Below are 72,089 nucleotides of genomic sequence, written 5' to 3' on the forward strand. Positions count from 1 at the left end.
ATCTCTGTCTTACCATTTCTTGAATGTACTCTTGCTCAGATCACTAATAAATACTAAATTGTGGCTAGAATAAGGCAGCATAAAGACTGATCCCAGATGGCTAATGTCAGTGCCCCAGGCCAAACACGGGAGAAGGGGGAGATTTTCTTGCTTATGTTTCACTTAACCCTTTTAACATTTAGAAAATTTCTTATTTGTAATATGAGAGTAGAAAAGAATAGCCAGCCTTTATAGATACCTATACTGTATTAAATATTTTCTATTTCAGATGAATGTTAGTCATCATAATAAATCTTCTTTTGAATCTCCAAATTTCTGTCATAGAGATATAATGAAGAATCTTAGAATAAATTGTGAATATATACAATTAAAGAAAAAGGGCCATATGTTTGTGAAAGAGCAAAGCAAGTGCGTGGTAGTGGTTGGCTGAAGAAAAAGAATGAAGGAAATGATGTAATTATATTTTATTTTCAAAAATAAAAAATGAGAAGAATATATTACCCAAGTGAAAGACACACAAATGTCCAAAATACCTATGAAAGGGTAGTTGCATTGGTAGACATTTCGGTCCTGTACAAGAACACCTGAGACTTCTGAAAGGATAGAAGACATATTTTCCCTCCATTTCAGAGGTTTCCAGCTATGGTTGCTTGTCCTTGTAACTGGGCCTTGTGCTAGCTGAGGATATCATGAATATATATATATATATATATATATATATATATATATATATATGTGTGTGTGTGTGTGTGTGTGTGTGTGTGATAATACATATATACATATGCATATATTTACATATACATACATATATACAACTAAAGAGGTCTGTTCACCTTGTGGCAGGCAATAAGGTAAGGAGAGAAAGGAGGTGAAGAAAAAGAAGGAAGGGACAGACAAAAGGAGGGAGAAAGAGTGCAAAGCACACCTGCAGTGATTGATCTTCCTCTGGGGTCTACCTCCTGGTGCTCCTTCCAGCAGGCAGCAGGACCACAGTCGGGTAGCTAGCCAAGCCTTCAACACATGACTTTCAGGGAACACTTAAGATTCAAACTATAAAAGTGCTCAGCACCACAAATAATCAGAAAAACGCAAATTAAAAATCACAATGACATATCACTTTACATTTATTAGGAAAGTTAATTACATAAGAAACTTGCAGACTAGGGATGTAGTTCGGTTGGTAGGGAGCTTGCCTGTCATGTTCAAAAACCTTGGCTTGGATCCTCATCACCTTACTGACCAGATGAGGACAGTGCAGAACTATAATTCCAGAATCTGGAAGATTAAAACAGAAGAGTCAGGAGTTCAGATCATCCTCAGCTACATAAACAAGTAGCTCAAGGACAGATTGGTCTACAAGACAATTTCCAAACCTCTAAGAAATAATATTAATATACCTTTGTGATTATTTATGACCAAGTCACAGGACATGGTACATCTGTGTTTTATATGGCTTGTATATTTACTTTAATATCACTTCTGAATACAGTATAATTTTAAATGTTGACAATCAACCTTTAAAAATGAGCCTCTAGGTTGTTTTGTATTTATTATCCAACATGTAGCCATACCCATTGTTTTAAGCAGGTAAAATATAATCTATTCCAAAATTCAAATGAAAAAGAGGCTAAAAATAACTGTTTTTTTAATTTTTCCACTAAACTATACACTTTTCCACTCCAAAGAATCCCAAATGTAAATTATTTGAAATCTTTCTTGAGATTATTTTAGTAATATAAGTGAAAACATATAATGCCTCTTGTCCTCCTTCTTGTTTTTGAATCAAACAATATATTCAATTTGTCCTATACCAACACTTGAGTGATATTTTTCCTATGACTGAGCAGTACTCTATTCTATATCTAGGTATTTAACACCATTGCTGTTTAGCTATTAATACACAATAAAGGTAGTGTAGTTGTTTTACTTATAGGTAAGCAGTTACTTTTAGAATTTCACATCTGGAGATGTCATGTAAAATAACATGGACCAAATTCTAGCAGAAAAAGTAACATTACTGGGCTATAGTGGAGCATGTCTGTAATTCCAGCACTTGGGAGGTAGAGGCAGGTGGACCTCTCTGAGTTCAAGGCCAGTGTGATTTACAGATCAATTTTTAGAATAGCCAGAAATGCACATAGAGAAATCCTGTCTTGGAGAGAGAGAGAGTGCAGCAAACAGACAAAGACAGAAAGACAGAGAGGAGGGGGAAGGAAAGAAAAGAAAACCAACTAACAATCTTGGATAAATGTGATTTTTTTCCCTCAAAAAGATATTTGTTTAGTTTCAATTACAACTAAGATTTTGTTAGGGCAGACAGAGGCAAACTCCATACCTGAGCAGAATTTCTGTACTAGAATGTAGTTTATAGCATTGATAATTGTGTTGGTTTTTAATTATTACTATGAATCAAAATCAGCTGAGAAAAACAAAAGTCAAAACCAATAAATTAAAAAAAAAGATAAAAATCCAACAGTGGAAGTCGTTAAGTTTTTACTCTGTTGCTTTGAGGTAAAAATGGTTAGTGTTATTTTATTGTTATTTTGTTTTTCCAAGAAATTTGTTTGTCCAGTTAGGGCTGGCTGATGCCAATAAGCTAATTCAAATGAAATCATTATTGGTTTTGTGGAAGCATTCACAGACCACATGAAGCTCAAGAGGAATGGAGACCGAAATTTCAATGAAAACTTTTACGTGTGCTGACTCATTCATTTTAAGTTTTCCTGTGTAGTGATCGGTCATATCATTTCCCCAGGGCTTTACATGTTAATGTATCACACATTTGTACATAAAGGTTTCATAGCAATTTTACATTACTGTCAAGTAGAATGTTTTAATGTCTTACTTATGTTTGAATGATGAGTAGCGTTTCATGCATTGCAATTTCATACTAATACCTTTTTTCATACTAATACCTTTTAAAAAAATTATATTAGTACACTCTGAGTTGTTATAACATGGGATTCACTTTTTTCTCCCTAGAACTATCATTTGAAGTACAACATAAAACTAAGTAAAGTTTTAAAAATAAATGCCATTTATGCCCACTTAAAATTCCTATATTATGATAGGAATGAGCTAATGAAATGGCAACACAATGTAGTAGGTCCTAGGGTACCTAAATCCTCTCATAGAAAGGGCTTATGTGAAAGAGGCTGGTGATTCATGAAGTAAACCCCGAAGATATCCCCTTTTCTCTGCTATTGCAAATACAGTGGAAAGTTGGTACTGTGCAATCTGGAGAGACCCCCCACCAGATTTTGACTTTGCTGCTACCCTGGTCTAGTAGAACTTGAAGACGGAAATTTCTGTTGTTCATGAGCCATGTGGTCATTGGAAAACTCTTATAGCAGTCTGGAATGACTAAGGTGCTTCACTTCAAGAACATGTTTACTCATTTAATAAGCAATTCATTTTGCATTTGTGCCATGTATTAGTCACTGTATTGGTGACAAACAGACACATAGAATCCAGTCACCTCCCTTGAACACACATGGTGAGTGTTCATAGTCTATAAAAACAAGTGAATTGTCAGGATCCCTCCAGAAAAATTAGCAAAGCACTGGGGACAGAGGTTTATCCCAGGTTATGACTCAGATTTTCTCACGTTAAAATTAATGTCCTTATTATATTGATGACATATTTACGGTCACATTAGGGAAGAAAAACAGAAATTGAGGGTAAACCATTGGATGTTGGATTCAATCAACAAAATATTTACTAAATGACTCATCCTGTCTTTGGGTCATATGTTAAGAATAAATTAGATCTTTCAGAGGACAAATGCCATTGTTTAGTTTGTACATCATAGCCATAACGACCTATAATAATCTAGATGGTTTCATGTGTTTTACATCCACCTCTGTTGAATATAGGGTGTCATAATATGTACACATAGGTGTAATCAGTGTGATTTTGCTATGGCAGTTTTATAATGATGGTTCCACCTGGTTTTGCTAAGAAAATAACAGGTGTGCTCTAGCAAGAAGACATGGTAAACATCAAGGTAGGTCTGTTTGCCAAGACAGTGATGGACAGTGACCTGCCTCTTTACAAGGTCCCTTCAGGGCAAAGTATAATGAATACTTGAGTTCAGTTCAATAATCTTCCACCATTATCCCAGACAGAAGGAGAGTTTCCATGAGGCTAAGGCTGTGGGCATTCAGGTTTAATGATATGTAACAGTAAACTAGAGGTTGGTTATGAAAAAAAAATCAATGGAGAATCTGAAAAGCTAGAGGCAACCCATAGTTTAAAGGTAGGTGCAATCGCTGTAATTTTAAGACAGTGATCGGGTGTTTTGAAGGTCAGTGCTTTTAGAGAAGAATAATTATCCAACTATTCTTTCTTTAACCCTCACATCAGGATTATATTGAATATTGATGCTGTCTCCCATATCCACTTTATTCTTCCTCCTTTAGACATGGGTTAGGTGGGCTCATTCCATTCTTTAGTCAACTGGATTAATCCAAGACTGCTTTTCATAGCTATTAGTTCGTTGGCAGCCAATGAGAATTGCTTAGAGAGAGCAATTGAGGTGAACATTGGAAAGGAGAATTTTGATAACTGAAGAGCCAATCATGGAAATTTAAAATGAAGAATCAGGAACATATGGCATTTATTTAGGTACTATATAAGCAAATATTTTTTCATCTTTATTAACTTGGGTATTTCTTATTTACATTTCAATTGTTATTCCCTATCCAGGTTTCCTGGCCAACATCCCCCTAATCCCTCTCCCTCCCCTTCTCTATGGGTGTTTCCCTCCCCATCCTCCCCCCACTACCACCCTCCCCCCAACAATCACGTTCACTGAGGGTTCAGTCTTGGCAGGACCAAGGGCTTCCCCTTCCACTGGTGCCCTTACTAGTCTATTCATTGCAGCTGGAGCCCAGGGTCAGTCCATGTATAGTTTTTGGGCAGTGGCTTAGTCCCTGGAAGGTCTGGTTGGTTAACATTGTTGTTCACATGGGGTCTCAAGCCCCTTCAAGCTCTTTCAGTCCTTTCTCTGATTCCTTCAACGGGGGTCCTGTTCTCAGTTCAGTGTTTCAATGATGGCATTCGCCTATGTATTTGCTGTATTCTGGCTGTGTCTCTCAGGAGAGATCTACATCCGGTTCCTGTCGGCCTGCACTTCTTTTCGTCATCCATCTTATCTAGTTTGGTGGCTGTATATGTATAGGTTACATGTGGGGCAGGCTCTGCATGGGTGTTCCTTCAGCCTCTGTTCTAAACTTTTCCTCCCTATTCCCTTCCAAGGGTATTCTTGTTCCCCTTTTAAAGAAGGAGTGAAGCATTAACATTTTGGTCATCTTTCTTGAATGTCATGTGTTCTGTGCATCTAGGGTAATTCGAGCATTTGGGCTAATATCCACTTATCAATGAGTGCATATCATGTGTGTTTTTCTGTGATTGGATGACATTTTCCAGTTCCATCCATTTACCTATGAATTTCATAAAGTCATTGTTTTTGATAGCTGAGTAATATTCCATTGTATAGATGTACCACATTTTCTGTATCCATTCCTCTGTTGAAGGGCATCTGGGTTTTTTCCAGCTTCCGACTATTATAAATAAGGCTGCTATGAACATAGTGGAGCATGTGTCTTTGTTATATGTTGGGGCATCTTTTGGGTATATGCCCAAGAGAGGTATAGCTGGATCCTCAGGTAGTTCAATGTCCAATTTTCTGAGGAACCTCCAGACTGATTTCCAGAATGGTTGTACCAGTCTGCAATTCCATCAACAATGGAGGAGTGTTCCTCTTTCTCGACATCCTTGCCAGCATCTGCTGTCACCTGTGCTTTTGATCTTAGCCATTCTCACTGGTGTGAGGTGAAATCTCAGTGTTGTTTTGATTTGCATTTCCCTTATGACTAAAGATGTTGAACATTTCTTTAGGTGTTTCTCAGCCATTCGGCATTCCTCAGCTGTGAATTCGTTGTTTAGCTCTGAACCCCACTTTTTAAGATAGTATCATTTTATTCCATGGATAAGCATTTAGGAGAATTTCAAATATATATATATATATATATATATATATATATATTCACACAAACACATGCACACATACATACACACACATATATTAATTATTGGAAGACTTTTTCCATGGAAGACTATTGAGGAAGCAATATCCTACATAGAAGTTCAGTCTGCAAAATTAAGAGAAATAGAATAGCATAGTGGGCTGCTGGGGTTATTTTTTTTTATTAACTTAAGTATTTCTTATTTACATTTCGAGTGTTATTCCCTATCCCGGTTTCCGGGCCAACATCCCCCTAACCCCTCCCCCTCCCCTTCTTTATGGGTGTTCCCCTCCCCATCCTCCCCCCATTGCTGCCCTCCCCCCAACAATCATGTTCACTGGGGCTGAACCCCATTTTCAATAGGGTTATTTGTCTCCCTGCAGTCTAACTTCTTGAGTTATTTGTATATTTTGGATATAAGCCCTCTATCAGTTGTAGGATTGGTAAAGATCTTTTCTCAATATGTTGGTTGCCGTTTTGTCTGAGCAAATATTTATCTACAGCAAAATATACTATTTTCTTCTCTCAAGACTGTCTTGGTGGTTAAATTCAATTCTTATATTCAGCAAACAATTATTGAACAGTGTTTAGCAGTATACAAAGGAAGAAGCAGGCTTTAAAGAAATTTCATTTAGGTTGATAATCTCTACTGTAAAAATAAACCATTGATTTCAGAAATAAGAGGTCCTAAAAAACAATCTAACAGAATACATTTGTTTTCAAGTGCAGCAGCTGAAACTGTTAGAGATTAAGCACAGTAAACTAGCTATATGTACCAGGGAAAGTACAGTTTATACCTTCATATTTTAAAACCTCTCTCTACCAAAAGTAGCAGTGTGAGCATCAGAAGCTGTAGGTGGGATATCCAATAAATTGCCTGTTGAAAGCTCCAGACATGTAATAGATACTCAATAAATTTATTTTTCATGGTCTCCTTAACCTTTGTCCACAATGGATTAGAAATTATACAACACAGTTAGAATTACGAATGTACTATCTTGACCACCCACCACAAGAACTTCCTTTCTCAGCATTCAAACCTCCTAAGAGAAGTTTCTTTATGAAATACATTGTTGTCAGTTCAGAGGTGAACAACTGGGTAAACTGCACAGAACAGTCGTCTTTTGAGTGTTCAGCCGCAAATGGAACATCTGTATCACGTACTTCCCCAAGACTCAGGGATTAACATGAGAAAATGGGTGGAACGATGTAAGAGTCAGAGGTTGTGAGGACTGTAGCAAAACAGCTTTGTTTGTTTGTTTGTTTGTTTGTTTGTTTTGACAATTCAGAACAAGGTGCAGATATTTGTAGAATATTGAAAATATATAACATGAACAAAATATAGTCAAACTTGTTCATACCTGGTTTGTCATACCAAGGTTCTGTCTTGTCAGGAGACAGAGGCAGCCAAACAAATATATACACCCAGATCCAGATGTATTACGTAAAGATGGGTACAAAGTATGTTAGAAAACAGAGAGGAAAAAAAAATAAATCTCCCTTGGCTCATATCCACTCATCACTCATTTTGGAGAAATGTGAAAAGGCTCTTATAAGCCAGCAGCCTTCAACCTCTACGTCATGACCCTTTTGGAGGTCAAACAATCCTTCACAGGGGTCACATCAGAACTGCATATTAGATATAGTTATGAGGAACTGTATGAAAGAATTGCAGCATTAGGAAAGGTGAGTGTAGGATGATGCCATTGTGCAGGTGAAGGCAGGTACAAGATAGAACAAGGCCTGTCATTGGACAAGAAGGAAGGATGGGAGGGAGAAAAGTTTTAGAGGGGAGGAGCCTGGAACAGAAGAGGGAGAGAAGCAGCCAAAAGAACATGACGGCAGATATTAAGATTCTTCTCTGCACATTTACAGGTTGTTATGAATATTCTTAAGGGATGGTTTGTATGTCTAGGTAGGCAATAATACCTTATCGATTAGACCAGATGTTATTGTGTTGTGTGTTCTTTCATGTGGCAATTTAAGTTCAAGGGAGTATGTGGTGGCTGGAGACACTAGACCACCATGGAATTGGGATGTCTATTCCTGGCATGGTGGCAACCTGCCTTGGGAACTATATGGGTAGAGAGATTGTTGCCAGGCTCAGAGAGAAGTCATCGGTGATGTGATATGGGATGGAGCAAAGCAGGTGAGAGGCTTTGCTGACTGAGCTGAAGATATCTACCAGATATCTTGGAACACTATGGTGCCAGACCTGGTGTGGGATAAAAGACAGCATATTTTATAATTTTACAGCAGCAGGTGAGAACCACTGTTATATGCCATTGTGTTTGAGATGAGACACTCAGACTTTATAGGTGTCTCCCAAGAGAAGGGAGAAGGACAGCATTGTCCAGGTATAGGACAGAACCTCTGGCTGCCATGGAGCTCCTCCAGCAAGTCTAAAAGAGGAAAAATTGGACTTTCACAGCCTAAATGGGCTTTCAAGTCTGTCAAGTGATGCCTGTGATGCAATAAACTTACATCTCATTTCTCTACCAATTTTGTCTTATTTAATCAGAGATTTACTGAATGCCTTTGTAGCTAAGTGGTTTTCCCAAACAGAATTTTTATGAGGAACAACTAAGGTTAAAAGCAACCATTTTCTTGAATTTGAAGCCCAAGAAAATCTTCCTAGAAACAATATGTTGAGGTCAGTGAAATGAATGGAATAGAGTTTCTGGGGAAAAAGAATAGAGGGTTAAAAGGAAGTCAGATAAAAATTAAGTTGCTCTATAGGTACAAGGCATGGAGATAAGGAATTCTGTACACTTGGGACCCGTGTAATTTCAGCACTGCGTTTAGCGAGAGATGAGGAAATGAATAAGACCCAATGGTTTTATGTATATCATGGATATTTCCTGGTTTCTCTGAATTATCATTCTGAGTTTTTTATGTGTTTTATTTCTTCGATAGGAATATAAGCATCTGAGTGAGGCTGGTGAGATGGATCCACAGTTAAGAACACTATTTGCTCTTCCAGAGGTCCTGGGTTCAATTCCCAACATACTCATGGCAGCTTATACTTCCCTGTAACCCCAGTTCCAGGGGATATGACAGCCTCTTCTGGCCTCCATGGGAACTGGGTTTACATATGGTGTCTAGATATGCATGAAAGCAAAACAAAAATACCCATACATCATCATAATAATAATAATTATAATGAACAAATAAAAATAAGTTTTTAAAAATGCAGTTCTCTTTTACTGCAGGGATTATATTCTTAGTCTTTTATTTATTTTGTCCATTAATTTTCACCAACTTGGCAGAGCAGGAAACCATGCTAAGAAGTCAATAGTTAATGGATTCATTAATTGATTAAGAGAAGAAAACCCATACCTGAATTAATGTAATATCCTCAGTCCACTCTCCGTTAATAATAAAACCATAAAATCAGTGAGGTAAAAATGAAAGAGATTTACTTCGCCTCACAGTTAATGTCCAAGGATGAAGGGTTAGTGTGATGAAGGTCTTGCGGACAGTATTCCTAAGGTGGTACAGACCTCAGGGAGCATGAGATGACCAAAGAAGCTTTTACTACAGATCCTCGTTCTAGGGAACTATTTATTAGGTCAAATATTTAATCCTTTCATAAAAGTAGAGTCTCTTTGTATTACCCTCTTTGTCAGTTAAATCGAAGTTAAATTTCAACATATCTTAGTAGAAAACGAGCCATATTTATACCATGTCGTATGAATTCTATGTTGTGACTAAACAATTCTAAACTATGCTTCTTATTAACACGCACATGAGAGTAGAGGTTCTAATTTACCAGGTGTAGGCAGAGCTTGAGATCCTGGAATTCTAAGGAGATTGCAGATGATGCAGCTCCTGCTGCTGAATTGGTTTTTTCCAAGTTTTCTCTCTCTCTCTCTCTCTCTTCTCTCTCTCTCCTACTTTAGGAAAGTTCCAATCCTAGGGTTGTTTATGAACTGTGAAGCTGTCTTCAGAGATTTTTGAAGTGGACAAGCTTCACTGGGAGAGATGTCCCCTTGGCTGAGTACATATAGCTCCTTTGAGAGCAGTTTTGAACGCAAAAGCCTGTTTTTAATGCCCCTTGGATAGGCATATTATTTGCCTTTAAGGGAATTTCAAAAACCATCATCCATTTTTCCTTGAACTTCCAAGCATTTTGAACGCCACCAGAAAATCTATTAGTCACAGCACAATAGATAATAGAACAGCAGATAAAGTGAGAGGCCTCTAAACCCAGCATGCTATCCGCGCATGATTTGCTTTGGTTTATGTTGAATTGTCTTTGATCAGAAATTTTCACGTTTGAGATTCGATTATGAGACAGTTTGTGAAGCCTTTGTATTTTTCTTCTTTTCTTTGTCCCCTTACAAATAATAGTTGCCATATAATGACAGTTTAAACATTCCTTGGGCAACCCCAGCTTGGAGAAATAGAAAACCACATTGTTTGGGATCAAGTTCATGGATTCATACCATTCATCACGTTGAACAGTGTTTGGTTTCCCTTCATCCTTGGCACTACTGTGGGTTACAGCTCAGACTTCCATATCACTCAGCGATAGAACCACATGAGTCTTATCCTTATAAACCTCTTCACCAACTGGGCCATTCTCTACACATCCACTCCCCACGTGCTGTGGCCATCATTATTTTACATCTTTCTTCTAAAACATTAGTGTTCTATAATTATAAAACTGTTACAACAATGAAGCAATTTATCTAAATTTGTGGCATGTAGAAAACCTTCAGTGACTGCTACTATACACTGCTTTTCTGTATCACCACAAACAAACTTCACTTCCCTTTCACTGCAGCAGAGCTGAGTGAAAGATAGCATGGCAGGTGGCAGCTTGGGAATAATAAGAAGGAATTGGATTCAGGAGTACAACTGCTGCTTAGCATGGGCACTTTCAGACATAATAACCACAAATGTGTCTCTGGGGTCCCCTTGGAAGTTCTCTTAACCTCTATATAGGACTTTCTGTCAGGAGACTTCTTCCTCCCAAGTCAAGTGCCCTTGAACTTTTCTAGACTTCTCTTAGTTTAGAGCCAGAATTGAGACTGCCATTCTGGGCTCATTTCCCTCTACAACACCGTCTCCTTCTCAGGGATGCTCATATCAGCTTCTCTGCTGCTTTGACCAAACCTACTCAGTAACTACCTGGGTCAAAGGACCAGTCACATGTTGTGTTTTCTGTCTCCCAATCAGTCACTATTTCCTTTACTCAGAGGACACAGTACAGTTGTATTCTCTTTCAGTCTAAGCGGTCTTCAACTCAGCTCTTACAGTAATATTAAATAATTCATTCCATTCATTGCCTCAATGCCTCTCAAATCAAACTTCAGGAATACTGTTTTAGTTACTATTCTGTTACTGTGAAAAACACCCTGGCTAAAGGAACTCTGATGAAAGAACATACTTAATTGGGGACTTGCTTACAGAGTCAGAGGTTTAGAATTTATTACCATGGAGGGAAGCAGACAGGCACAGTGCTGGAATAGTAGCTTTATGTCCTGATCATCAGGCAGCACAGAGAGACAAAGAAACACAGGAGGGGGGGCTGGTGGCTTCTAAAGCCTTAAGGCCCACCCCCAGAAACACACTTCCTCCAAGGCCTCACCTCCACTCCTTTCCAAAAGTTCAACAAATTGGTTGCTAAGTATTCAAATATGTGAGCCTATGAGGACCATTCTCATTCTAACCACTACAGACATATTTCCTATTTCATATCCCATTTAAAGCTAACTGTTGTTCTCGGCATTTGTGAGACAGAATTCTAATTAGCTTAAATAGCTTTTTTCATGTGAGTGTTCATTTTTGGTTTTAAGACAGAATTCCCCTTGACAACACCCGTGAACCTGAGCAGTTCCCTCAAATCTGAACGTGCTCTGTGGATATTTTCTTGGAATCTGAATGATACCCTGTATCCCCAGTGTGTTTTTATGGTTTGGGGATGTGATATACCCTAGGGTACATTGTTAACTTACAAAAAAGAAGAATGATACATGTGCTTTCGTAATAGAGGCATTCAGGAGAACCAGCACAGCACTGGCTGTTATAAAAAGCCAGATTCTACTCAAAACCTAGATTCAAGCATCACCTCTCAGAACACCCTTCTTTTTTGCAACCCTCTGGGATGCTCTGAGGAGAGTGGAGGAAGTGGAAATAGTCATCGGAATGGAGAAGGCACAGTGGACCTTGTTTCCAGCCCTGGGAGCAATCAAACCCTCACTCAGTTGCAAGTGTATGGGTACATTGAGCTTACCTAAGACAGGACACAAGGCAGATGGCAGGGCAGAAGGGTTCAGAGCTATTTTAGAATCAAGAACAACATCCAGGAGACCTTGAGTTGCGTCATGGAAGCTGTCTGGACTCTAGTACCTTCATGCCAAATGCGGTTTCCAGAAAAAGGATCCTGCCTTTTATTTGGAAGTCATCGGCAACAAGTTGTAGCACAGGGAAACTTTTTATTTGTGAAGAGCATATTATTTTGTTTAATTATGGGCTTTGAGGGGATGGAAGGGAGCAGTGGAACAAGCATGAGCCCTGGATTCAGAGAATCCTGCATCTGAATCATGGCTCTGCTCTCTTACTAGCTGTAGGCCAGTGGCACTGGCCTTGGTTTGCTCATCCGTGAGCACAGAACATCTTGTAATCATGACTCGTGTAGTAGAGAAGCTACTAGGATTAGATGCTAAATGTATGTCAAGAATCTTGAATTGTTTTGTTAGTTAGAGATTTTAGTTATCAGTAGTAATTATAAAGAAAGTACCTGACTTTTTTAACATGGTGGCATTTGATAAGTGAAATTTGAAATTGAGATTATTTTTTATTCTACTGAGTCAAGTTTGTGTTGCCCAGTTAGTCGTGGGGCTGGGTTCTGATCTTGTGTTTGATTAGCTTAGCAAGAGTCAGATTTTTAAAACAAACAACAACAACAAACCCAACCTGACCTTTGCTTTCCCAGCAGCTATTGAATGATAATAGTTCCTAAACTGGTGGCTAATTCATGTATTTACTTTCTCCCTTCAATGCTGGGATTTTGTCTGATGGAACATGCATAGATTTTTGTGGAGGTTTTCACATACACAAAAATGCTGTGAGTTTGTATGTGTATCTTTCCCTTTGTTTCTGAAAAACATTGTTTTCTTGCTTGCAGCTATCCACCCCTCTTCCACAGCTATCCCTAGGACTCAGAGGAGGGGCATGGTAGGAATATCATTGAGTGCTGATTATGCCATAGTCTTTTATCCAGCTGAGGGTCTCTTGGTTAATTGACATCTACTAAACGGAAAAGCTTCATTGATAAGGGTGGAGGATTCAGGGATGTGCTGATATATGGGTATGATAGGTCAAGAGGCATCACTTTAATGCTATATTCATTTAGCAGAATAATACTATATGGCTTATGACCTGCCCAGTTACAGGTTGTAGGTCTCATTAACAATGTCAAGTACAGTTTTTCATCTCATGAAGCAAAGTTATGGTCCAATCAGAAAGTGTTTGGTTACTCTCATAACAATAGGCCTATGTTGTCACTTTTATAGCTTACAAGGTTGACAGATGGATGAAGTTAAGGCTTATTTTTCTCCTCTAGCAGCAGACAGAGTATGTCCCTGCAACATGAATGCTAGTCAGTAGGGATGAAGATTGCAAGTGAGTACCAGCTTGATGTCATCATGTTCTGATTCAAGTATGTGGTGTTTTTAGCAACAGGGTCTACCTTCAAGTTATAGAAAATATCCTAGAGTGTTGGCAATATGCATGTAATTCTTAGACATCTATGTGTTTCCATTGGCCAATAATTTAAAAAAATGTTCCTGGTCCTGGGATTTTTATGAGTTTTTATATTAGTATATTTCAGTATGTCTTTTTCAAATGGCTTTTAATATGTTATTTTTCCTCATATCTTCCCTTCTACCTTACACTTCCATTCCAATTGAGTTTTCATTCCACTGTTTAAAATAATTTCTTCATCTCAGATTTTGGGAAAATATGAAATGTATAAATGTTTCATATTATTTTCCTAGGGAAAAATCAGGGCTTGGGATGCAGTAATAGTCGTTTACTTGCTTAGCAAGTGCAAGACCCTAGATTTAGTTATAGTTACTGCTGGAGTAACCACAAAAACATCAGGTAGGAACTTAGGTAGGAAATACTTTGTAAATTAGGAAGGAGCCCAAATGCAAGTTATGATGACTTTTATAATTCTTGTGCAGTAAAAAGATACTTTTACGATGGAACTACCAACATAATTGTGTTAATGGTTGTTTTAGGAGTCTAAAAGTCACCTTCGGACTACTAAGAGCCTCTTTCCTCCACAAGGGTGAAGGATATTGTATAACATTACTGAGTAACTGACTGTTCTAACCCGTGGTTCTTGTAGTGTCCCTTGGTACCTATGGCTACTCAGAATAAGCAAAAACTATGTTTAAGGAATAACTCTGAGCTCTTGTCTAAAGTCACCTTCCTAAGTAGTCACAGAACAAATATTTGTAGTTACTGGCTTCAAATCTTCTGAAATATATTTTGAGTACATACTCTGAAAAGAGCACATAATTACACTTCTCTAATGAGATTCTATTCAATAATCGCCATTCTCCTGAGAGACCTTGTTAGGATGGAAAAGCAGAACACACGTATGACATGAATCTCAATATGCAGTTACGACTTAGCATAAGCCATGCTTCACCATCTTCCTATGATTTTCTCTGTCTTTGGTGATTTTTCTTTGGCATCCATTCCTCTCCTTACTCCTCTTCACTTTTCTTTCTCTCCACCTATAACATCCCATGCATCAGCTTCCTCAAACATAAGTCATAGGCTTCCTTGGAAGTGTGAAAAATGAAGACAGTTGTAGTTGCTTTGTTCTGGTCTGATCTTTTGCTCCTTATGCATTTTAATTACCTGAAGAGCCTAATGATCCCTCTGTGTGCCAAATGAGACATTGTCCTTGTGGCAAGTGGATCCTACACCTGATATAAAAAAAAATCAAGTGGTTTTATTATGCATTCATGTTGAATATACTTGGGAAGAAAAGAGGAAAACTAACCTAAAAATAAAATAAATGTGATATCTGGCTCAAAGGGTTGCAATTTTGTGGCTTGGCTACATTTTTCTTGTGTTCTGTTCATCAAATAACAAGTGTGTTCTGAGAACCACAGAAATAAAAAAGTTGGCTATGTCTAGGGGCCTTTGAAAAGAGGATGAATGGTCAAGATATATTCATGGTTCTTGAAATATACTGAGTCACATGTGGTCCTATATAGTTTTCTCCTAGTAACTTAACCAATTCCAACAGAAGGATCAAGTAATGACTTACCCCAGAGTAAATGTTAGCCAGTACTCAGAGGTAAAACTAGAGTAGTTGAGAATGTAGACTCCCCTTTCAATCATTGTGGTATACCCACTCTCCAAAGTGATAGATAATACTATAAAAATATACTAGGGCAATATATTGAGATGTATGGTTATTAATCTTGGATGCATAAGAGAATCATTGAGAGGCATCTTTTTTAAAAATATCCTTTACTCAAGTTTATATTTTAGGTTAATTTCATTCATATCTTAAGGACGCATATATTGTCAAACTACTCCAGATGATTATACTTTATAGTTAAGATATATAGAAAAGGGCTCTAGGGCTCAAAACAATTCAGGTGAAAGTCATTGAGAAAAGTATCAGAAAAGTTTTGGATAATTAAGCGATGTGTGCTAACTTACATTAGTTTGACTTGCAGAAGGCAGAGTAGTGTAAAGTTTGAAAACAAAAGGACAGCTTCCTAGTTCCCAGGACTCCAAATTCATTGCCTCATTGAAGCAAAAGAAAAATCACATTGCAGATGGAATGAGGCTGTTAAATTCGCATGTGTTTTTTAAGTCATCCCAAGGAGAGTGACATGGGTCCTCACATCAGGAAGAGGGTAGAAATAAGAAAATAAGAGACAGGGCATCACAAGGAGGAATTGGGCTGATGTTTTAGGCTTTGAAGATAGAAAATAGACTCTGGTTGTCAGGAAGAAAGTTAGGAACTACACAGTCTCCCAGAGAATCTCTAGTGGGCCTGGCTTTGCTAACGTCTTTATGCAAACCCACTGATTCCTCACCTAAGAATTCTGATCTTTGAGCTATTTTTTTTAAAAATGATTTTCATCATCTAAGCCACTGTTCATAATAATTTACTTCAGCAGGAAATTAATACAGTATCTTACCAGAAATAATTTAAGAAAGGTGTGGCAAAAATGAAAAATGGCAGCTGTGCGTTAGATTTTCTGTTGATATACATAATATAAAAACTTGGAGAGGAACACATGGTCCCTGCCAGTCAGGTAGCTATTGCAGGTGCTGGACCTAGGCCCTCTACACATATGTAGCAAATGTGCAGCTTGGTCTTCATATGGGTCCCCTAGCTGGAGCACTAGATCCTGTTCCCCTAGCTGGATTGCCTATTTGGGCCTCAGTGGGAGAGAATGGGCTTAATCCTACTGCAAGGTGATGTCCCAGAATAGGGTGGTATCCAAGGGGTACTTCCCCTTCTCTGAGAAGAAAGGAGGGGGTAATAGGGGAAGGAATTTGTAAAGGTGGAGCTGGGAGGAGGGAAGAGGGCTGTGATTGGTACATAAAGTAAATAAATAAAAGTAAAAGCAAGAAACAGCTCTGATAATAGAGGCAAACATGCTATAATTAGTAAGAATAAACCAAGCTTTTTGTGGATTATTTGTAAGCCACCCTTTCCTGTCTTTTCATAGGTATCCCATAGTCTGAAGACCACTTGAACTTGTAGTGAGTTTTCTGGCTTTTCTTGAATGTAAGGTACACAGAGAAACCAGATTCATATACTAGCTGGCTGGAAGAACAAATCCATGATAATTATTGGAATATTTGTAAATGATTGATCCTATATTTGTGTACAAAGGAGATGAATCTGGCGACACACCAGCCAGGAAATTGTACTAACTCAGGCTCCTGAAGCTTGAGCCTACCTTACAGTCAGCTTGCCAGTGACCCTGGGAGTGAAAAGAGTCCAATACAGGAAGTCTTAAGACAGTCAAAGCTAATTCTGGGTGTTAGGATCTGACATGATGAAAGAAAAGGCATTTAGGGGTGCGTCTAACTGTATCAGGGATATTAGGAACTGGATCAAATATGAGGAGTGTAATTAGGTTAGGTGATTTGATGTAATAAAGAATTTACCTATAGATAAAACTCATTTCCTCTCAACATTAGGTCAAAAAAGTATTAAATGCTATTTTTAAATGTCCATCTCTTGATTTGCAATGACTTTCGATTTGGGGCCATCATAATGAATAAACTTCTGGGCTTGTTTTGTTTGTTTTGGGAACTGGGATTTGAGCCTAGAGTATAGACTATGCTATTCTCTATCACTAAGCTATATCCTGGTGACCCTTCTATATTTTATTTCGACACATAGACCCACAACGTTTTCCAGGTTGACACTGAACTCACTTTGTAGCCCAGGCTAGCCTCTAAGTTTCAATTCTTCTACCATAAGCTCTGGAGTCATTAGGATTACAGGTATGTGCTATTAGGCCTGGCTATTATCAGGGGTCTTGAAGATGGAATTCTTACTTGATATAAAGTGGTAGAATATAACTTACACTCTTTGAATTGTAACTCCTTATCCTGAATGGGAAGCACCAATGATATCAACGCCCATTTTGTTAGACTGTTGAGATGAACATAGAGAAGGTAGTGTGGTACCTGAGACATTATCTGAGAATGGTATTTTTTGCTGTCCTTAGATTGCTTCCTGTTGGAATGATTCTTATTAGGACATTGTTTTAGATTTGTCAAGAATCTAAAACACCAAGCATTCACTGAACTGTCCTCAGGATACACTACCTTGTTCACTCAAATATCAGGAGTTCATAGACACTTTTGTCTTTGGGAAGTCTTTCTGTACTGAAAATATTCACTATCTTTGCTGCGCATGAATAAAAGTTAAGGCCTGTGTTGTGTCGGATACTGCCTAATGTCATATTTACTACAGACTCTCCAAGCTGTACTTCTAAGGTACATTTCTGAGCTCAGAGGTTCTCAACCTACCTAATGCTATGACCCCTTAATATCATGGCTACAGAAACTTATGTGACTTTTCTAGGGAGACAAAGCAAGTCTGGAGCTCAGGAAGCAAACCAGATCTGCAGATAATATTTTGTATCCTCAACCTCCTCTTCTGCGTTACTTTGTTTCCCTTTATGGAGATGTGGTTGCAACTTGGAACCATGTAGCAGGCACTGTCATCTAGCAGAATGTCCCTTAATCATTTCCTCAATTTTATACCATGAGATGGCCAGTCATTTTTGCTGTTTGCATTCATTTTTAGAAAAGGAAGAAAATTTATAAACATAGTTTACTATACAAAATACAGTGATAGAAAATCACACAGAGATCATCCGACTAAGCTGTGGTTTTGTCTGTCTGTCATGCAGATATGCACACTAACCCCCAAAACAAGTGACTCAAAGATACAAGTATTCAGAAGAAAAAGGGCTATGTCTCACTCCAAGCCATTTCCTTTCCTTATTTTCTTTGTATTTCCAGGCCTTGGTAGACTTTGTTTTTGAGACACTTTATTATGACACTCCCTATTTTTAAAATGTGGCTTAGTCAATAGAGTTTATTTACAAATTCTTTGGAAATAATATAATGCCAGCCACACTAAAGTGACATTCTACTAGTCTTAAATTTTATTTTATTCTGTGTTCCATCTGCAGTGTTTCGGGTTTTAGAGAAATGTATTTTTCTTTGACTATCTCCCCTTAGTAGTAAACAAATTCTGTTTGTTTTCCATGATGTAAGAGCTTACAGCAAAATGCTTCTCTATACCATCCAAGGCGCCATATCTTGTGCTTGGAGAGGAAAATTTGACCCAGAGCTCCCCAATGCCCCACAATAAACAGTGTGAGCTTTCTGGTTAAAGTTGTTACTACTGGGTTCAGGGACTGTGGAATTCTGATTTTCAGATGTGTAAGTTTTTCTTTCTTGACCCCAGTAGATGTGACCCCATTTCAGGAGTGATATCTGATATCCCTGGCTTAAACATAGAGCAAAAGTGATCTGTGGTATACAACACAATGCTTGAGCTGTTTGGAGACATTAGATCCGGCCCTGTCCAAGCAGTGGATAAGAATGGAAAGTCCAATAAATGGTAGTGGATATCATAGCAGTCTGCAGCTCAGGCTGTTAGGATTTAATAAAACGATGATGGTAAAATAAACGAGTAGTGGAGGTCAGCCAGAATAAGATAATTGAAACATTAGGATTTAATGAGATGATGTCTATAATAGTCTTAAGTGTAGGGCTGTGCTCCTTGTTAGCTCTCAATAAATGACATTTACTGTGAGCACCAAGGTCAAAGTAGGAGCAACAGCAAGTGTGTAGAAGATGAACAAATGATATCCTGATTTTTCACTTTATATAATGGTGCTTTCTAGAAGCCTTAATAGGCCCCGTGTTAAGAAAGAGGAGTGGTTAATAAGTGACCCTGATTAATCAGATATTCAAGTATGGATCGATGCATGCACTCAGGTAGGGATGACTCTTTATTTCTATCCTTGTTTGCAGATGCCAGAATTAAACAGAAGTCTTGATTCATATGACTGAATATAAAGAAGGAAACTGTTTCCTTCACTTGACTGATAAGAATCCATCAGCTCACCCTCTGATCCATTCAGTCTAAATCAGCTTGAAAGAGTCCTAGGAATGTGGGTGTTTAACAACCATCCCGAGTGATTCCTAGAAACTACCTACACTCTTCTTAGGAGATGTGGGAATGTGGCCAGTGCTATCTGGAGGAGCTCGCTACCTCAACACTTGCTCTAAAATTTATAAAGCCTGGGCATTTCTACTAGTAAGGGAGCCACTTTGCCCAGTCTCAGTCTCAGTCTTGGTGAGAGTTCACTTGTATTTGTAAAGGACAGAGACATTAGAGTAATGTTATTTAATAACTCATGATTCTGCAGGATGGCTTTGGGATGGGTGGACCAAAGGATAAGGTATGGATAGATGACCTCATATTATTTCTTATAGACATGTGATTCTATGAGGCAGATGCAAATTTTGTACACTATCCCAACCCCTACCCTTTTTTAAAAAAAAACCTTTATTTGTCAGAAGCTCATGAATCATGAAAACCCAAAATTGACGTACAAATGTCAAACTGGAAGCCATTTTTCTTTTAGTCACAACAATTTTGTGGAAATATGACTTAAGCCTTTGTGTCTCAAAAGATGAGCTGGATTTCCCTAAGGGAGAGACTCACAAAAGCCCAGGAAATGGAAGATTCATTTTGTATTAAATACTTGGAAAAAAAGAGCAGTTTCAATCCATTACTCATAACTAAATGCCAAGGGATGATGTTCCTCCTGTTGTGAGTTTTCCAGAAAGATGAACTGTCCTTTGATCTAACACATATCTTCATTCCACTCTGGACTCCCACATTTTTCTAAGTGTCTGTGTCATTTCTTCCAATCCATCCTATTTTCCTGTCCCAGAATAATCTTTCCATTTTTTCTTTTGCAAATAATCAATGTGAATCCTAAACTTCCAGAGGCTCCCACTATGGTTACAATAAATTATGCCAATGACTTCTAGTACCATGGTAACAGTACATGGGGGCGGACGAGTGACATGACCTCACGAATCAGGACAGGCAGCATCTCAATCCCAAAGACCAACTTATTTACTTCATATCATAGGCATGATTCTTCTTTAGAAGTGACAGGATTGTCTTGATTGAGAACGAAAATGTAACAATTCACAAAACAGAACACCAATTCATAGGACTTGTTACCTGTCTATGCCTGCCATAGCAGTGCCCATGATCCTCTGCTACACCCTGTTCTCTGTAGCCTTCTTTTACATTAGACCTTTGTAATTTCACTGAATACAAAAGGTCCACTCTAAGCAACTCCAAATGTTTGAATCCTAAGTGTTTCAGATCTCTTGAATGAGGAATGGGGAAGGTTTAAGGATTATCAGACCCAGTTGGAAACACTGGCTTTAGTTGGGAGTAACACCTAGGAAATGGAGTTCACTGGAAAAACAATGATTCTGGGTAAACAAGATAAATAGATTCAGCTATTATAATGTAGTGTCTTAGTAACCAGCACCTATGAGCTTATGTTATGCTACTCATTAAATTTGAATAGAAACCACATGTCATGTATGTTAGACTTTAGAGCTTTTCCTGTGCAATTTCTCATGCTTCCACCACATGTCACTTACAGCTCTCTACCTATCGTCTCCAAGCTGATGCAAGGGATATGACCTCTGTGGGGCTGCCCTGGGGTTCAAGACATAACCCTTGATGACTTTGCTGGGTTTGTTAAACTAAAATGGCACTTGTGCATGCTGGATGGTTCTAGTAATTCCACTTTCAGTTACGTGTACCATTTCCTCCAACAGATTGAACTGTTTTCAGGAAAGATGCTCTAGACAGAGTTGCTGCTGGTTATTTTGATGCCTAAAAATCTGTTTTACTATTTTATACTTTGGGGATGGGGTGGAAAGCCAAGCAAGAGAGCCATAAAGAATTAGAGCTTAGTTGTGGGCCACATCAACAATCACGAGTGCACTGAGAGAAAATGCTGGGTTACAGAAAGGATAACAGCAGTTCATCTGCTGTGTTAAACTGAACTAAAATAATGGCTTCGAATAAGTTCAATGTATTGGAAAAGAGATGCTCTGGGGCCAGCGATCTCTGTATTTGTAGCCACTGTTGAAGTTTCCCAGTTCTCCAGGTTTTCTGCCTTCTTCACACTCTTTTCTACCCTCAATGGATAAACACTTTGTGTTTGACTGTGACCATTCCCCAACTTAAATTAATGAAATATTGCTAGGTGTGATATACATATGTATAACCACAGTACTTGGAGGCAGAGGCAGAAGGGTTGGGGAAATTTTGAGGACAGACAGATACGTGGTGAGATGTCATTTTTAAAGTAGAAGTAAAGTCAGAGATAGAGGCAGAGGTAGAGGTGTATAGAGAAAATCAATGGAAGACTGACTAGGTTTACAGATGCTGATGGTTTATAACTGTGTCTTTTCTTAGAGCTGAATATGAAATGCAACCTCTTGAGTCCTCTACTTTGTCACTCAGAACCTTTTTTTTTACTATAATAAAAAAAGATTAAGATAGCACAGTAAATAAGACTTAGCTAGAATAGAGAATAGGTTATATAAATAAAAACCTCATAGAGTGTTTTACTGAGGCATACGGAATATGTGTCTAATGCTATTTCCTTATATTAACATTATAGTTTATAATATGATCCTATTAATAATACATGGTAATATACCTATGTCTTACATGGGCAGGAGAAGATAACAGATATAGTCTGGTAGGGATACTTTTTAAACATCCAGTCCATTCTTTCACACTAACATTTGAAGAACAACATTGACTTAATACATTTTTGGTCTCCACTGTGGTTCAAATTCCCAAGTTCAAATTCATGGATTGACCCTGGGCTCCAACCACATAGGTAGCAATGAATAGCCTAGTAAGAGCACCAGTGGAAGGGGGGAAGCCCTTGGTCCTGCAAAGACTGATCCCCCAGTGAAGAAGGTAGGGGGGGGGAGGTATGGGGGAAGAATGGGGAGGGGAAGCCAATCGAAGGGAAGAGGGAGGGGTTAGGGGAATGTTGGCCCAGAAACTGGGAAGGGGAATAACAATTGAAATGTAAATAAGAAATACTCAAGTTAATAAAGATTAAAAAAAATTCCCAAGTAAGAAAATTCACTGGAGACCTGGGATTATAAAACAAATAAGTGGCCCTAGATCTAAAAGGAGACAGCAATCATAGGGACAGAGGACATCCACACGCAAGTGTCCCAGGAGAAGATGGGGCTCAGTGCTAGGAAGAACACTTCAGCTGGTGAAAATTGAGGACAGCTGAAGATGGGCTAGTGGGTCATTGTCAAAATCCCTTAGAGCAACAAAAGGTGGAGGCTTCCTCCACAGTGTCTGCTTCTGTGAAGCCCTCTGAACGCTCCCACAAGGTGCTCAGACAGTGTAGAGAGCCGTACAGCCTTAGAAGAAGGAGGAGGAACAACAGCCCTAAGTGGAGAATAAAGTACCTACTTAATAAAACAAAACTGTTAAGCCATCAGGGAAACAGGCAAGAACTGCAGGCTTTATGATATCGGTGATCACTCATCAAAGCCGAGAGCAGAAAAACGAGGTACAGGGAAAAGAGTCTTTCTGGAAAGAGAGACGGGATTCAGGGCTGAGCTCACAGCTTCAAGAATTGAAAAGGCCACACACATACCTAATGCAGAGCCTTAATGAGAACACCAGAGACTGTGTGTGCCTCCCACTCACCCAGTAATGCCAAAAAGCTTTGCTTATCTAGCAGCAAACTCAAGAAAGAACAGAGCACATTGGTGTGCTGGAAAGCCTCTTTGAGGAAAGCTCCTGTAAAAGGCCAAAAACCTTAAAAAGGCATTGCTCTCGTGGACAGCCAGCCAACTACAAAGAAATACCATGTGCAGTAATGCCAAAAGATGACCAAGAGATCCTGTTATTTGGATTAATATGCTTATCTAGTTCAGCAAACTCAAAAAAAAAGAACAGAGCACATTGGTGTGCTGGAAAGCCTCTTTGAGGAAAGCTCCTGTAAAAGGCCAAAACCCTTAAAAAGGCATTGCTCTCGTGGACAGCCAGCCAACTACAAAGAAATACCATGTGCAAAGTGTTTCAAAGACTGTGCTGCATTGAGTGTAACTGTAGCAACAAGAAAAAAAGATGACCAAGTAGATCCTGTTATTAAATGGATTAATATGAAGCCCTTCATTCTAGTTCCAGCAAGAGGGAAAAAAGAAAAGGTAATCACCAGATCTACAAACTATGCAAGCTCCTGCTCACTTACTGTTATAGCCAATGTAGCTTTTAACAAAAACTTGAAGCATATGAAGAGGCAAGAAAAGAATAAAAATAAACAAGTATAAACACACCCTACAAAATTCCCAGGCCACAGAATAATCACTAGAAATAAGTTCAAGACTTAATAAAAGGTGACAATCATTAATGGCGTGTGGCACTGGATAAACGATAGAGTCAACCAATTAATGGGGTTAGGCATGGTGGTGGATGCCTGCAATCTCTGGAGGCACAGACAGGGTGATCTTCAATTTAAGACAGGCTCAGTTACATAACAAGTTCAAGGCCAGTCTGGACTGTATAAAACCTTGTCTCAGGAAACGAATGTGCTCTGTTGAGACGTGGCTCAGCTGAGTTGGTGAAAGTCCTGGGACCTGAGCCTGCCTAACTTATGACCTGAAATCACTTGAAGCCAGATATGGTGACACATACCTTTAACCTCAACACACATAATCTAAGAGGGGAGCTAGAGACAGGAAGTGTGGAGGCCAATTAGCCCAGAATATATAGCACAGTTGCAGAAATAACAGAGAACTTGCCTTAGCAAGATAAACGGTGGAGTTAGTTCTTCTAACTCCACGGCCGAAAGTTGTTCGCTCATGTCCACATGCACACCACGGCATGAATGCCCTTTCACTCACACACGCCATCACAATCAACATCATACCTTCTTAAACTGATAAAAACCAACCAACCAACCAGTGAACAATCCAAGACAAATGCAAATTAATGGACTAGAACAGAGACCTAGAGCCAGGTGCACACATATAATGTCAGGTGTAATATATATATATATATATATATATATATATATATATATATATATGCATGTATGCAAATGTAACTCAATGGTGAAATGCTAGCTTTCACAAAGAATGCTACTGGGACAAGTAAAATTCAGCATACATTCTATAAAATTTAATGTAGTTGATAAATCTGAAATATAAAAACTGTGAAAGAAAACAGAAAAAAACATTTTACTTTGAATTTAGTGTGGGTATTGGAATATAAGGTGTATGTAAGCACTTGGACACATGCTCATTCACACACACACACACACACACACACACACACACACACACACACAACCTGAGTATGACCTAAACCTTTAATCCAATACTCCTGAGGTAGAGGCAGGAGAATTGATACAAGTTCAAAGCCAGCCTGGTCTTCCTCCAAGGAAGTTAGTGCTACATACGTAGAGAGACCCTGTCCCACAGAAAGAGAAGGCATTTTGTGATTTTTCAACAACAACTCAAAGTTTTGTTTTTGTAAACTCACAACAAATACATTAAAACTAAAACACAGACTGAGAAATGATACTTGAAAACCACTGCAGGCTAAAAGGCTTGTACCAAGCATATTTAAAGAACTCGGGCGCAAGGGTTGGGGATTTAAAAAAACTAACCAAAAAAAAAAAAAAAAAGCTCAGTGGTAGAGCACTTGTCTATGCAATCGCAAGGCCCTGGGTTCGGTCCCCAGCTCCGAAAAAAAAGATAAAAGAAAAAAATAAAGAACTCGTAAGGGAAACCTAGAAAAAAGGAAATATAATTAAAATGAGCAAAGTATCTGGACAAAAAAACCGCTGAAGATTCATAGATGGCAAGAAATATATGGAGAGAGGGCTAGGGAGATGGATCAGTGGTTAGGGTACTGTTGCTCTTCTAAATGACTGAAGTTTGGCTTCCAGCATCCACATTAGGCAGCTTCCAACCTTCTGTAACTTCAGCTCCAGCAGATCTGATCTCTCTGACCTCCACAGGTGGCTGCATGCACCTACACATATCCATGTACAGACCCAGAGAAATGTGCACGTACTTATGTATCTACACATGTATATTTACACATATAAATATATATGCATGCATGTATTTACTGACTGTGTCCATTGACAAAGGCCTAGACATAGTGACATCTCAGTGACAAGGTTGTACCTAACACCCTGATCCTGTTTTCCAAATAGTGTTTTAAAAGTTTTATTCATTGAGTGTGTGTGTGTGTGTGTGTGTTTGTGTGTGTGTGTGTGTGTGTGTGTGTGTGTGTGTGATGGTCTATGTATGCCACTGCACACACATGGAGTTAAAAATGGGCCCTCTCTTTCCACCTATACTTGGCTTCCAGAGATTAAGCCAGCCACTAGGCTTGTGTGCCAAGTACTTTTACCCGCTGAGCCATCTCACTGGCCCTGAAACATTTTTTTTCTAAATATAATTTTTAATGAAAGGAAAAAAAACCTGATTATAGGCCTGAGGAAAGAGAGATTTTTTTCCAGAATTATAAGTATAAAAGGGAGAGAAAAATCATGACTGGAATTTTTCTCTTGGATGAGACAATACTTGGGATAAACCAGCCCCTAAAGAGGCTCATCCAGTGAGAATCTGAGTAATTTTGCCTCGATGCCTCCAGCGAATCTGGTGCCTCTGGCCTCCACAGGTGGCTGCATGTACCTGCACAAATCCATGTACAGACACAGAGAAAGGTGTACATACTTATACATCTACACATGTGTCTTTACACATGTACATGTGTAAAATGTTCAAATTCAAGAAGCTGCTTGGTTTAGGTCATTTTATTTTTAAAATCTTCAGTCAAAGAACTGGGGCTCCCAAGGACTGGATGCAGACTACTAGTCAATCCCGGAATCCTTGCCTTATCCTTCAATATTTGACTTCCACAACTCTGCCTTAGTATGGCAAAGGTGGGGTCCTGTTCCCTAAAGTCACTTGACTTTGCCTTGGCTTTTTATTTGTTTAGACTTAAGAGTCTGTGTAACCACAGCATGAGATTTGGGTCAGTGTAACATTCTAATGCCTAGGACAGGGGGAAACGGAGGAGATGTAAGTGGGCCCTATTTTCAAGGTCACATCTTGGAAAATGAAATTAATATGTCAGTGCAGCCCATTAGGTTTGTCATTCCATCAATCCTAGAGTGAGAGAACGGAGGTCACGTTCAGTACCTTGACACTAAATTGAAAGATAGGTGTGTGCAAATGGAGACAGAGTAGGAAGCGCCATTCAAAGGAGAGTAAATTATTTTACTTCCCCTCTTTCTGAAGCTCGGAAGTCACCTTTGTGCATTCACTCCAGCTGCTCTAACAAATGTCACAGGTGGTCCGGCAGAGAATAGCGGAAGCCTTTCCTCAGATACAGAAGACGGATGTGAACTCACTAGCCCACCCAGGGTCCTGGTTGAAACTATCTGTGTGCTACCACTTCTGGCTTCCTTGACTCAGGACCCACCATGTCCATCTCTATCCTCACACCGTGGTCTCCTCATTTTGGCATTTCTTATAAAGATCCTCATCACTGTAAGTGGGTCAGTGGGATAATCCCACCTCAAAGTCCTTAATCTGATTCCATCAATTCTCTTTTCTACATAAAGGAACATATGCATGGTGTCAGGATTATGGCATAAATGAATGGGTTGGAGGACACGTGACAATCCAGTCAATATGCAACCCTTCCAAATACTGCCTTTTCTCTTTCTAAGACGTAGGTAGTGCGATTGTCACTTCTTCTGGGCAGAAGCACAGTTCGGTCTTCTGATGTTGGTGATGTCACTTATGACTTGTTTCATGTATACACCAATCCTGACCTCAGCAATCCTTCAGTTTCTTTTATAGAAAAAAAATCACTGTGGAGCATTCCCTGGCCCACAGTTGTTCATCTCTAGAAGACTTTTTACAATGTGTTCCAGGAATTTGTATTTTAAACAACTCCTAGATGTTTGTGATGATCAAAGATGAACAGGAAAATTGTGAGCCAGTAAGCCTATTGATGTCTTGTTCAAATAAAAACAAGAGTAAAAGAAATGAAAAATAATTTGAAAACTTTAATGATGTTATTTATATAGTGCGATCACAAAAATCTTTAAATAAGGTACATTCAATTTCTCAGAGCATCTAATATTTAGATAATTTATAGTTCATACACTTTCTGACAAACAACTGAGTACATAATACATTTTTCTATAAAATGATATTACATTTTATACAGATAAAATTATATTATAAAAACATTCCACACTGGAAACCTGATAGTACCTATTGGAAAACACTACAAAGTTTCTATTAAAAATATATTTTATCTCTTTTATTTGTCACAATAGTAAACAGGATTTTTTTCTTTCTAAAATTAAATCCTACGACATTTCTCTCTAAGATTATAATATGTACAAAATATATCTGGATGGATATAAATAGCAATACTGTAATAGTCTTACAGATATATTAGTAACTTTTACAGAAGAACATCAGCTTTTTAATAAAAGCTTTTAACACAACTGAAATCTCAAAGCTTCTTAAGTTAGATATTCCCATATTCAGAGAAATCCAGTGGAGTCTAGATTTTATTTCTATTATTATTATTACTATTTCCAGTTGAATTACTGCATGCAGTAATAAGAGGGCGCATAGTCAGTAGACACTGAACCAGGCATGACAGCTGGATAAACTGTTGGGGATTTGTTGAACGTTGGGGGCGATATCAATTCTTTCTCCATATAGTAGTTTCTTTTAGTGCCCTGAAACAAAGCCAGCCAATGTTGATAGAAGGAATAAAATTTGTTGATTATTTTTCATACTAAAAGTATTTGGAGTCAGCTTAGGTACAACTACAGAGGAACAAGAAACACTGGACTCCTGGTGGCAGTCTGTTAAATAAACTACCATAACCTACTACTGCTTGTCTAGCCACGTCTGCAACTCGAATCAAATGTTCAGAGGGAAAAATAGCTAATGGTCAACTTGCCCAGAAACCTACAAATGGGATAAGGCTCGTGCACCTGATACGAATTATAGAAAAAAGAATGTCATAGACTATCAGAGGCAGAAAGAAAGAGGCCTTCAGGGGTTGGAGATTTAGCTCAGTGGTAGAGCACTTGCCTAGCAAGCGCAAGGCCCTGGGTTCAGTCCCCAGCTCTGAAAAAAAAATAAAAAATAAAAAATAAAAAATAAAAGAGGCCTTCATCTAGGGATGACACAGAAGATAGTAGAAGCCTTCTGAGTACTCAGCCATAAGGAGAGGAAGGACAGGGCCTATGTTTGAGGTTATAAAAATATCCTCTTTCTCAGGGTGCTTGACTTTCTAGGTGTACACCTGGCAGCTTTGCACAATTATCAAATAGCCTGCCTCACTCTCCTGACTCAGACTCCCCAGTGTGTGTGTTGGGGCTGGAGGATCTTCATTCCCACCAACTGATGAGAAAGGAATCAACTGCCATTTCAAGAGCCCGAGAAGCAGCCGTCTCCTCCATCAGTGTTGGCCCATCCTGAAGAAACGGCCCAGTGACCATTCCTAACTATAAGCAGCTTATCTTCACTGATTGAACCTGATTCCCTATCATTTCTAGAAAGAGTTTCTGATACAATCGGTACATGGTGAAGCTGTGCAAGAACCTGATGGTCTTCCTCAGACTGTGGGTGACGGTTTTGGGAAAGTGGTATGCTTTCAAGTGCTTGAGTGCGTACATCAGGCCCTTCAAGGTGTCTTGGTCTCCATTTTTGATCCTCCACAAGCTCAGTAGCTTCAGGAGCTGCTCGCTGGGTTTGCAGGTCTTTCTCGTTCTCTCAATCTCGTCTGGGCTGATCTTCTTCCCAGGCAAGCTCTCCATCAAGACGCGGAGCTGCTCTGTGGTGAGGTTCGCGTGGCCGATATGCCGTTGCACGCTGCTTTCACAGAGGTCAATGTCTGCATGAACCAAAGAGATTTTCACATCAATCTTCCTCATCTGACAACCCAGGCAGACGCTCTCACCCAATTCATAGCTCCATTTTAAGAAAAGGCATTGCCCTAGGTGATTTAAATGACTAATTATTTCTGATTACTAAGGTGATGTTATTTTACGTTATAATAGAAAATCATACAATCATTTAAAGCATCCAATAACAGTTTTGTGAGAAGCTTTGGATTTTGACATTGAAAAACAGAAAATTATGGACTCGTCACCTTGAATTTTCCCAGTAAAACTTGAAACTTTAAAATGACAACATTTCAGGGAGAAAAAAAAAACAAAGTATTCAGGTTCTGTATATTATAATAAACATTTCTTCACTTGGCATCTAACCTTGGCCCTAGTTGACAAGAGTCACTTTAACTAGTGTTTAATAAATACACATACTCTCGGAGAAGCACCCGAGTGTGGCAGATATGGGAAGCCAGTAATGGGAGTCCAAGAGCAGCAAACACATAGCCTGGAGGGCATTTTAGCAATGAACTTGGGCATAAACATAAGAAGGAGTAACTAATGTCTCTATTAACGACATGAGTCATTTACTATCTGTGAGCCTTGAGGCAACTCCGTTCGTCTTTCTGGGTTGTTGTGTTCTCATTTATAAAGCCTGGAATTGGGTCCTTTCACATACTGACAGTTCCTGGGTTTCTATTTCTTTTTCTTTTTGCTTCAGGGCTAATTACAGGTTCAAAGAATGATGTTGTTTTGCCAGAGACACAAGAAAAGTTTAGTCTTTGCATAAGCAAAAGCACTGGACTGTCAAGAGGACTAAGTCTCCTAAAATCTATGACTCTGGCTTTTTGTGTCTGAAGCTTTATGGGCGATGTAGAGAAACTCTGTCAGATATTAGGTATGGCAGGGTATTTTCTGCTCCTTATTGTCTGCATTAGGAAAACCCTCCTTCTTCTCTGTAGCATATCTTCCCAAGTAGTAAGTCTCTTTGCACTGTATATCACAAAGTGGAAAGTTTATAATATAGTGTACATAAATTTCATGTGAATTAAAGTTCATGTTCTCCTCTTTGGGTCTCCTCTCCCCTTCCCTTCATGCCCTCCCTTTTTCCCTTCTCCACCCTATGTCTAAAGGAGATTCTTCCGGAAGCCCTAGCATATGTGACTACATGCTTTTAGCCAGCCCTTTCTCCTAAGAACCTAAAACATTTATCGAACCTTACTAATCCCCACCACAGGCGTGACCAAAATGGTAATTTGGATGCGGGCTATATAGTTGGGATTAATGAGAGGTTATCTGCAAGACACTTGGTATCTTGCTGAAGAGAATTACCAAGAACAGCAGAGCATGAAATGTGAAAGCAGAAGCCAAGAGACCAAATATCTTCTAGGTAGACGTGACTAGAGCAAAGAGTAAGGAATCTGTGAGGAGAGTCTTATTCCCCGCAGGCTAATCTTGCATGTAAAGAGCATGCCCTATCTTTTAATCGCAGTAGAGGTTGGAACAGAACCTTCCTCATCTGTGACAGGAATCCTGTCCACACTGTCAGTTGGCGAGCAAGTGTCAATACCATGATGATTACAGGAGGAAAACACCAGCCCCACTATGTATAGTCTAGTTCATTAGCTTATGAAAAATAGGTGTCTTTGATTGCCTATTAACTCATTTCTGTCAGGAGATGGTACCTTGGATGATCTTCTTCACCATTTCCTGGTCTCTGTTTTGATGCTTCCACAGCTTAAGTAGCTGGAAAGTTTGCTCTTGTGAGCTGTGTCTCCGTTTTATCCTCTCTACACTCTCTGCATTCACTTTGGTCCCAGGCAAACTGTCCACCAGAACACTCAGCCAATTCGGTATAATCTTGGTAGGCACAGCAAACCTGAAGAATGCCTCTTCGCACAGGGTGACATCTGTAGGGAGAGTGACCAATAACAAGATTCACTGAATGCTTTCACTTCCCGCAGTCCTTCCAACAAAAACAAAGCAAAACAAAGGCAACCACAAAATGAGTATGGGGGCTGAGTTTTTTGTGAGACAGCGGGCTAAAATGGGAAGTCTGAATAAAGAGTTTTCTGTAGGATGCTCTTAATATAGAGACCAACTGGGTTTCTGTGTTATCTTAGATTCGTTCATTTCCCTTTCTCTTTCTTGGAGGGGGGAAGGAGGAGATGTAAACATTAAAAAACATTTAATGAGAATTGAATATAAATACATACAAATAATTGACAAAATTATATAACTTAATGTAAATATTAATGCTTTATTAAAAAGTTACTTGGTGACTACCAGGTACCTCAAGGTCAGGATCAAAGAAAAACCAAAACACAAAATCATTCTCTAGAAAGAACTTAAACAATAATCAAAATAGTGTACTGTATTTGTGTGCAATCATGATAGTGCATTATTTTATGTGTTGTAAACATATTGCTTATCAGTAAGATAAATATATATGTGAATGTTAAATGATTAATTATCTATATTTTTCTAAGTAAATTTTCCAGTGTTTTTTGTAAATACCAATGTTTATAAAGTAAAGGAATCAGCATATACTAAATGCTCAATTAATTGCAAAAATAAAATCAAGGTTAAGGCTGGAATTAACTCTTTTCATTAGCCTTCCCATTCATTTTTGTTTTTTAGATAAGAAAAGGGTTAAATTAATCAAGGTAGCTGATAATGTAGTGACAAACATCGGAAGTGGCTTGGAACTATAGAATGCACCTGTGTTCCTTCTTATGTTTCATGTTCTGTATAAGAAACAAAGACGTTTTGGAAGAGTCACATTGGTTTGTGTCAGTTTGACCTGCTCATGAAGGCACGGCATTGATGCGTAAGTCCCATGGGGAAATATTGAGATTATTGTAGAAGCCGGGAAGCAGAGTGAACCAATACCTGGATAGGATCACTCCAATGGAGTGCTTTCTTCTACTTGTGGTGACTATAAGCAAATAAAGAATTTAACACAAAGCACTTTGGAGCTTCCATGTGACAAATCTAGGGAAATAACTGGTAGCAAAGCTAAGTTCACACTTCTAAGTTTCCAACAGCTTGTTATTTTTAGTTGCTGATCTATACTTTAACTAATACAAACATTCTAAGAAATGATAGAAATATTCGACTTAGTTCTATGATTTGAAGTTGGCTAATTTGTGCTCAGGTTATCAGCTTGACATCACTAATGGGTTATTCTTGATGTTAGTGTGAGAGCACTGGGAAGCCTCAGTGTCTTATGGTATCCCTGGGATCAGTGAGAAGATACAAGGTTTTCTGTTGTTGTTTTGCTTTGCTTTGTTTTGTTTTGTTTGTCTTTTGTTTTTGAAATTTGTTTGTTTCTTTAAATTTGAGCTGTCAGCAGCTCTTAGGCTGCTTAAAATTCAAAAAACGCAGAGCATAACCAGGCTTCTTGGTACACACCTTTAATTCCAGCACTCCATAGGTAGAGGCAGGTGGATCTGTGAGTTCGAGGCTAGTATAGTCTACATTGTAAGTTCCGGGACAGCCAGAACTGTTACACAGAGAAACCTTGTCTCGAAACAAACAAACAAACATAAAATTCAAAATGTAAGTTTGTATTCCTCTCAGAAAAGGCCATGCTGAAACAGTAAGAAAACAGGCTGACCCATTCAGTATAATTACCTATTCCACAATTTTGAGTTGCTTCTCTGTTTCCAGAACATACATTGTCATGTGTTGCATTTCCTTTCTGAATTAGCAGGAGGCCAAGTGAGCTGCAGTTGGTGTGTTTCCTACAGGGTGCTTTCGATGACGTCTCACCTGAGAAGAACCCATCAGGACATCTTTTGCAAACCGTATTTCGCTCTGGGGTCCCTGTTGAAAAACACACAGAAATTTAGCACCTTCTCTCAACCCTTTCTCTGTAGACAATGACTTAGCACAGATCTGGAGAAAGTTTTTACTGCTACTGTGTATTGCAGGGAACTTTCAGAGTTTCCATTTTTCACTTCATTAGACAGCGATAACAAAACTTCTATAGTCGGCCCCCTCAGGCTCTTTCCCCTTCCTGTAATACCCACACAAGTTTGTTGTGCTATTACCTACAAAGATGCTCCTGAAATGGGAAATGGAAGGAGAGGAGGGTGGGGTATTCATTAGTGCTGCCACTGACAAAGTGCCAGTAAGGCTTGTCAACCGTATTCTTTGCACAATTATTCCTGGAAAAACCATCAAGATAAGTGCGGTGTGTCTGCTTTACTGTCTGACACACTTTGAAGTTAGCACCCATTCAATGTTGCATCGTTAAATTCCAATCATTTCTTATGGAAGTTCTTTCTCTCCTACCTCCTAATTGAGAACTGTGCAAACCTTGAGAACCATGCATGACAATAAACTCTTGAAGGTGGTGGTAAAGTTGACTGCTGACTCTAATCGTATCCCCACAGTTGAGCTACATAATAAACAGACGATGATGTAGTGTTTGTTTATACTGTTGAGTAAATAGTGTGGTTAAATCTTTGGGAAAGGATAACTATAAGGATATTTTACTTTGTGCTCCTAAGGCATTTAATACTTTGGAAGACATCACTGGATTTGAAAACTCTTGAGTTGAAGAAACTTTCAATAGAGATGCAACTGAAAATAAATATATTCAAACCCTGGACTCTATTATACATGAGCACAGCACACATTATAGTGCATTTGCATATGAAAATATCTCCATCTAGTGTAAGCTGGCTGAACAGATTTAGACTTCCGTATTCAAATGTAGATTACACAGGCCAACTCTGGCTCATGCAAGATAACAAACACAAAAGAGACGAATGAAAGCTACAGAAAGTTATTAAATTTCATTTATTAAAAAGTTCCACCTCTCATTTCATTGTGTCGCTTACCCATCCTGAAAAGAAAAAAAAAAATGGAAAGAAAAGAAACCAGTAAAAAGTGTGGTTCAAGTCTCATCTCCTGTCTCTTCCTTTATAAAAAGATTGATGATTCATTGCCCTGTAAAAAAGATAAAGGGCTAGAAGGGAAAGAGAAGAAGGGAAAGCATAGTGTGAAGTCTCACAGAAATGCTGTCTCAAACACTGCAGGGACATTGTCTTAAGAACAATCCTCACAAAACAAAGAGGATGTACACTAGGAAGGGAACTTCCTTACTACATCCCTCTCCTTAAATGGAACCCTGCTCCATGCTAAGCTCTACAGTCTTGTAAGTAGAGATATTTACACATCTGGTCTCTGTCAACTTACTGGGAATACATGCCTTGAGTGTGTGGACCCAAGAATCCATTTGCCAACTGTCACATGATGTACACAGAAAGAAATGTTACTGTTCTTCAGGTACATGTTAGGGGCTTGTGTTTTCTGATGTCACCTAACAAGAGGTCATGTGTATAACATTTCTTCTGGTGAACTGCCCTGTCTAATTCTTTAACAAGAAGAGTCCAAAGAATAATTTGTAATTATTACCTCTGTGAATAGGACTTCTTCTAACATCGGCAGAACTCTAGTGCCTAAAAACGATGTAGCCATCTAAGTAATGATTTCACCTCATTAGTATGTGTAGAAATAACAAACATCTAGCCTGACGGACAAAATGTGAAACACTACAATGACAAGATGAATTGTAACTCACTAAAACAGTCCAAAGTAACTCGACAGGAAGCAGAGGACTTGCTAGCAGGATATGAAGAGTAGAATATGAAGCGATCTTGGCTTCAAACCAACAAGAAAAATAGATATCAAATATTTTATAGACTAACACCAAATAATCCTCCCTGTCTTAGGGCCTGGAAACTTCTGTGCAGAACCACCTTGCAGGTTTTCAGGGAGAAAAGGGTTAAATAAAGTCCACCATGGTAACTCAGACGAAAGCATGTGCCTTTATTCTAAGACTTCTGGTTACCTGTTGCTTGGCCCTGCTGAACTATTTTCATGTTTATGAGAACAAGGACCTAACTAGTTTCACAATGTTCAACTTTTGAGCTGCACAACTCGTGCTTAATTTCTGTATCTGAATCTACTCAATCCATTTCACTGGAGTAAGGAGGCTAGGGGTTTTTCTACTCAAATGAGTCCCAAAGTATTCCCCAGTAAAAAGTAGGAAATAACAGTTCTTTCTCCTTGAACTGTACAAGGTAGTCATGTGAGCATGGTCTTTCCTGCAATGCTCACTCTTTTAAAGATTCCCTACAAAAGAGACTAAATAGATTTAAAATTTTTGGTTTTGGTCTTGTTTCCTTTCTTGAGACATTCATTCACTCACTCACCAAATAGCCTAGGCTGCCCTGACATTCACTATGTACACTGTTAGCCTCAACCCTGTGATCATGCTGGAGCTTCTTTGGAGATGGGACTTCCTTGGCCTTTGCTATTGTACCTGGCATTAACTGTATATACTCCCCGTGTCTGCCTTCAGACCTATAATACTGGTCATTTAAACTTTAACTTGTCATAAGCAATTCACGTACTAGGCTATGACCTCTCAACCAGGAGCAAATTGGCCTCCCATAGTGGAAGGAGGCCTGCAGTTGGGAGCTGGTTGCTAGACTCACAGGTCTTCAGGGAGGCACAGGACAGGCTTGCATGGAAAAGAATGATACAGCTGTGTAAAGAGCAGTGAGTTGAGAGACGCTGCTGTAAAGTGAGTTAGAGCAAGTTACAGGGATGACTCTTTCTTCCAACTGCGAGCGTACTCTTCACTTTCCTAAACCACAAGTCTTATAATCTCCAGGGCAGCTTTGTGGCTTTGAGCATGTGCGTGTAAGTCTCTCACTAGCCCCAGCCCATGCTGTTGGGAACTGGAGAAGGGAAAGTACTTGTTTATATACAAGGACTTCCTGTTTGCTTGACAATCTGTTTTGTCTAAGATAAAGAACAAACTGCTGTTCTTATCCTCCCAAACGTTCAACTCCCATGCCAAGAGGAGAAGCAGCTTCATTTTTAATAATGAAATGTAGTTCCCCTAACCATTCCCATTTTTTACATAATTAATTATAACCGTTCATTGTTAGTACTCCAGAGTCTCATTAATATCAGCATAATTATTCTCTTGGTATCGATGAACTTTTCTGATGTTTGTCAAAAAGCACTGCAGACTGAAACTGTCCGTGCCAAAGTGAAACATGGTGGTATATGTTAGCTTCTCTTGGTGGTGCAACTCAGACCAGGGTCCTTTACATTTGAGCTGTTCATCGCGTGTCTCACTAGGGAGCACTTTGCTGCATTTGAGATTCCTCACCAAATTACACTGCAGTGGCAAAGGATCCCTTTGAGAAAGGTCCTTTGGAAACAATCCAGATACACAGCTCACAGCTAACAGGTACCTTTTATCAGGATCATCCCAACACACAGGATGCAGCTAACAGGGACTTTTATCAATCAGGACCAGTGTCCCCTTGAGCTAGCTGCTGTCTAGCTCTTCGGGGTCCTTCTTGATTTTGCTGTGCCTCATAATAGATACCTACCAGCCTGCACCACACCCAAGCCTGGGGGACAGCTCCGGTGCTTCAAGCAGAATTCGAGCTCCAGGTAGCGCCCTTCCTCACATTCACACACTCGGTTGTGGGTGCGGTTGCATTGCTGCTTCACGGTCTGCAGTTCCTTGCACACGGGGCTGCAGTACACGCATTCATCACTCGTGTGCCAGCTGTCCGTATAAGAGTGGTCAGGGCAAGGGACACACAATGTCTTCCTCCTGACTGTGCAGTGCTGTTTTAGGTAGGTGCCAGGAGCACATTTGTCACACAAGAGCTGACGTCCGGTTTCTGGGTCATAATGCAAGTATTTTGGAGGAAAGGTTTCCTGGGTTGTCCATTCAATGATGTCCAAGAGCTAGAAGAGACACAGTGGTTTATTGGGGTGGAAATGGGATGATAATTCTATGCCAAGGCAACATCTGAGTCAAGTCACTAACCACCTAACCTTAATGCCATTCCTGGGATCTCCTACACAAGAGAGGTTCCAAAGCCATGACTTTGCTTCCAGATGTTTCTCCAAGAGGATAAATGGCAACAGGCAAACAACGTGATGCAGACTCAAAGAAGACAGCAATAATAGAACTCAGAATAGCACTGCTATCACACGGGAGACCACTGAATAGTCATTTGACCTCCAGGACTTCATTACCCTAGGTCTCAGGATCATCTCCAGATTAGTGTGTGGATAAACTGGTTACCCTCACAACAATTACACCGAAATCACTTAGACTCCTTGTTAAAAATGTAGACTTCCAAGGCATACCCTAAAGCAGTGTGGTTTTCTTCCTGGGGAGTTGGACTTATAAATTAGCAATGCAAATGGACAAAAGTACTGTGTTGATTCTATTGTATGGAATGAATATACTAAGCATTGCTTTCTCACTGACTTTACTAGTTACTGTGGGCCAGACTCTGTTCTAAGTACTCCAGATACAGTTCTAAATTAAATGACTGCACCTAGAAGTTTGCAGTCCAGTTAGAGAAGAAAAGTCATACAGTAAAATTAAAAGGAATGGTAGAAATTAAGAACTATTTTAAAAATAAATGGAAAATCAGGGTAAGGAGATAGGAAACATGCAGCGGAAGATGGAGAAAGTCGAAATTGCTAATGTTGTTGCAGTAGTTGGACTGAGGACCAGATAATGTCTCTTTTAGCTTCTGTAATTAAGGCTTAATGATGAAAAGCAATGGAATAGAGTGGATGAAGTGGGAAAGTACATGATTATCAGTGAACATCCATCCATCCATCCATCCATCCATCCATCCATTCATGCAATAGATTCATGTGAAATGTCTACTGGGAGTAAGGAACCAGAATTGTGCTATTGCACCACACACGAGCACAGTCCCTGTAAGCTTGCAGTCCACTAGGAAGAGTCCTAGTATCTTAAGATGGGCATTTTCTCCAATGAGCAAGCTGGCAGACAATCTTGCCACACACAGATCTTTCCTTGGGTTAACTGGGGGAAACATGAGGGAGCAGGCATGGGTTCAGAAGCCACCATCCATCATAAGAAGTCTGTGAAGAAAGGGAAATGACGCCACAGGCAAGGGAGCTCCATGGAGGACCAGCGGCACATGAATTCTGTCTCTTGTTCTACATCCCCAAAGGTCTTCAGAAAACAGCTTCCCACTAATTACAGGAAACATGTTCTCAGAAGGAGCAGTGTTATTTGTGTGTGGAGAGTGGCTTGCTTGATTTGTATTGTTTGTTTTTTGGTACAAGGATCAACACTGACTGTTTACAGGTTTGGGGAAAGGAGCAAACCAAGCACAATATTTTCTCCCCAAACTCTCTTGTTTGTAGAGCTCAGGAAATGTTCCCTTCTCACCACCACACATTCCTGGGTCAATCGTGCCAAGCTAGAGAAACAGCATCCCCTATTAAATGAGATGTTGTCAAGGCAAAGAAGACTAACTGGCCTCTTTCATAAGCATTCGGTATTTTAATGTAAGAGATTCCATTCACTTCTCAGTGGAACATGGCCAGTATCTTAGACCACATGAGCTGATAAACGGAAAGAAAATAGCAAAATACCTCCCCAGAATAATGGATCTTTCAGCAGAGCGCTTTGCTGTGAGATACTCCAACCTACAACCGGAGAGTGGAACAGTGTAAAGCCAGGCCTGCTGGCTCACCAGGACACCCCACAACTTGATGGTTCTGAGGAAAGCATGCTCCTTTGTTTCCCTAAGGCTGTTGATGGCTTGAAAGATGAAATGACTGGCTGGCTGACTGTTGATTTGAATATGCTATGAGGCATGATTTAAGGATCTGGTTCAAATATTTCTTCAATCCCCAGTGCTATGGCATGAGGTTTTCCTAACACAACATACAAACCCATATGAAAGCAATGAGACATACTTTCATTTCTTTTTCTATTGCAGTTCACTTTAGATTTCCTGGAAAGCCACTTTTGAGGGTTTTGTCTGCTTTCAAGAGGTCTGGCTGAGAGGTCCAGAGAGGCATTTTTCTCAAGTTCAGCATCCAGCCAAGCTTCTCGTTGTTTTCCTGAGCCCATTTCCACAGGGGTCAAGAATGCTCGCTTGTTCATTACCATTGCTCCACCCCCTTCCATTACTCAGAAATGATGAAGATGGGATGGGAGAGGCGAACAGTAACTACTTATGTGCTTCACCCTTTGGAGCCACAAAAATACCAACAATTGCTTAGTACTTGTAACTTGGAAACATAAAGTTTGAAATGGTCTAAAATCCAAACCTTTCTGACTCTCATGTAAGTGTTCAAGAACTTTTAGATTATGTAGAAATGGGGTACTGGGATTTGGAGATTAGGGGGTCTCAGCTGTCAAAGCACATGCAGTTGTTCTTAACCCATTAAAAGTCAAAATATAAAATATTTCAAATTCCAAGACTTTCAGACTCAAGACTATATCACCAAGAACACTAATACAATTTGCATTTTTCTAAGAAGTTGACATGATACTACTGTTTCCCTGAACCAATACCGTGGAAAGCAGTGATTTCTTTAAGATACAGGAAAATTGAGGTGAAAGATATTTAGAGAGACAGTGGAATAAACAAAGCCTGGATTTAAGAATTAGAGAGTAATTAGTGGAGACACTTTCCTCAAGATAATTCAATGTGGAATTATCATCGTACACATTTCAAAACCCAGAAGGTTTTAAAGTTCAATTGGACCTCTGTGCTTTGCTCAGGAAAAAAATCCACTTTAGTAAAAGTAAAATTCAATGTGGTCAAAATTGGATAGTTAGGTCTAAATCTTTGGTTAGCCCCAATTCCCACACAGAATTTCTTGACTTGGTGTTTGGACAGAGGATGGGCAAGGTTAATACATCTCTCTTCTTCTCTGTCCCTTTTCTCACTCCCTTCCCATTTCCTGGAGCAAAGACAGAGATATGGTCTTAACATTAGTTATTGCTCCTTTGCCTACTGATAGGATTTAAAACTAAATAAGGGTTTAAAAATAATGCAATTATCAAAAATTCCTGAACATCTGCCGAGACTGAGGGACATATATAAGCATGTTTGTTGAACCTGAAAGTGCTTTTTACAGAAGGGAACATTCTTTCCAAGTTTTATGTCTGGATTATAAAAGAAATTAAGTATAGCTTTCTTTTTATTTCCTATTTTTTCATTTGTCCACTTTCCATTCCCTGTCTATCTATTACATGATCTAATCACACATTCTTGAAAGTAATGTTAAAGGCCTACAATCTACTATTTTACACCAGTCTGGAATTTGTTCTAGAAGCTTCCATACTACTTCTCTTGAAAGCATTGTTAAAGTTCTATCTCTAAACACTGTATTATCCATTTCTGTTTCTAATGTTTTACACAATGAAAGAATTTTCTATTCCAAGCCTATCCATCTTTCTTATCTACCAAACACTAACAGAGGGCAGAACTGAGTGAAGACAGTAGGTAAACTGAATTTGTCCTCTAGTGTCTTTTCTAACTTGACTGTTGCTCTGTTCTTGGATTTGAAAATCTAGTCAAATCAAGTCAGAAACAAGTATCCTAGTCTCTTGCCTTTCGGGCCTTCCACTGTGCTCCATTCAGCAGCCTCTTTGTATGCAGAGGTTTTTATACCAATCTCCTCCTTTTCAGATTCAGCTATGTCTTCCATTTACTCTCAGATGACAAGTGATTTGACCGGAGGCTTCTATTGGTTTATGTGACTTTATGACTTCCTAAAGGACAAAAGAATACACTTCCTCTGGCAGGTTTATTTTTGCATTATGCAATACAGACAGTCCCATAGTACTAGGCTTGCTCTCTGGTCTGCAGAACCATGAATGACCCAGTGGGTTTCCATTTATGGAAGATTCATTAAAAGCATCCCACGCAGGTCCTGAAATAGTCCCTTGGTTTGGGAGTTCCTTTTGTAATCCCTCGTCATGATCTTTGCCACAGAGAACTATTTGAGGACTGTCCAGAGTTAGCTAAACGTCTGGTCAGTGTGTAAACCATGCCATTTCCAAGTCCGTCTCAGTCATTAAAGGAAAGATCCAGGGTACATGCAATTGAAAGTTTCATGAAGATTGCTTGTAGTATAAATCGTAAAACTTATTTAAAATAAGCACTTTTCACATTAACTTCAATTTGTTTGCTTGTTTATATTCTCATTTTGGCCCTTTGTATTTCCCCATTACCCTTCCATACCTTAATTAATTAATTAGCTCATTTAGCAAACATTGATATATATATATGCATGCGCTCATTGACCCATCCCCCAAAAAAAGAAGGCAGGAAAAGTGACTGGACACTAAGGAAAGGACTGAACAGACAATTGGGTCAGAATTTATGCAAAATGGTTGATAAGAGAAGAAAGGGTAGAGGAGTGCTGGTTGATTTTACTGGGATGGGCTGGTATCCAAAGCAGCAGTTGAATTTTGTGTTTCCTGAAGTCTCCATTAATTTCTGAAGACAGAAGTATGAGAATACATGAATAAAGAGAAAGACTTCGGGTGGAAACATTTTTTGTTGTTTGTTTGTTTGAGACCCAGTGAGGATGCTAAGCAAATAAATGGAAATGCATACTGATAATTCAAAAATGCAACTGAAGACCCCGCTTTGAAGGTTCTGAGCCCATAAATGTCTTTAGGGGCAGAGCAGATACATTACCTAATGATGTTGTGTATAAGCAGAAAAGGGGAACTACACACTAACTTTTAGTATTTGCATATATTTATGAGATGAAAAGGAGAATGTAACAGTGTATGAATATTATGGAAGTTTGTGAGAAGCATACAAAATTGGTGATGAGTAAAGTCTGAAAAATCTACAGCCTGGCCACCCAATGTGAACATACATGTGCCCATTCCACTGAAGAAGTTGTGTTTAGACTATGTTAACCAGATTGCAAGCTTAGTTCTAGCATTGCCTCAGTTATTCTAGGCCAGTAATTTGTGTCTAAATGAGAATGATTCTGATTTTTTTTATTCTCCAAATAATCACTTTCAAATAAATAGTAACATAAAAACATATTTTTGCAAATGGTCAATATTAGTTTGTATTCCCTCATGACCATAGGCTAGAAACTTCTATTCATTTTCCAGCAATGCATAAACTTGGGTGCTGTATCTTGGAATCCAAGCAGTTGATAGGTGGAGGCATGAAAATCAGAAGATCAAGATCATAGTTGGTTCTATATAAAGTTCAAAACCAGTTTGGAGTTCACGGGACCCTCTTCTCAATATACATATAATTAGATTACACATTATATAATAAAATTGGTTTTAGTATCTTCCCAATGATGTTACTACTCTTTTGGTTCTGCCAAGGGATTTAAGGCTGGTTCATGCTATTTTTCCTGGGAAGTTCAGAGACTCAAGAGTTTTCCTCCATGTTTTTTGAATGTTTCACATGAGTTTGTGCAGATAGTCTCCTCTGTATCTCGATATTTACTCAATCCAGTAGCTAGATTGATTGCCTTCTCTGTAAACCTCAGATACTTAGAGATTATACAGCACAGATAACCATCTAAAGTGCAAATGATACATTTGCAAAGACATGCACATAGCCTGCATTTCCAAGTCTATGGAAGGACAGGGGTGAAAGATTTGCCCAGAGGGGTATTTTTTAACACATCTTTCATCTGCATGGAGTTTTGCAAGTGCTGTTTCATTTGGACTTAGCCTCTATGAGCAAAGGCAGTTCATTGAGTTTATCTGCTGCTGCCAGTTCCCCTCCTGGGGAGTAGTCTGCTTAGTAATTTCCACACTAGCCAGTTACTTGGCTCACGGTTGTCTCCAGGTAAGGAAGGAAAAGCAAATGAATTAAGTCTGTTCATCTTTACATCGGTGCTCTGCTGCCAACTGCTTTTCCAGGCAAATGGGGGGAAGGAAACACAAACAGCTATGATTTATTAGAAGAATTACTGGGCCAAATTTGATGTGCATTTGCTTCCCTGGAGGCTGAAGAACAGTCTCCAGGTAAAATGTAACTTTTAATGTAATTTTTGTTCACTTCAGAAGTTTCCTTTACTTTTCTGAAGGCATTAACATTAATTAGCTGTGTTTGGTTTGTGCATAGACTCAGTCCAAAAGCGATTTGTTTATGAGTTTTTGCTATGATGAAAAAGTGCTACAAGTGGTTAACATCTTACTGATTAAACAAATTGAAAAATAAAAATAATAAACCTAAGTAAATTGTGAACATGTAGGAAGAAGGAATTGCAGATATAAGTTAACAGGTTAACAGGTTAACAGGTTAACACAAACATGCAGGCACACGTGCACACGCACATACCCCACCTTTTTGGAGACATAATATTGGTCCTGGAAAAGAACACCACAGAAGTACTGTTTGCATGGTTATCTCTACTTAGCCTCCCTTGAAAAGCACCAGACAGCACTAGGCCTTGGAAGGCTCTCCAGCTATAATCCCTGGCATCTGAAGCTGAGAACCGATGGTGTATTCTGGCATGTTGATATTGCTGAACACAATTTTAAGACTACAACTTGTTTTTATTGTCCTTTTCTTGGAAGATAATGTATTGCTCACAATTCCTGTAGATCCTTTAGCTGAATAAGAAAACCTATTGTTGTTTAAATAACACATGGCCACAGGCCACCGTTAAAAGGAAAGTAAAGAAAGCTATGATAGGGACAAAATGAAATAAAAGTTAGAAGGAAGGGGGAAATCAAATAGCATCTGTGTTAAATATGTAGCTATTCATTGTCAGCCTATGATGTCTGAAGGGTCATACTGTCCATTCTGTATGATATGGAGAAGAATAACAGCATTGTATAATATAATAGCACAATATAGCAGGCCGTAGGCTAAACTCATCCTTCACATTCTGTTATCTTTTATCCTCCACAGACACCTCCAAGGAGATATGATTATCTCCCTTTTAAAGATGAAAAAATTGGTCTGAAGAGAGTTGAGTGACTAGTCAGCAATAACAAAAATCCCATACCTTTGAGAGTTCAAATCCAACCCTGCCTGAAACTAAACCTGAGACAACTGACTCTTCTTGAGAGTAAGTTTCCCAGTCTCATGAAAGAAGTAGATGTGAAAGTAACTGTGATACAATGTAACGATATCATATGTGTGTCACTTGTCTATCTACTCATCTACATAGCTATTTCTCTATCAACCATCCATCCGTATATTCACTCAATTCAATGCAGAAATTCTCCTGTTTTCCACTGAAATAGTTGACACAGTGCTTTGATAGAAAGGGCAAAGTGGAAAATTAATTATGCCAAGCAGTAGATCCTCGGTGATGCATCTTCTTGCATTGACCCTCCATTCTTTCCCACCTCCTATTATATGCTAGATCTTTCTTCCCCATGCTTTCAGTGTCTGATAAGACATTAACTTCCTGACTTATACTGTGTCACCTAAGGAATTTGGACTTAGAGTCATACTCAATGTAAAGACCACTGCAAAAAATAAATAAATTCATTTCCCCTTGAGCTAAAAAGCTAAATGAATCTAAGAAGTTAAAAATAAATACATAGAATCACAGTTTCTAAAGATTTGGCCCAAGGACCTAGTCTGTTCATCCTTTCCACCATCTGGATATTCTGGGTTGAAGATATACAAATGCCTTTTTTTTCTGATTTGTTGGTATTTTTCAATGAACTCGGTGACTAGATATTAGTGTGCTCTACTACAGAAACAGTTCATCACCACCACCATCATCATCTTCTTTTTCTTCTTCTCTAGTTAACTTTATGGAAAATTCCTGAAGTTAGTGAAAACTACTTAGTTCCTGGGAATTCCCCCAACTTCTAGTTTGTAAATCTCTGCATCATAGGATTTTTATCAATAAATATGTGGAATGGTATATGTTACATGTGGGTGCGCTAGTTATTCTAAAAGGTACTATGTCTTTCTATTTTATATTTTCACCCTTTGTGGGCATTTAATTTGGTCGGTGCTGTAGATGAATGAACCTTTACTGAGGAAATGTCAGCTGGAAGGAAGGAAGGAAAACAAGCATAGTTTGCCCTATGCTCGTAGAGGAGGGTGTTTTAATTCAGCCTACGCACCTGATAGCTGTTCTACTCTGCAGCCCAGCTATCACTTTCTGTCAGGCCTAAATTTTAAATTTTCAGCCAAAGAAAGTGTTAGACCTGAGAAAGAAACCATCTCTATGACTCTGATTAAGCAATCTTTATTTAGACTGCCCATCTCGTTGCTTCTCCCAAATTTAGGATTTCAGAGAGCAACCCCTCACTTATTTGTGGGGAAGGATTGGGGTTGATAGAAAACATCTGTGACGATAGCTGACCGCATCTGAACAAAAGAACAGGGGACTCAGAGCTCAAGATTTAATATTTCTGATGTGGTTTCTGTTTGTATTTTACAAAAAAGATGTCCTTATTTGTGAAGCCTTCACCCATAACACTGGGTTGTGATGCTACTCACAGTTACTGTCTCAGGCATCCCACAGACTGGGATGTTGGCTGCTGGGTCAAATAAGCAACTTCAAAATCCCAATGCCTGCAATCAACACCAAAAATGCCTCTTGCGATTGTCCCAGTGTCTCTGTCAATGGTCAACAACTTTTGTCCAGTAAGTAATATTTAGAAATTACTTATATGTGTGGAAATTTGAACAGAAAAATCAAACAACCAAAAACTACAGAAATTTTTGGGTATAACACTAATACTATGATGCTTGGTTTGGAAGTGAAGATGTCATTTTAATTTACCAGGCCTCTGCTCAAGGTGCCCATATCCCGCCCATTCTATCCTCACTAGATGATTCTGGAAACTACCAAATTTTCAGAGAGGAGAGCACCTGAGAATGCCTGGCCAAAACCCACTACCATCACACCATAAACGCCATCCACCTTCACAGAGCAGTTAGTTTTTGTTCCTTCCTTTTTACTGGACATCATAAGAAGATACAAAAAGAAGAGTGTGGTGATGAAGGTCTGCTGTCTGGCAGCTGCTATATTACTCAAGTGTAGATTTTAATGGTCTTTCTGGCTGCCTATTACCATGCATGGTATGCCTAAAGGTTTGACATTTATTCCAAAGAGCAGTGTGCAGTTGTCAAGCACTTCTTTGTGAATATAGATTCAAAGAGAATTTTGCTCAATGACTCTAAGGAGATTGCTTGTGGCCATAATTACACCTCTTCAGCAAATCCTGGGGGAATGTCTTGAACTTGGCTTTTAACTAAATGGAGAATGCAAAAAAACATGCCCACATTACCAACTTCTATGCATCCCAGCTGATGGCAAGAATGAGAAAACGGGAATGGTTTTGTTTTAGAAGAATAATTCATGACACTCAAATATATATTACACTATCTAAAATTAGATAACATTTCAAAAGCTGCTGCCTTGAATCATCTCCTTGAGTTCCACCACAGACCAATGGAACAAAAGAGATTCTTGTAAAATATTCCTGTAATGTTTTATAGTTAAGAAGTCTAGTTGGTTTTTGATATTTAGGGTAAGGAACAATATATAATCAATTAACTTTTAAATTAGAGCAGACATACCATATACAACTTGGCTCAGTTCCTCTATTTAGAAGATGCATAGTTGGGGTCACTGGGTAAACCTTGAGGGTGCAGGCAGAGCTAAGAACCCAGAGCTCTTGAATCTGTCTGCCTTACTATTGCAGAGTATCATGGCATCACTCTACGTCTGGGATGGTGACTTACAGAGCTAGTGTTGGTAGTGTTGACGCAAACTAATGGGGAAGGGATGTTATAAGAAATAAGCTCTTGATATCAGCAGTTTCTAAGTGTGAAATATATAAGTTCAGAACAAGAAAGGAATAAAAAAAAAAGATTCTGTATTTTAACAAGAACATAGTGAGACTGAGTAGAAGCACAAGACCAAGACTACCCAAAGAGCAAGAGTGAAAGCAGCCGAGGACACGGGCAAAGTCAGGTCTATGTTCATTGTGAAGAGTAGAATATGAGAAAGAGCATGCCAGAGACCAAAAGAAGAAGAAGGACAAAATGAAGCCACAAGCAAGAACAAAAGTAAGAGGAAAACAGCGATCAAAACAAGTACAGGATATAGAACAGCAGAAGAAAGGGCAGCTACCTACTAAGAAACATGGTAAGGCAACTAAGAATATTGTATCAAAAACTTCAACGGGGAATTTATTCACCAAGGACAGTGATTGTGCTTAGAGGAACCATGGCCTTCCTTTAAATCTAAATTACTCTTCTCATCCATTTCTTTGTTTTATTTATGGTTATTTAAGAAACGTTTGCAAAGAGTGTTGCGAATGTGCATGGTGAATTGAAATGAAGGCCTTGGGGCTAGTCTTTCTATGTTCAATGTTGTTCCACTTCCCCTATGAATAGAATGCTCATTACAAGGGGCAGAACAGAGTAGGTTACTAATCCAAGGGCCTCAAGTTAAATAAAATAACAATACTGAAGAGTGTATTTGACATTTTTTGAGATAGTAGATCTTACATGTTCTCAAACACAAGAGTGATTGGGAGAGCAGATGGATATGTTAACTAGCTCTTGAAATAGCCTGCACTCTCTCTCTTCTTAAAGTAAGTTTTCCCTCTTCTTTTTCATGTGTATATATGTATAGTATCCATATGTGTGTATATGTATTTGTATGTATATAGACATACACTTCGTATATGCATGTGTGCATGCACGTATGCAGAGACCTGACGTCAAAGTTGGAAGTCTTCCTTGGTATTTCTCCACCTAATTCATTGATGCACTCTCTCAGTGTAAGTTACAGCTCGGTGTCTTGCCTCATCTGGCTGGACACCTTGCTCTGGGGAATCACCTGTCTCCACCTTGTGAACACAGAAATTCCAGGTGGGCCACTACACTCACCTGTCACTCTGTAGGTTTTGGGGATGCAAATTCATCTTCTGCTTTCATGGCAAGCACTTAACAGTGACAGCTCCTTCTTTTGGCATCCCCCATCAATTTCCTGTCTGCAGGCTTAGATACTTGTGAGAAATTGCATGAAAAAAATGTATCTGTTGTATCTATTCAAGCCCTTGTAAAATTATGTCACTATATAGCTGGGATAAATTACTCTACTGAGCATGCAGAGTCCACATCAGTTACCAAGGCCAGGTTAGTGTGAGGAAGAGAGGGTACCACACATCTTCCTACCTAATGTGTTGTAACACTATTCTTATCCCTTACAACTGTCTAAAAGTATTCCATTTTTAGACTTTCTGTGCTAGTTATTCCAAAATATTCTGTGGTAATGAGTTCCAAAAACTAATTATATGTCACATAAAAATACTGTCCTGGTATCTATTTCAAGTTGGCCGAACCTCACTCTTTCTTCTTGCACAGATAGTTAACAGATGTTGCTAGAATTTCCGATTCACTAGTTCCTGCTATTGCGGGTTGCTAAATTTTATTGTGATTTTTGTTTTCTTTTCTAACATGATTGCTACTGCTGCTCTTGTTTGCATTTTGTTTGCAAGGCTCTCAGTAATATAAATGAGTTTGAAAGGGGCCTTCACCCTTTCCTCTCTTGTCATGTGAAATCGGCTTTCTCTATAGCTGTCTATGAAAATGAGCTGGACTGTTAATGTTCATTGTATATCAAGTCCAGGCTCCTTCTATTAACTGAAATTTCTTGAGTCTAATACTTATCATCTGTGATGGAATCTTTTTAAAAAGATTTAAAATTTATCACAGAAAAACTGAATATCTAAATGTTCAACTATAATACCATGATACCTGTGTTCTACCCATTTAATTTTGTTGGTTTCTTAAGATGAACATTTATGAAGGTTTTGAGTCTCCATAGTAGAAATGTATACTATGATATTTAAAATATTGACCAGACAAGGAGTTTACATTAATATTTGGGAAGTCAAGCCAACCTCAGGTTGTTAAACCACAATAACACATTGGGGTAGGTAAATCCTGTTGAAACATCTGTGGAGATTTCTAGTAGACTACCCTGTGCTGTAGAAATTTTCACCATAGCTCATCAGGCTGCGCAAACACATGCATCATGATGGTAGAGGCCTTGGGGCTACAAATGAGGAGGATGAAATCTGTGCTTTCAAAGAGCCATGTTTTGTGGAAACTCTGTCCTTGAGAAGTTCTGGAAATTGATTGGGTGCTTCTAGAAATACCATGAAGATGCCGATAGGTATCCAGAATAACCAAGGATATTTATATACCCTAAAAACATTCTAATATACCATTGACAGCTGATACAGAATAAAATAAGTGAAAATTATTTTATGTATAATAAAATGCATGCGTGTGCATACATATTTATACAGACGGATGGATGGATGGGTGGATGGATGGATGGATGGATGGATGGATGGATGGATGGGTGGGTGGATGTCAGATAGGCAGACAGACAAACAGATAGACAGATTTGAAATGTCACTGTGATGGTTAGCTTTAATTGTCCACTTGACATCACCTAGGATACCTGGCAAAAGACCCTCAATGAAGAACCACCTAGATCTGTGGACTGTGGGAGACGAGCTTGCCTGTGAGGGATTTTCTTATTTCCCCTAATTGAGGTTGGAAAACTCACTCTGAATGTGGCTATCATCATCTCCCAAGCAGAGGTACCCGAGCAGTATAAAAGTGGGGACACAGAGCTGAACAAGCAACCAAGCAAGCCAGTATGCACACATTCCTTTCTCTTCTGACTGTGGAAGTGACTGGCTGCTAAAGGCCCCGCCACTATGACTTTCCCACTATGACAGACTGCAACCTGGAATTGTAAGCCAAATAAACCCTTTTCCCCATGTTGCTTTTGGTCAAGACATTTTATCAGAGCCACGGGAATAAAGCGAGGACCATTGTCCAGAGCTTTGTTGAAACTCCACTTTATTTATATATGAAGGACCTTTTGCATCATTGCTGTCCAAAATGAGTTTTCCAGGAATTTACTAGCACTTGGTTTGGTAAGAAGTGAAATGGAACTAAAATTTCTGGCATGATTGTCTCACTGTTTTAGAAAACCACAGCGGCAAGCCAAGCCTGATCAAGTGTTTGGGTCAACCCTGAGACAAACCTACCCCCATCTTCATCGCTAGCTATGTCTGCAATGCAAATGCCACATGCAAATGTCAGCATATCACGACTTCATAATGATACCTACTGAAGCTTATTTTATTATGAATTATTTTCCTTTTATTAGTTTTGTAATGTAGTTATGTCGGGATATTGATTTTGTAAAAGTTATATGTGTCAGCAAAGGATATGTACTTTGAATCTCATTTCAAGAGACAGGAGTTGTTACCAAGGATTTATTATAAGAGCGCATGGAAGAGAGTATCAAATATGATCGAGAAGTCTGCCCTAGGGAGGAAAGTACAAATACACTAATAATTTGGGGATCTTTGCTCCATCAATGCAACATAAGGGGCAGCCAAACACATTAGTCTAGCTAGTTCTGATTAATGTCAAGACTGTTGTTCTGTTTTGATGTACTTTAAGCCCCTCCTCTTCCTCCTTTTGGCTGCAAAATCAAAATGAAGGCTGAAGGAAATTCTCTTGGTTAATACCATGCTAAGGAAAACAGTGTTTCTCACAGAAAGCCTTTATACAGAGGGAGCATGTGGGTTAGGAGCTGTTGAGAGCAAAGCCCAGAAGGCAAGTTAGTGGATAGGAAGACAGGAACAGCAGACTGTGAGCCTAGTGTCCATTGGGAAACCATGATCATGGCTTCTAAAACGTCCTGAGTAAAACACTTGGCACAGCCTGCCTTCTTACTCCACCAATGGTATTTGGCTACTGTGGTTTTTAGCCTAAGAAGTCAAATTGAAAACTAGATTGAAATTAGGAACTGTGCTGAAGATTGCTAGGTGACGGAAGCCAGGAAGGTTGCTATGGACACAGGGCAGGGCTGCATGGGGTTGACTGTGGTGTGTCAACTGCTTCTAGAAATGGTTTAAACATCGAAATTTTCTGGAGGAGGAGGGAGGAGGAGGAGAAGAGCAGCAGCAGCAGCAGCAGCAGCTAGACAAGCCCATGAACTCAGTGGCTGAGGTAAGGGGAGAAAAGACAAAATAAATACAAATCAGATGTCAGAAACTCTAAGACTGTTACCCTAAAGGAAGACCAGAACATCAGGAAATTTTCCTGAGCAAAGAGCGGCTGGCTCTCTGCTTTCCTTCCAAATCCCTTTCTTCTGGCATAAAAGGACAAAGTCAGAGCTTGGCTTTGAGAAGTTCAGGGCGGGTTCTGACACTGCATGATGAATGGTGGGGGATTCAACAGTAGTTAAAGCCAAGATCTAAGTCAGGCATGTTGATGTTCTCTGTTCACCTAGAAACGCATGGCAACAAGGAACGAACTGACTCCGGATGATGAATGGTGCCTCCTCTCGAAAGAGCACTCTGCTTGACTGTGGTGGTGAGCATTCTAGAGCACTCTGCTTGACTGTGTGAGCAATCTAGAGTGCTCTGCTTGACTGTGTGAGCATTCTAGGAATGCTAACCTAAGGACTATGCTCCTCTCCTTCCCCAGCAAATCTTCTACTCTCACAGAAGAACCAAGAATAGACTTCACCGAATGGTTTTACATCTCTCACTTGGCCATCTTGACTTCATCTCCAGCAATAACATGCCCAATGGCTCCCCCACAGTGAGAGTGAGAAGTCATCCCTTCCTTCCCTGAGTATCAACAGTACTTCTGGTATCTAGATGGTTCTATATTGTCCTCTAGTTAGTTACCTGTTGTCATACAGGTAGTGCTAATAAAAAGCCAAGACTTCAGTGGTTGTGTTAATGTGTGTACATCCCTGCAGCCAGGTTATAGAAGACAGGAACTCCAGAGGGAGAAATGCAGTCTGTTCTTCCTCAGGCAAGTGGTGTGTGAATATTTGTTTAGTGGAGAACCACCATGTTGCAACTTCCCTTATGAGCTCATGAAGGAAGGCTGATTTTTTGTTTTAATTCCCCAATCATCTGGGGCTTCCTCTTTAGTAACTGGCATCACATATGCAATGCTTATCTCACATTTGCCTCTTTCAACAGGTTGTGACATCCAGAAGGCAGGAACGATATCTACCTGGATGCTCACTTTGTCCCCAGTGTCTAGTGCAATGCCCCAGACAAAGAGTCAAATTTTTGCAAGGATTCAGGTTCCTACAGCCACCCGTCTCTGTTTACCAGGGTAAATTCGGCCTCCTCATATGCAAGCATGGTGTGTCCACTTCATAAAATAAAGTCAACCTTAGGAACTAAAGAAAGAGCAACATCCTTTCTATACATTCAAAGCTTTCCCTTCTGATAATGTTGTATCAAATGAGTATTATCTATATACATATCTCCTTATATAAACCACCTATAAAATGATGATCTTTTTACAATTTGGGAACAGATATGGGGATAAATACATACGTTATTTAGTGAAAACCCAAAATGTAAAGGCAGAACACAAGAAGTTAGAAAGAATAAACCATCAACCTATTAACCATGGAGTTACTTATACCAGACAAAACCTAAATTAATTAAATTCTTCATGAGGGCATCGAAACATGTAATACAGGACATGAAATCAAACTATTTTGTACATCCAACACTAGTGATGGATCTACGAGAACTTTGAAAGGAGCCATGTGAAAACTGCATAAACTCAAACATAAAGTTCACGCCAAACCAATGTGTACCTTCTCTTACTCTGCGAGGGATGCAAGGACCTTTACGGGAGGTGCTGATAATGTAACTGTAGAATTTTCTGCCAGCTCATGCGTGTTTTTAAGCACTCTGTGCTCTTTCTCTTTTGAGACTCCCCTTGGTTTGTTTATTGTGTGTCAGTGCAGGTACACAGATGCCAGAGAGTGTGAGTGGAAATCAGAGGATGCCTTTCAGGACTCAGGTCTCTCCTTCCTTCCTTCCTTCCTTCCAGACAGGGATTCAAGGATCGAACTCATAATGATAGGTTGTCAGTGTCTTTACCCACCGAGCCATCTCACGGTCTCTAAAAATTCCACTTCTTAAAAAGTTCTTCAGAGTAGAACCGTCAGGATGGCTCAGCTGTTAAGAGTACTGGCTGCTCCTCCAGAGATTCATATCTCATTCCCATCCCCACATGGCAGCTCACAACTGTCTGTAACTCCAGTTCTAAGGGACTCGATGCCCTCCTCTGGCCTCAGTCAGCACCAGGCACACAAGTGGTACGCAGACATACATACACGCAAACCACATATACACCTAAAATAAAGTAAAATTAGAAAAATCTCCCTACATCCATATAAGTGGATATATGTGTTACATATACATACATATCTGCATATGTACACACATAGTTGGCATATTTATGTAGTCTCCTGCCCACTTTTTTCCTGAGTGACTTTGCTATTACATATGCATGTCAGTGTGACCCTGAAGCTAAGAGAAAGATTACATAGTTTTCCGTTCTCACTATGCGAGCGGGAGGCTGAATTTCAAACACTGACTCTAGTGTACTCCAGACAGAGAAATCACTTAAAGACAGACTTCTCTGTCTGGTTTGTAACTTCATGTGTTTCGTGGGCAACTGATTGGAAGGAAACAAATATTGGGCATGGAAAAACTTGTATGTAAACCTAAATAACAACTTCCCAAATGCTTAAGCTAAAAATAATGAGATTCCTTTATTTTCCAAACAGCATTTCAAAGCAGGTTTGAAACTTCTTTATTTATTGTTGTACTAATCTGGTTAACTATCCTCTATGATATAATTATCGTTAGTGTGTTCGTATTTTTCACACTGGTGAAGTTGAGAACTAGACCAATCGAACTTTATTAAAAGAGTAAACCACACAGAAAAGTAAGAGAATATTTTCTGTAATGCCCTTTATCTAAACTCTCCATTCAAACTGTACTACAGGAGTTTCAAAAAAGTCTGGCCTCCCTTTCCAACATACAGTCTACTTTACCTGTAGTAATAAAAAAAAGTCAGGTCAAGCGAAGGTATGGTGCTCTACATAAAACATAAGTAAATAAATAAGGTAAATATAATGGATTCAAAAACAAAGCAAAAAGTCTTAAGAGTCTTCTCCCCATGTCTCTCTCCCATCTGGAAAAACTCAGCAGGAACTTTTCATGGAAAAGCCATTTACTCTCCAGAGCAGCCTGCTGTAGCTAGAAAAAGGCTTCCCCAGCTCCCTCCTGAGACTGCCTGACTTGGTCCCCATCAAGCCGGAGGGGAGGTCCCGAGCCCAGGAGGTCAGCAGCCTCCTGCCCACGACTTACCACCAGGAGTGCACAGCACAGCCACTTGTTCATTGTGGTCCTCTGGAAACCTCAGGCGGCAGCCGCTGGGCCAGTGCTAGGTGCTTCTCTGCTGCCCAGGCGAACATGACGTTTTATATAAGGTCTGGGCAACAGGAAGTATGCCCTGCCTTTGATCTAGTAAGTCTCCCCTGGACCAACCTTGTACCTTTCCTTTTTAGGAACCCCGGGCGCTAGTGGTAGGGCTGCGGGACACTCCGGGGTTAACGCTTTGGGCGCCGGAGTGGGAGGATCCTACGCGGAGGCGTGGGGCAAGGGGAGGAGATGACTGATTTCTGCAGGGGGGAGAGGGGGAGAGGAAGAAGAAAAGGAGAAAGCCCCTGCTGAGCTGTGGAACAAGGCTGCTGCTGTTCCGCTGCCTCTGAGGGTTCTGAGCCTCTTCCCGCCAGCGGCTAGCCTCAGGGCAGCTGTGACCTGCGGTAAGAGACTGGGTACTGGTGAGGGAGCCCCTGGGCAGCCTCCAGGCGCTGGCTTCTCTACCCCAGGTTTCAACTTCAGCAGCATATTGCCACATGTCTCAGTCACTGTACCCTTTCTGGGAGAAGTCTGGGGTTTTCGTTTGGTCTATTGTCTGAACTCCTGCCTAAAGATTCTAAAGCACCCAAAATAATCCTTCTTTGGTAGGGATGGCATTGTCCTCAGCACTGTTGAGAGAGTTTATAGTTAAATGTGCAAAGTGTCCTGGGCCCGTTGAAGAACGCATCTGTCCAACTCATATTTGCCTGACGTGGTCAGGAGCTAAGGAGAAGCAGAAGAATAAATTCTACGTACCTACAGTAGAAAAACCTTACAAGCATCTCTTCCCTTCCCAGCATCCTCCTCCCTAAAGGGTGGTTGGTTCCTGAGAGTCCAAACCACTAAGCTTCTAGTGTAATGCCTCTTCACCTATTAAGTCGCCTCTTCACTGCCCTCTGCCGTTGCCTCGTTTAAAGATTTGCATAACAAGGTTCTTGTCCCGCCTTGTCAGTCCTCTCCCTGATGAGAAGTGATTCTTTCCAAATTGAATTCTCAAGTCAGCTGTAGGTAGTCACCCTTACAGCCCTGATTACTCCCTGCAGAACTGGATTTCTTATCAGGGGCAGGGTTAGTGAGATGTCTCCGGAGCAAATTCTTCTGTCAAGGAGAGAAGATGCCACCTCATCACAGCAGGGTGGATCTCATCCTATCATGAGTTCAGAGTAGTTCACTCCATTACCACATCATGGTGGAGGGAAAGGCTGCATGATTCTACACTAGCTTCTTGTGCTTTAGTTTCTACTGCTGCTCCAGTATGATGCCAACACTTAAGATCCAGGTAGATCTAAATGTAAACTTTCAAGCCCTGTTAGTGGCAGAGGTATTATTTCTGTTCAGGAGTAGTCATCTGGGATATTAGCTGAAAGCATTTTTCTCAAAACGTAGCATGATGTCAGGATGCATTAGCCACAAAACCTAGAATCATTTGGAAAGAAAGCTGCAATGAGAGATTGATTACCTACATAGAATTGGCCTGGGGGTCTGTCTGTAGGGCACTGTCCTAATAAATAGATGTGAGACAACTCAGCCCATTGTGGGCAGAACCATTCCTTAGGCAGGGTGTCTTGATCTGTATAAAAGTCCAGAAATAAAGATGAATACATCAGGTACACGTGTATGCATTCTTAATTCTCAGCTCTTGACTTAGATGTGAAGTAACAAGTCTGAAGTCCTTGCCCTGACATTTCCACAATGCTGGATTAAAACATGGACTTAAGTTAAATCGTTTATTTCCCACCCTACCCTTCAAAAAGTATTACATTCTGAAATGTAGACTATAAAACATTTATGTCTTTCTAAACTTGTATCTACTTTAACAATAACAACAAGTCCCCCAGGGTCGTAGAAGGAGATAGCAAGTAGAAATATTTTAAATACTATTAACTATATGTCCACATTCACTTGGTTATAAGATTTATGATGCATACAACATAAATTAGTTCTGATAGGAAATATTTAGTAAAATTAGTGTTTGTTTTATGAGAGAGAGAGAGAGTATGTGTGTGTGTGTGTGTGTGTGTGTGTGTGTGTGTGTGTGTGTAGGCCAGAACCCTTTTTGTTTGTATGTTTGTTGGAGATATGAATTCTCTTTGTAGCTCTGCCTGTCCTGGAACTCACTCTGTAGCCAGGCTGGCCTTTAATTCACAGAGATCTGCTTGCCTCTGCCATCCCAGTATTGGGATTAAAGGCGGGTGTTGTCCTGCTTACCCTGTACCTTATTTTTCTAGCACTTGGGTGATGGAGACAGAAGAATATTTGAGTCTGACCAATATCGAATTTAGCTGAATATAAGTTTCAGATACCATGAAAGTCTCCCCTACCACAGTGCTGGAAACATCGGAATGCACCATCCCATCCACATTTTTACCTTGAACACTGTACTCATGCTTGTACTGCAAACACTTCAAACTCTATACTGACTGAACCATCTGCCCGTGCTATGAATTCTGAATGGTTATTATTAACATCATCATTAGATAGTGTAACCCAGCTGGCTTGGAAGTCTTAATATCTCTGCCCCCAAACCTCAACCTAATTAGGTCTAAGATTACGGTCTTTCACCACCAGGCCTAGCTTCAATTCCAATTGGGATTGGTCTAGAGAAAACTAGGTATGAATTATTTAGTCCAGATCCCTCATTTTAAGCCTTAGTTCCACATCCTCCTACTCCTGTAACCACAGACAAATAACCTAAGTCATTTGTGCTTTTTTATCTCTAGAGAGTATTAATCAACCTACAGATTGGAATTACATAGGATTTATGGGGATTGGATAAATCACAAAAACACTCAAAAGAATATCACACAGTTTTCGATAAGTTTTGTATGTGTGCACACTCCTGTGTGTGTATGTGTGTTTGCGTGTTTGCGTGTTTGTGTGTGTGTGTGTGTGTGTGTGTGTGTGTGTGTCTTATTTAATTTTAGACAGTCTCCTGTGGTCCAGATCATGTTGGACTACCTACATAGGCATGACTAATCTGGAAATCTGAATCCCATTACCTGACTCATTTTTTAATGTGGGATTATGGGCTTGCATCAATTACTTCTGGCTTTCATTAAGTGTTAATTGTTGCTAGATACTATTATTTGAGGTCCTTAGGAAACTTGTAGGAGTAGAAGGTGAATTTATATTCCTAGGAGCAGGAGCCCTGAATTTTCCTGGGGTATTCCCTAAAGTTTACAACTCATGCCTCTGGCTTCCTGAAACTATTCAGTTAAAAAAAATAGCATGATAGTGGTGGGTGTGGGAACAGGGTAATTAGCTGAAATGGTGATGCTAATTTGGTTATCATTTGTCACTTGACACAAATTGGAACATCATTTATCTTGAATCACACAATAGACCAGGTATTGACTATGTATCTGAGACTCTGACTGTGGGCTCTTCATTAATCACTTGCCAGCAGGAAACTGACAAGAGACTGTGAGTTATTGGTCATTTCATTTGTTATGTTCCTGTACCAATCTGACCGACCCCTTGGGATATTCCTAAGTGATCTTCCACTGCGGATAGCAGGCCCCGAACACTTGAAACTACAGTTCATCTCAAGAATTAATTGGAAAAGACCTGAAGATACGAACTAATCCCAGAGGGACACGTTTGAATGGTAACCTGGAAGACTACATTCATCTTCCTGTGACAGGGAGGTCCCTCACAGGCAGAGGCCATTGGGATAGTAATCAAGTACCCTGTAAATTTAACCTCTGTTCCTGCGTACGAGGTATGCATGATGCTGGCTTTCTAGGCAATACCTTTTCATATATAACCCAAATTCATTCCCCTGAAATCTTTAAATAAAGTGCTATGTTAAAATATTTTCACTTCCATAATGCTGATTATCCCAAACAGCATTGTCCATCCCTCTGCCTCTAGAGCAGTCACTTCTGACATTTAGAAAAATGGTACCTGAACACTGGGTGCTTCCCTTTCGGGAGCAATTCATCGTTTTAGCACAGCAGCTCTGTACCTGATATAGAAAATCATTTATAACCACCATCATAATCAGAATAGGTGAACCCCAGACAATGATTGATTTAGGTGATCCGAGAAACGGGTCATGCTCTGAGGTGACAAGGTGACTGATCAGATGTTTGAAACATTGCACACTTAAGCTTCCTCCACTGAAAATCAAGAATACTCATTTTTTAATTTGTGCGTATAAAAAGAGCATTACCTTGAAGAATAAGAACCTATTCCTCATTGTTTCCCTGTTACCAAGAAGAACCTTCATTCTGAAACAGAATGGTAGAAAGAAAATAATAGTGCTGACGGGGTATGGATCTGATCTTTTTATTCATATTTGCTGGTCTCCTCATTAACAATATTGTGAACTTCAATTTTCTGATTTCAAAGGTATTATATAGTGTATTGAGAATTGGACAGAAACTTCTTTTGGATTTATTTATGTATTTTGTATTTATTTATTTATTTACCAAGTATTCCCAAAACCCAACATCAACGGAAGCTCTTTTTTTTGATGGAGTTGGTCTTCAATTGATCTAGGCTCCACTCGCTCTCAAGTGTTGGGATAAGTAGCTACTATATTGGAGTGACTCAAAGTTCATGTGACTTTTACATCAAAATAATGATTTTTTTGAACATTAAATTTAATCAATCCCAGAAAAATATAGTTAGGTCCATGTGCCAAGTAGAAAGAAACACATTTCAAAGGGGACCTCTGAACTTGTGTGACTTTAAAGTTGAGCTCTGAAAATTGAACCTATTATCAGATGGTGAGAAGGCAGAGAAGGCTTTGGAGACAGAGCACTGAAAGATTGGAAGAATGGGTGAGCAGCCTCTATGTAGAAGGAAGCATGCTGTGACTTCAAGGAACTGGACTCCATTCTCAGGATTTAATTACCTCCACAATACTCTTGTGGTGGTTTGAATAGAAATGGTCCCCATAGGCCCATACAGGGTGGGAGTGACACTATTGGGAGGTGTGGCCTTGTTGGAATAGGTGTGACCTTGTTGAAGACAGTGGTCACTGGGGAAGAGCTTTGAGGTCTCAGATGCTCAAGCCATATCCACTGTGATATCCATGTTCTGCTGCCTGTGGATCGAGTGTAGAGCTCTCAGCTTCCTCTCCAGCACCACGTCTGCTTGTGTGCTGACTTGCTTCCCATCATTATGATAATGGACTAAACCTCCGAAACTGTAAGGCAGCTCCAATTAAATGCTTTCCTTTATAACATTTGTCATGGTCCTGGTGTCTCTTTACAGCTATAGAAACCCTATGTAAGGTAATTTTTGTGATATCATTCCACTGGAGTGATTAGATTAAAAATAAAAATTTGGGGGAGGGGGGATATAACATTCAGTCTATAGCAGTGTGAAATGACTATTATAGTTTATGTGGGTTGGACTTTTCTAAATCTCACCCTGCCAAAGTCTGAAGACCATGCATCCAAACATACACACATAAGTACTTAACAAAGCTACAAATCATTGCCAAATTTATAGCATCTCTGGAAATGCATATTATAGAATCTAAACCAAAAAGGTCTGCAGTACATAACAGAGGGCTCTGTTCCAAACAGCTAAAGAGGCATGGCTTCTTGCTGACACAATGTGTGACCTTTCCTGCCAATCACTGCAATTACTTCAACTGAAATTTTGTGAAATCCAGATAGCCATCTTAGTGGCTACACAGTCCAAAGAATTGGTTCCTTAATTAAACAGTGGTTTGTTTTTTCAAATGGACATTCACCCAAAGGCTTCTGAACAAGTAAATATTCACAAAAACAGCATGTTAAAGAAACATGCTATTCAGGGCTCCTGTTTAACTCAAACTTTGACCACTTCTTCTTTGGGAGAATCTAATCATCTCTCATATTAATTTAACAATTCTTATTGCCTACAAACTTTTCTGCAATTTTTCTGTGCTTACCTAATGGAGATATGATATATGGGATCCTTAAAACTATTTTTTAATAGACCAATAGCTGCTTCTATCTGGGAAAGAACCTTCCCTAACTAAATCTATCCTTGGGAAACAGAAGCTAGGATGAGATAGTTTTCAGAGAATTAATCTACAAGATTGTGTTGCTTCTTCAAACAAGGGTTTGTTTATAAAAGTTTGATCTTAAAGGAACATCTTTATGTAACTATCAAATTAAAGAGGTATGGTAGATAATCTTCCTTGTCAATCTAACTGAGTTTGGAATCACTATGGGAACATATTTCTGAGTATATCTGGGATGATATTTCCAGAAAGACTTACCTGAGGAGGAAAGCCTACCTTCAGGATAGGTACAGCATCTCATAATCTGGGATCTCTGACTGGGTAAAAAGGAGACATTGTCTTGAGGGCCAGCATTCATCTCTTTACTTTCTTCTTATGGACACATCATGGCCAGCTTTCTCATTTGTACCAGCATGCCTTTCTGCCCATGATGGACTGTGTCTTCAAACTATGAGCCAAGAAGAACCTTTGCTTTCTTAAGTTGTTTTTTTTATCAAGTATTCACAAGAATGAGAAACTAATACAAAGTCATCTAACATTCAGTGAACAAACAACATAAACAAATCATGAAATAAAGTCTATTTAAGATTTAAAACACTACTAACTTATCCTGAAAATGTTTACTTAGCCATCTCCTGAATATTCAAAAGCCTGTCTCTGACCTCAAACTTTGACCACTTCTTCCATAGACATTAGGAAGCTATTGCTACATCTTAAGTGTGAATAAAATAGTTTGGTGCACAGGCAAAAGGATTACTTCTTGTGATAAAAATGTGAGACATCAAGAAGCAGAATGACGACCAGGTAGCTCATACCAAGGTAATCCTCATTAAACCCTTAAGTCCTGAGAGATAGAAAATTAGTTTCAATGGCATCATTTATAACCAAAGTGTCTTTGGTGTAGCCACTATATGTCTCCTAGTGTTTCTAGTCTCTGGATTTTATTTATAAACGTGAATATTCTAGTCATTGAATAAAACCATACATACTACATGAGCCAAAAATGGGACAGTTTATGTGTCCCAAGGCACCCTAAGTTTCTCTAGCTCTTAGTAATAGTTAACTTCCTTGATCCCACCTTTAATTAGTACTCAAAATGGACAGAAGGATATTAAAAAACTAAATGTAAAAATAAACAGCTGATACATTGCATATTTCAATCTTACCAAAAAGTACTTTGAATACTTTCATCCTTAAGAAAAAATAGATGCTTGAAAAGATAGGCAAGCTATTATACAATGTGAACACATATTAAGTCATCACATAGTGCAACATAAATGCATATAATTCTTACTTGTCAATTTATAAGAAGACACCAAGATAGGCTGATAGTACAGCACAACAGTAAAGCAGAGCGTTCACATGGCTTTGAGTTCTGCTCCCAACACAAGGTAAAAAAGAACAAGCAAGCGTAAAAAAGAAAACAACAGCAGATACTGATGAGGATGTGGAGAAAGAGAACCACTCTTCCACTGTTGGTGGGATTGCAAGCTGGTACAACCACTCTGGAAATCAGTCTGGCAGTTCGTCAGAAAATTGGACATATTACTACCCAAGGACCCAGCTATTCCACTTCTGGGCATATACCAAAAAGATATTCCAACATATAACAAGAGCACATTCCACTATGTTCATAACAGCCTTACTTATAGTAATCAGAAGCTGGAAAGAACCCAGATGTCTTTCAACAGAGGAATGGATATAGAAAATGTGATACATTTACACAATGGAGTACTACTCAGCTATTAAAAACATTGACTTCATGAAATTCTTAGGCAAATGGATGGAACAAGAAAATATCATCCTGAGTGAGGTAACCCAGTCACAAAAGAACACACATGGTATGCACTCATTGATAAGTAGATATTAGCCCAAAAGCTTGGAATACCCAAGAAACAATTCACAGACCATATGAGGCTCAAGAAAGAAGACAAAAATGTGGATGCCTCAGTCCTTTTTAGAAGGGGAAACAAAATACTCTCAGGAGGTAGAGGGTAGGAGGGACTTGGGAGGAAGAAAGGATGAGGAGGAGGAAGAGGAGGAGGGGGGAGGAACGGGGCAGGATCAGGTATGAGAGGAGACTGGGATGATATACAGAGGGTCAGGAATTTGAACAGAGGTGTGTAGCAATGAGGGATGGAGAACTGGGGGCAGCCACCAGCAAGTCCCAGATACCAGGAAGCAAGAGGCTCCCAGGACCCAGCAGGAATGAGATTAGCTGAAATGCCCAACGAATGAGAGGGAGAACCTGTAGAGACCATATCCAGAGGTTAGGCAAGGCCTCTGGTTGGGTGATGGGGCTACCTACCCTTCTTGAAAATTTAACCCAGAATTGCTCCTGTCTAAAGGAAATACAGGGACAAAGAGTGGAGCAGGGACTAAAGAAAAGGTCATCCAGAGACTGCCCCACCTGGGGATCCATCTCATATGCAGCCACCAAACTCAGTCACTATTGCTGATGCCAAGAAGTGCTTGCTGACAGGAGCCTGATATGGATGTCTCCTGAGAGGCTCGGCCAGAGCCTTACTGATACAGATAAGAATGCTTGCAACTAACCATCAGACTGAGCATGGGGACCTCAATGGGGGAGTAAGAGAAAGGATCAAAGAAGCTAAAGGGGTTTACAACCCCATAGGAAGAACAATATCAATCAACCAGACACCTCAGAGGTCCCAAGAACTAAACCACCAACCAAAGAGTACACATGGAGGGACCCATGGCTTTATCTACCATATGTAGCAGAGGGTGGCATTGTCTGACATCAGTAGGAGAAGCCCTTGATCCTGTGAGGTCTCGATACCCCAGTGTAGGGGAATGTCAGGGTGTTGAGGTGGGAGTGGGTGGGAGGGAGGGGGAGCACCCTCATAGAAACATGGGGAAGGGGGATGGGAGAGGGGGAACCACAAAAGGGGACAACATTTGAAATGTGAATACTTAAAATATTCGATAAAAAATGCCTGACACCCATCACAGAAAAAGAAAGAAAGAAAGAGAGGGAGGGAGGAAGGGAGGATGGGAGAAAGAAAGAAAGAAAGAAAGAAAGAAAGAAAGAAAGAAAGAAAGAAAGGAGAGAGAAAGGAAGGAAGGAAGGAAAGAAACAAAGAAAGAAACAAAGAAAGAAACAGAAAGAAACAAAGAAAGAAAGGAAAACAGCAGGGAGATATCTAAAGTGAAACATTTTTGCTAGGTGCAGATGTGACAACATGGGATTGTTTTATTTTTTATTTTTAGTATCTATATATTTTCTATATACTTATTATTTATTGTTTGCCCAATGACATCATCTTGAATGCTCAGTCTGTAAATGCTGCAAGAGTATTTCACACAGCATCCTCACGGACACGGGTACTGCTGTTGTCTTTTCTGTGATAAGACTGTGTCTAGAGAAGTTAGCTGACTCCCAGCTCCTCAGCCGCCAGATTTGGGACTGCACAGTCTAATTTCAAAGTCTATGTTTCTCATTATTTCTGCTGCCTTTACTAGATGGAACGGTTTTCTGAAGCTGAAATTCAATTAATTTCATTATTCAGAACTACTAAAAGTTTGGGATATCTTCAGAGCACCGGAGAGTTATAAGTAAAAATTAACTTCCCTTATCAGAGAAATGTGCATATTCATATATACTTATTGGCAATCAGTCCACAAATTGTCAATCAACGTGTGTTAGTGCTTTGATGAAGTTTTAGCTTTCCTCTCCTGTCAAGTTATGAAGGCAATTGGACAAACAGATGAACTGGATCAAATGTAGGAAGATCCAGGAGAAGAATTGAAGTGTAGTGCCTCCATCCAATGAACCAGTGTTTCTAGAATCAGAACGGAAACCAGGACAGTTAAAAAATCAAGTCTGAAGTAGTGATTTTAAAAATAAAGGGAGAGGAGGAGGTGTTCTGTGTTTAGACTGAGGCTTGAAAAATATGAAAGTGCTTTAAGCCAATATTTACCACATTTTTGGCTGCTATTGTCCACATAGGAGAAACTGTTAATTGAACTTAATACAATAAAGTAGAGTAGGCTGCCTGGCTAGTTAGGTCAGTAGAGCAAGAGACACTTAAATACTAGGGAATAAGATTCACCAGGCTCAGATACTCATACCCTGTCACTACACTGTCAGGAGGTTGCTGCCAACTGGTTTTTAACATGTTTAACTTTTTTTTTCTTTATTAACTTGAGTATTTCTTATTTACATTTCGATTGTTATTCCCTTTCCCTGTTTCCGGGCCAACATCCCCCTAACCCCTCCCCCTCTCCTTCTATATGGGTGTTCCCCTCCCCATCCTCCCCCCATTACCGCCCTCCCCCCTATAATCACTTTCACTGGGGGTTCAGTCTTAGCAGGACCAAGGGCTTCCCCTTCCACTGGTGCCCTTACTAGGCTGTTCATTGCTACCTATGAGGTTGGAGCCCAGGGTCAGTCCAGGCTTAGTCCCTGGAAGCTCTGGTTGGTTGGCATTGTTGTTCATATGGATCTCGAGCCCCTTCAAGCTCTTCCAGTCCTTTCTCTGATTCCTTCAACAGGGGGGTCCCGTTCTCAGTTCAGTGGTTTGCTGCTGGCATTCCCTCTGTATTTGCTGTATTCTGGCTGTGTCTCTCAGGAGATCTACATCCGGTTCCTGTAGTCCTGCACTTCTTTTTGCTTCATCCATCTTATCTAGTTTGGTGGCTGTATATGTATGGGCCACATGTGGGCAGGCTCTGAATGGGTGTTCCTTCTGCCTCTGTTCTAAACTTTGCCTCCCTATTCCTGCCAAGGGTATTCTTGTTCCTTTAAAGAAGGAGGAAGCATTCGCATTTTGATCATCCGTCTTGAGTTTCATGTGTTCTGTGCAACATGTTTAACTTTTCACAGCAACCTTTGCTCTTGAAGACAATGTTTCCCTATTTAAAATGCACAATGTAACCAATTCTGCCCCTTGAACACCCAAAGTTTCCACCACAAGATCCCACTTGGATTAAGAATGGATTTACTTGCTTTTGGATTTACAGCTTCTTCTGCAAGGAACAGATATCACAAATAAATCAAATGTCATCCTTACAGAGAGTAGGTCAACGTGACTGGAGTGGACACAGGTCAGACAGGCCAGAGTGCTTATAATCAAGAATTTTTAATCATATTAAAACATAAAAAAAAAACTAAGCTGGCCATGGTGTACAAACCTGTACTCTAGAGGATTTGATAGAAGAATTCTAATTTCCAAATCAACATGGGCTTTAGAGGAAAGACAGAAAGAGGAAGGACTGAAGGAAGAAATGGAGGGAGGAAGACAGAGAGGGGACAGAGAGATGAATGGAAGGAAGGAAGGAAGGAAGGAAGGAAGGAAGGAAGGAAGGAAGGAAGGAAGGAAGGAAGAACTGAATAGGGTAAATGAGAAGTGAGTGGGAAGAGAATTGTGGGCACAAAATAGCCCAGGCTAGTGTCTGGGAAGAAGAGAAAAATGGGGTTTGCTCTGGAAGACTATAAATGATGCACAAATGAAAAGCACACCCAACTACTGTCGCTGCAATTCCTCCTCTGACACTGCAATCGCCCTCGAGGGCTCATGTTACTCTGGGCACCACATGGCACTGGCTGGAGACTAGGAATGTAAAATGAAGGGAACCTGAGAACAGCCAAGGTCACCTCCTGATGTCTGCTAGGAAGAGTTATCAGGGCTTTGCTTTCTTCTTTCAGAGGGCACACCGCTTCTCTTGCTGGGATAGGTTCCAAAAAAGACAAAAGAATACTTGAACTTCTAAGCCACCTGGGAACATTTTGCACAGAGGGACCAAAGGCTGGGTCCACAAAGGATGAAGTATTTGTTTCAACTTTAGTTTGTGGCAAAAATGTTTTCTTAGGAAGATAAAGTCTAAAAGTAAGAAAGGTCCTGCTCGGAAGGGAAAATAAAATTCATGTATGCAAGATCATACCAAGTTCACATTCAATTTCAGAAAGTTAAGAACTTCAGAAAGTTCTGGTCCAGAGGAGAAACTGATTGCGAATGTGATGAATATTTTTGCTGTTTAAAGGTTTTGGAGGTTTATAATTTTCAATTTTCTTTATTTTGTTTAATTATTTGAGAATTTTACAGATCCATATAACACACTCTTTTTTTTCTTTTAGACAGGATCTCACTATGTAGCCCTGCCTATCCTGAAACTTGCTCTGTACACCAGGCTGGCCTCTAGCTCAGAGCTCCTCCTGTCTCTGCCTCTCAAGGGCTGGGATTAAATACATGCACCAATACACTTTTTATTTAAAAGAACAAAAATTATACCAAAAATTTTTATTATATTTGTTCCCTTTTCCCCAATTCTCCCTGATCCTATCTACCTCATTAGCCACCCAATGTTAAGGTTTTTTTTTTCTCTTTCTCTGTTTCAAAAGAAAGGAAAATCAAAACAAACAAATGAAGTATCAATAGGACAAAAACATAAAAAAAAAATACTCAAAATCCAGGGAGAATATTGTGTGTTGGTCAACTACTTAGTCCCAGTCATGAGACCTTCCCTGGAGTGTGGTTGATAGACCCAGTGACATTCTATAGAAGAGAACTGATTTTTTTTCCTTTCCCAGTTGGTACCAACTGCAAATAGCTTCTTGTCTTTCTGTCTCCTTCTGCTTTTCAGTGCTGGTATGTTGTCTTGTTTGAACCTGTTCAGGTTTTATGTGATCGCACAGTTCTGTGAGTTCATACGTGTATCAGTCTTGTGCACCTGGAAGATGCTTCTTCTGCAGAGTCACCCACCACTTCCGGCTCTTACAATATTCCCATCCCCTCTTCTGCAGGTATTTGTTTTGTTGACTTTTTTAAATTTTTATTTTTATTTGTATCTAAGTATATGAGTGTATGTCTATATGGACATTGTCATGTTTGTTGGGGTGTGAGAAGAGCCCAAGAGTGTCCAATACTCTGGTGCTGGAGTTATACAGACATTTGTGAGAAATCCGATGGCAGTGCTAGAAACAGAACAGAGCAGGGAGTGCTCTTAACCACTGAGCCATCTCTGTAGGCCTTTGCTATTCCATTTTAAAGAGATGTTTGTATGCAGGTTAATAGTAACATTGTTGTATCATCGTTTCTCATACTTCAATATTTATCTTTCCGGGGTTCCTCCCCAGGCTACTGGATTTTCCACCTCATATAAATGAGTGCTGTCGCCTGCCCGCTTGTGCATCATTGCTTTAACTCGGTCGGTGGCTGCTTTTACCCTTGGAAATTGTGCACTTTCTGGCAGCTCACAGATTGGGGCAGCTGACTCTGCCTGGCAGGTGTGGGATGTGAGACTGACTCACTCGAGAATCTCAAAGAGACACTTGTTTGAGGACGCAGCAAACAGTGAGCGATTCAGGAGCTTGGTGGATTCCTAACAGCCTGGTACTTACCACTTACCACGGTTGGTGTTGGAAGAAGCTTTGTCCCTGCTTTACTGGTTGCTGTGGGAGAGATGAAAGGAACTCAAAAGCAGAAGTTCCAACTGTCAGCCCAGGAGGAAGTGTGCAAGAGGGGATTTTTCGTTGTTGTTGCTGCTGTTGTTGTTGTTGTTGACCATTTACATTTTGTTCTTAACCAATGATATAAGGAAAGGCTTGGATAACGTGGCACGGAGCCCTGCAGCCCTCTAGACCACAGTAGGGTGTGGCACTCGGGAGTTGAAGACAAAGTTAGACTGTTTGCTTTTGCATCCTAGCTCACTTGCCCAGTAGCTCCATCCTGTTTCATCTTGCTTCCATTTCTCCATCTTGAAAATGGAGAAGGTAATGACAGCATCCACTTTTGTGTCTTTGCTGCATGCCACTCCCCCTGCGAAATATGAATGAAACACTTAATACAGTGTTTAGAAAACCTTAGCTCCCCACAGGCATTAGTCCCTATCTTCAATAAAATTTATTGCCGAGATACTAGAGTTGTACTTTGAGCTATGTCAACACAGCTGCCAAGGAAATGTTTATAGATGTAAAGAATGGGCATTCTCCAATGGCCACTTACCTAACAGGAAAACTAGAAAATGCAAAAGAAACTAGATTCATAAAACACAAACTTTCCTAGGACCTGGAAGTTTAGTCACTTAGGATTTAAGTGTCCCCAAATACCTCAACATAGAAATCCTTCCTTGTCCTAGTTCTACTACCTTGGATGTCTATGTATGCTCATTACCTCTTACTTGATCTCTTCTTCCCAGTTTTCTCTAGACTGTTACATGCTTTCCAAAAAGATTCATAAACGTAGTGGTCAGACAGCATAAACATAGAACTATTATATAATAAAGAGTTTACTTTAGAAGATAAGATGGCCGTTCTTGCAATTGAATGGGAATGGTATACATAAAGGCTTCATGAGAAACGGGTGTTTGGAAGAACTAGTAGAGTTTTGAGAGGAATATCCAAGAAGGGGATGGATCTCAGACAGGAGAAAGATGGTCTAAGAGTAAATGCAAATGGGGTGGGTGGATCACAGTCGACGATAAAAGTACTGGTACTTCAGGAAGTTTGGGTCCATCAGATGGAAATAGTCAAAACTGCAATAAGCCATAGTCACTAGTGTTTGAAATGGTGGAGAAAGCAAAGGGGTCTTAGGGCAAGAGCACACGATGTGAACAATAGGTGCTATTGTCTTTTGAGAAGTAGAGGTTCAAAGGTTTTGACCATACATAACAGCTTAAGACACCATTTACAAACTATCCTTTTTTCCCACACTTTGTATTAGTGTTTTCTGGTAGCAAGTCTGTGTGACATTTAGAGAAGTTAATATGTACCTCATTGTACCTACTTATGGCATGCCCATTGGTCTTAGTATATAAAGATGTTTTCCCTTCAAGAGGAAGACCTGTGACGGATGATACTAGACAATATCAATGACTGTAGGCAGGGTTTCTTCCATTCTACAAAGTTAGAATGAGCTTTGGTTTCTAGTCTATAGTCATAAGGCTCTGAAGATGACAAGTCTGTCCTGATCTAGGGAGCTAAGGAGAGTCAGACCTATATAGCACTTGAATGGGAGAAATGATCTCCTAGCTACAGAAATGGTTTAAAGAGTAAAGTATTCACCATGTGAATATGAAGACACGAGGTCAGATCCCCAGAATCATGTAAAGTTAGACGTGGTAGAAGGCGCACTGCTAGTCCCCACATTCCTAAAACAAAGTGGAAAGCAGAAATAGGGGAACCTTTAGAAGCTTGTAGACAACCTAGCCTGGTGCCTACAGCTGCAAGTAAGATACTCTCTCAAACAAGGTAGCAACTGAGATTAACATTGGAGTTGTCCTCCAACGTTACCTGCAGGACCATTTGTACTTGGAAAACAGCAACTGTACACAATGTGGCACAATTGTACTTGGAAACACCACACACACACACACACACACACACACACACACACACACACACACACATACACACACACGCACACTTGCACATGCACATACATGCATAGACATGCATTTGTATACACACAGAAGTAAAAAGAAATGATACACTTTTACATAAAGGGTTTTATAATCACATATTTATGTACATGGAATGAGTTTGTCATCTAAATAATAGCTAACACTTCCATAGCTCTTGCAGATAGATAAATATTGTGTGATTAATCACCTGTCCATCCCAATAAAATAAGAGGCTGATAGACTCAAACATAGTTAGCAATCGATCAGTGTGTTTTATCAATGATCAAATAAGAATCAAGTAAATACACAAAGGACCAGTGGCCAGTCTAAGACAGCACAGTTAGAAAGAAATGGACCCCAAATTAAAGATAGTCTAAACCCTAGACTTTTTCAAAACTTCTGTGGCCTGTCACATTTTGATGGTTGTTTTCATAAAACTTCATTAAAAAAAACCAAAACAAAACATTTTCTACCATTTGTAAGTAAGCTCTTGGAAATCATAGGCCAAAGAATAGTTTTGTCTGCTCTTCAAATCCTAATTTGCTTGGAGCTCATGGGTGAAAGACTACAAGTGTCTTGTTGATTCTGGATCCGGCTCTCTCGGCACGAAACTGGTCACCAGTGTTGAAGGGCTATGAAATAGTGACTGGGCGATGTGGCATGATGCAGTTTGCTGTTTCTTGGCCTGTTTGCTCCCTTTCCCATCTTCACACTCAGGCTAGAAGGGAAGGGAAGTCTGGTGCTGAAGCTCTACTTCTCTGACAGCACCACTTCTGTGTCAAAATGGTGTTGCTTTTGGCACCTGGTTGGCAGGACATGAAAACTTGAATCTTCCTTGAACAGTTTTTAATAGTGTTTTTGACCTTTGAATCCAGAAGAAGGTTATTTTTGCTTAGAGAGACCTCAAGATTTCAACAAGAATTTGAGTTGAGGATATTTTATTTTTTTGAAATCTTACTCAGTTCCCAATGTAGAAAAACAGCTAAATAACCTTTAGAGGAACACTTTGCAAATTGGTATGTCAGCCCGTGGGCCGAAGGCTGAGCTCATGATCAACAAGGCATGCTCATCCAAATAAGGCTTGAAAGCCAGCACCCCATGTTGTTTTGCATTACCTAAGAGCTAGATACTCTGACAGGGTGGAGGATGTGAATTCCGGCACTCTAACAAGAATGCCAAGAAGCATTTTAGTCCCCTTAGACCATTATAAGGTTAGCAACTATGGGCCGAGCTAGCACGTGTAAATCCTACTGGAAAGGCATCCTCCCTGTGGCAAAGATGGGGAAAGCACAAGATGAGTCCTTACCTATGTATTCCACAGGATGTTCCTGTATATTCCAGAAAGCAATAATATACTCCTTTCAAGGTAATGCCATTTAGCTCTCCAGTGAAGCTTCAGTTGAGTGAATGGATAGATTTCTCCATGCATTGCAAAGACAACCATAAAAATGTTTCATTTACTAGGAACAAATCTAACAATTTAGACTGATAAAACATCTCTTTTTGAGACATAATCGATATACAAATATCAAAAGGAGCTGATGTGTGCAATTTGAGCAGTTTGTACGATTAAGGGAATAGACATATCCAACACTTCTCAAAAGCTTCTGTTTATCTGGCTTTCTTTTTATGGTGAGAAAACTTATGCTCTCTCCTTACCTAACAGAATTTGAATTTACTCCAACTTAGAGTAATGCCAATTATAAGTACTATGCCTTATCTCTATATACCAGAACAGTGATTCTTAACCTTTGTAATGTTGTGACCCTTTAATATAGCCCCTCATGTTGTGGAGACCTGACTGTAAAATTATTTTTTGTTACTACCTTATAATTGTAATTTTGCTACTGTTGTGAATCTTAATGCAAATATCTGTGTTTTCTAAGGGTCTTAGGTCATCTGTCTGAAAATGTCAGTTGACTCCCAAAGGGGTCATGGCCCACAGGTTGAGAACCACTGCATTTGAACTTATTTGCCTCATATAAATAAACACTAGTTGGATAGCTTTATTTCCTTACCCTTTGGCTCTAGGAAAACATGATATGCCCACTGCTTGCCTG

At 39.6% G+C, this 72,089-nt stretch overlaps 1 protein-coding gene across 1 annotated transcript; it reads right to left on the minus strand.

Annotated features, from left to right (window-relative positions):
• Nucleotides 1-27,722: 27,722 nt before the first annotated feature.
• Nucleotides 27,723-54,913, minus strand: Tnfrsf11b (TNF receptor superfamily member 11b). The gene is made up of 5 exons (XM_032915410.1): nt 54,651-54,913; nt 37,018-37,384; nt 33,230-33,421; nt 31,279-31,503; nt 27,723-29,598 (listed from the first exon to the last, which is right to left on the minus strand). The coding sequence occupies exons 1-5, from the start codon at nt 54,681-54,683 to the stop codon at nt 29,210-29,212; spliced, it is 1,206 nt and encodes a 401-aa protein (XP_032771301.1). The 5' UTR covers nt 54,684-54,913; the 3' UTR covers nt 27,723-29,209.
• Nucleotides 54,914-72,089: the final 17,176 nt, after the last annotated feature.

This window comes from Rattus rattus, chromosome 1 (assembly GCF_011064425.1).
Source record: "Rattus rattus isolate New Zealand chromosome 1, Rrattus_CSIRO_v1, whole genome shotgun sequence".
NCBI lineage: Eukaryota > Metazoa > Chordata > Mammalia > Rodentia > Muridae > Rattus > Rattus rattus.

What these genes read in the sequence shown, in the direction of transcription:
- Tnfrsf11b (XM_032915410.1), bottom strand. Translation starts at nt 54,683, where the DNA reads ATGAACAAGTGGCTGTGCTGTGCACTCCTGGTG. An exon ending in TGTGCTGTGCACTCCTGGTG is followed by an intron (nt 37,385 to 54,650) that starts GTAAGTCGTGGG and finishes TGTCTCTTCTAG; the next exon opens with CTCTTGGACATCATTGAATG. An exon ending in AACTCAAAATTGTGGAATAG is followed by an intron (nt 31,504 to 33,229) that starts GTAATTATACTG and finishes CTCTCCCTACAG; the next exon opens with ATGTCACCCTGTGCGAAGAG.